The 62,310-nt window shown below is 45.0% G+C and overlaps 1 protein-coding gene across 1 annotated transcript; it reads left to right on the top strand.

Moving 5' to 3' along the window:
- Window positions 1–39,596: 39,596 nt before the first annotated feature.
- Cpt2 (carnitine palmitoyltransferase 2) lies at window positions 39,597–59,366 on the top strand. Its single transcript, XM_059254663.1, has 5 exons — window positions 39,597–40,181; window positions 47,773–47,853; window positions 50,216–50,322; window positions 55,493–56,797; window positions 58,779–59,366. The coding sequence occupies exons 1-5, from the start codon at window positions 40,030–40,032 to the stop codon at window positions 59,108–59,110; spliced, it is 1,977 nt and encodes a 658-aa protein (XP_059110646.1). The 5' UTR covers window positions 39,597–40,029; the 3' UTR covers window positions 59,111–59,366.
- Window positions 59,367–62,310: the final 2,944 nt, after the last annotated feature.

The raw sequence follows: 62,310 nt of genomic DNA, 5'->3' as shown, positions 1-62,310 counted from the left end.
ATAGTGGTGACCTGTTTAGGAATCCAGAGACTGAGGCAAGTGGATCTCTACAAGTTCATGGCCAACCTCATTCACACAGCAAGCTCCAGGCCAGCCTGGACTACAGAGTGAGACCCTGTCTCCAAAAAGCAAGACACCACTGGAGAGACAGCCCAGTCGTTAAAGGCGGGGCTCACAACCAAAACAAAACAAAACCAAGAATGTAAGTCTTAGCCATCTCGTGTAATTATCTCAAATATTTATTTCTTCCCTCCCCAAGCAGCCAGTATTCCAGATTTTGAACATTGCTGTAAACATTTAAATACTAACTTACATGTGCTGGTCCCTCTAGGTTACATAGTGATGATGAGTTGCCAGGTCACAGGTGATACAGATGTTTGACATTACCTGACCGTGGAAACTTTCCAGATCAGTTTTGCCAAGTTACCAATTTAACATATTTGTTCATTGTGTATGGAAGATCCTATGAAGCTGCATACTCACCAACATTTGGCATCGATTAATCATTAACTTTTTCTAGTTAGCACAGTGTGGAACCATATTCCATGCTGTACATTTGCATTTCCCTTATTATTAAATTTGAATACATTTTAATATATTAACTGGGCCATCTGTGCCTCATGGCTGGTGAAAATCCTATTGATTTCTTTGAACTCTTTTTTGTTGTTGTTGTTTTCTCAAGACAGGGTTTCTCTGTGTAGTCCTGGCTGTTCTCGAACTCGCTCTGTAGACCAGGCTAGCCTCGAATTCACAGACATCTGCCTGCCTCTACCTCCTGAGGGCTGGGACTTAGGTGCGCACCACCACCCAGCTCTTTTGAACATTTTCAATGGTGTCACCTCTTCATATTGATACGTGATCTGCATATTAAATTTCACTTATACGTGATATCTTTATCACATATCTTTAGCTTAGAATGCCTTTAGTTAATGGAAGTTACAACTTTTAATGTAATCAATTCTCTCCTTTATGATTTATCTCCTCAGGTCTTTTTAAAAATCTGTAGTTCAGTGGAAGAGCTTTGCCTGGTACACATGAGACCTGGGGTTGGATCTTTAACACTGGAAACCCGAGAAATAAAACCCAGTCTTCCCCGAAACAATTGGGGTTATTCTGCTGGGCACACGTCTAAGAATTTTCATACCTTTATATTTTATGTGTCTTTCACCAACCTTGTTAGACCGGTGTAAACTCTAACACTGTTCTTCCTTAAGGTTACTTAATCGTCCCAGTAACACTTGCTGAAAATCTATCTTTTCACCTTAAACTAAAATGGCCACCTTGAAATAAAATCAAGTGTGTATCATTTGGGTCTATCTCACTGGGTGGTTGTCTATACCACTGTTAATATTCTGTCTTGATTACTACAAGTTTATAGTCATTTTAAATACCTTACTTTTTTAAGATATATTTTTATTTTTTTTAATTATGTGTGTCTTGGTGGAGGGGAATATGCCCATGAGTGCAGGTACCCAGGGAGGCCAGAAGGGAATACAGGATTCTCTGGAGCTGGAGTTACAGCCACCCTTGTGTGGGTGCTGGGAACTGAACTTGGGTCCTCTGCAAAAGCAGCATGTACTTTTAACTGCGGTGGCATTAAAATTCTAACTTACATGTGCTGGTCCCTCTAGGTTACATAGTGATGAGTTGCCAGGTCACAGGTGATACAGATGTTTGACATTACCTGACCATGGAAACTTTCCAGATTAGTTTTGCCAAGTTATCAATTTGACATATTTGTTCACTGTGTATGGAAGATCCCATAAAGCCTCATACTCACCATCTCTAGACTTTTAATAATTTAATATGTTTATTTTCAGGGGATGGAGAGATGGTTGGAACTGGAGAGAAGGCTCGGTGATTAGAAGCACTGGATATTCATCCAAAGGACCTGTACTCGATTCCCAGCACCCATATGGTGGCTCACAGCTGTAATTACAGTTCCAGATCTGACATCCTTTTGGGGCTTCCACGAGTACCAGGCATACTTGGGTGCTGGAGAGATGGTTCAGTGATTATGAGTACTTTTCCAGAGGACTCGGGTTCAATTTCTGGCCTCCACTTGGTGGTTCACAACTGTCTGTAGCTCCAGGTCCAGAGGATCTAGTGTTCTCTTTGGTCTCCACAGGGACCAAGCATGCATGTAGTACACAGATATACATGCAGGCAAAATACCTATATACATAAAAATAAATAAATAGATTTTAAAATTTTAAACACTTATATACTTTAATACTAATAATAATTTCATTTTTTTTTTGAGACAGAGTTTCTCTGTGCAGCCCTGGCTGTCCTGGAACTCAGTCTGTAAACCAGGCTGGCCTTGAACTCAGAGATCTGCCTACCTCTGCCTCCCAAGTGCTGGGATTAAAGGCTTGCGCCACCATGCCCAGCTTAATAATTTTTGTAAAAGATTTATTCTGCCAGGCCATGGTGGCAAACGCCTTTAATCCCAGCACTCAGAAGGCTGAGACAGGCAGATCTCTATGAGTTTGAGGCCAGCCTGGTTTACAGAGTGAGTTCCAGGACAGCCAAGACTACCCAGAGAAACCCTGATGCAAACAACAACAACAACAAAAGATTTATTTTACTTTTAATTATGTATATGTGTGTATATAAGTGTGGTGGTTTGAATGAGAATGTGTTGTGGATATTTTGATCACACTTTGACATTCCTGAGACTGACAATAAAGTTTACCTTGAATCAAAGGGCGGAGCTAAGCTACTAGCTGACCAAAACTAGCCATAGAGGTTTTGGAGGCCCCAGAACACATAGAGAGACACAGGAAGTAGTAGGGAGAGGCTTAGGAGATTCTTGGCCTTTTTGGATGGAGGAGGGAGAGAGAGAAAAGATCACTGGTCGCTTCTCTGCCACTTCTCTAATCAATCAGGTTTTTACCCCAATATCTGACTCCTGAGTTTTTATTGATAAAAGAATAATTAGATAAACACTTGATCTGGTACCCAACACGGGACACAAGATCACAAGGCAGCCGTTTGACACCAGCTTTGCAGCCGCTGGAGTCACCATCAAACACCACAGGCAGCTGGGTCCCAAACGCCACCAGAGGTAGCCACACACCACTGGCTGGCTCTGTCATTCAGGCAGCCCCTGTGCCCTCTCTTCCTGCCACACAAGCTTCTTCCGGACCCTCCCTGTGTCTGCCTTTCAGGTGGTTTGTGCCCTCTCCCCAGGGGTTGCAGGCTTCCCCTGGACCCCCTCCTCGGGCTGCTGCCATGCCAGGTGCTGCCACGGCCACACACTCTCAGTGCCCAACTACATGCAAGCAGCTGAAGCTGCCCCTCAGCCAGGCCGTGCACCCTCTGTGTTCTCTGCCCAGCTGTGTGGGGCAGCGACAGCCAACCTCACGCTTCGAGTTGTCATCAGTAGATCTGGTGAGACACCTGGGAATTCTTAAGGGAGAATTGATTTTATTTAAAAAAAAAAAAAGGTTTTACAAATGTTAAGAATGGGAAACAATATTATGACTCAGAGAATTAGGCCTCTGTATGGTTCCATAATGGATGGTTTGAAAATGGAAAAATTAAATGAAGGGATAATCAACTTAGCTGGGATTGACTTTATGGCAATTATAATCATTATCAGTTTGGTAATTCATGTTTTATCTTTTAAAAAAGTGGTTTGATATCTGTGCCAAATATGAAAAATTGACTGATAAGATACAATCCTTCAAAATACCTACTAATGAAACTAAGAAAAATATTCACACAAAGATAGAGGAGTTTAGAGCAGAACCTATCACACCATTGCATTATGAAACTGAAGAGGAGTGGCCCAAGGTTATTAGAAAACCAACCATAATTTATCCAGTTACCATACAAGAATGACCACCAGATGATAGGCAGTACCAAGGCTACACAGAAGTTAACTGGGATCCTGAGAAATGTTAGATTTGAAGAGATTTAAGGAAGGAGTCATTTCACATGGTATGTAGTCACCTTTTGTGAAGTTCATGGGCAACTTGGAACAGAATTATCCCCCCAAGACTGGAAAGATTTACTATAGCAGTATTGGAAGCTGGTCCTCAGTTACAATGGAGAACATAGTGGAGAAAGGAAGCTAGGGTCATAGAGGTAGGGCTAGAGTATTGATATTTCCCAAGATCAGCTCCTCGGTGAAGGCCAGTATGCTGATTTGCAGAGACAGGTTACATTTGATGTAACACCTTGGCCCTATGCCATATAGCGGCTTTGAATGCTTGGGACATAGTTGAAGAATCAAGAAAGAGGACTGAGTCATTTACTAAAAATATACAAGGCCCAAAAGAAGAATGATATCAGATCTAGAAGTTAGATAAATATTAATTGAATCTTTGACTTTTGAAAATGCTAACTCAGAATGCAAAAGGGTGATTAGGGCTTTAAAGGCAAGATCAGCACCAATAGAAGAATGGGTTAGAAATACAGCTGATGTTGAATCTCACACTTATGATGATACTTGGATAGGAGAAGTGATTTCTAAAAATTTTAACAAAAATCAAAAGGTTAGATGTTTTAATTGTGGTAAGCAAAGTCATCTGAAAAGGGACCATAGGCAAGGCATTCCTAGAAACAATGTTTTTCTAGAGATAATCCAAACAGAAGGCCCTAACCTTCTGGAGTATGCAGAAGATGTGACAAAGGCCAGCCTTGGACTAACAAATGAAGATCAACATGGGATAGACAAGGTAACCTTTGCCATCAGGAAACACTTTAGAGGGCCTCTTACAGGCCCCTGTGTCAAATTTGGTGCAGTCTTTCCCTGTCAGCTTTGAGGAAACCTCTCCACAGAGTAGTTTAAATATTTAATGCCTGTTATTAAAACCCATACTAGTCTGGATGACAAAACAGCTTCAGTAGATGAATCAAAATTTTCAGGAGAGACCATAAAACAAGTATTTTGGCAAACTTGTATAAATGATCAGAGACCAAAGCTAAAAATGCATATAAATGGCATTGAAATTGAGGGTTTAGTAGACAGAGGTGCACATGTAACAATGTCACTAAAATCCTGGAATCCAGATTGGCCCCTTCAGGAGGTAAATGATCAGCTTCTTGGGATTGGAACTTTATCTCAGGTAAAACAAAGTACAAGATGGAACAAATGCATAGGACCAAAAGGACAGACAGGAAAATTAAAACCATATGTGGCCAACATAGCAATGAATTTATGTGATTTGTTGAAGCAATAGAAAACACAGATTAACATTCGTCCAATCTCAGAAGCAAATTGAAAAATAAAGAATGCTTCTGAGAGAAATATTAAAAGGTATTATCAAGAATGGTAATAGACTGTTCAGGTTGTACATATGCAGAAGACAACAGCCGCTGATCTTTCAAATGCACCAACAGCTCTACCTTTAAATGGTTTACTGACAAACCTGTTTGGGTGGAACAGTGGACTTTGATATCAGAAAAATTACAGACATTATAACAGCTGGTACAGGAATGGTTAAATGCTCAACATATTGAAGAATCAACCAGTCCTTGGAATTCTCCTATATTTTTTCATTAAAAAGAAATCTGGAAAATTAAGAATGTTAGCAGATTTAAGAGCTAATAATAAGGTGATTCAGCCAAGGGGCTCTTTACAGCCTGAAATTCCTTGTCTTCTTTATTACCTAAAGGGAGGTCTACTATAGTGATTGATTTAAAAGACTGCTTCTTTACTACACCTTTACAAGAACAGAATAGAGAAAAATTTGCCTTCACAGTGCCTACTAATAATTATTCCCAGCCTGTTAGAAAGTATCAGTGGAAAGTTCTCCACACTGGATGTTAAACAGCCTCACCTTGTGTCAATATTTTGTACAATAGCCATTGGAAATAGTTTGTAAACAATTTCCTCAACCTATAGTTTACCATTATATGGATGATATCTTACCAGCTGATTCAGACACAAATAGCTTAGAAAAAAATGTCTGAAGAGGTAAAGAAAATTTTGTCTTGTTAGGGTTTACAAATTACTACTGAAAGAATACAAAGAAGGGATTCTATTAAGTACCTAGGATATAAGATAGGTTTACAAAAAATTCAACCACAGAATATACAAATCAGGAAAGATCAATTATAAACTCTTAATGAATTTCAAAAATTGCTGGGAGATGTTAATTGGCAATGACCCACAATTGGACTGACAACTCAAGAACTAAGTAATTTATTTTAAACATTACAAGGTGATAAGGACTTAAATAGTCCAAGAAAATTATCAGCTGAGGCTGAAAATTGGCTTTGGTAGAAAAGAAATTACAGGATGCACATGTGGATTGCTTGGATCCAGAGCTTGATGGTGTTCTATGCATTCTCCCTCAGGAATTCTTATGCAGAGAGAAGATGATATTTTAGAATGGATATTTTTGCCACACAGAGTAAAAAAATCAAAGAACTATGTAGAAAAGTTTTCTGAATTGATTCTGAAAGGAAAATTAAGACTTCATCAATTAGCAGGAATATACCCAGCAGAAATTGTGGTGCCTTTTACTAATGCTGAAATGACCTCATTGTGGGCAGAAATTGAACATTGGCAAAGAGCTTGCAGTAATTCTTTGGGAGAGACTGGAAACAAATATCCCAAAAGCAAGAGAATTCAGTTTATAAAGAGAACTAATTGGATCCTTCCTCATATTGTATGGGGAACACCAATTTCTTGAGCCCCTACATTCTATACCAATACAAACAAATCAGGAAAGGCAGGTTATAAATCAGGAAATTTAAGTAAAGTGGCTCAAAGCCCTTATGAGTCTGTTCAAAATTTGAATTATATGCTATTCTCATGGTATTATTAGATTTTCTCAAAACTCTTAACATAGTTACCGACTCTCAATATGAAGAAAGAGTTGTTTTGCATATTGAAACTGCTGAACTTATTTCAGATGATACAGAATTAACTTTGGTATTTATTTAATTACAAGAAATAATCAGAAATAGAAATCATCCTTTGTATATAACACATATCAGATCCCATGTGGGTCTACCAGGCCCTCTAGTACAAGGTAATAATAGTACAAGGTAATAAGCTATTGGTAGGAAGTGTGCTAGAAGCCTCAGAATTTCATAAGAAACACCATGTTAAAAGCAAAGGTTTGAAGAATGAAGAAAGATTTTTCTATCACCTGGCACCAAGCCAAGGAAGTTATAAGGAAATGTCCTACTTGTTCTTTGTATAACCAAACTTCACTACCTGCAGGAAGTAACACAAAGGGTACTCAAAGAAATGAAATTTGGCAAATTGATGTGTTTCATTTTGCAGAGTTTGGAAAATTAAAGTATGTGTACCATACCATAGATACATATTCAGGATTTCAATGAGTAACTGCTTTAAGTTCTGAAAAGGCTGATTCTGTAATTACACATTTATTAGAAGTTATGGCCATCATAGGGATACCTTTACAAATTAAAACTGACAAAACTCCAGCTTATATCTCTAGTAAAATGAAACAGTTTTTTGCATATCACAACATAAAGCACATTACAGATATAACACACAATCCTACAGGACAAGCAGTTATAAAACTAAATGCACTTTGGAAGATATGCTAAATAAACAGAAAGGGATAACAAAGACCCCCAGAGATAGATTACACAATGCTTTATTAACTTTAAATTCTTTAAATGCTAATGAGAAAGGAATTACAGCTGCGGAGAGACATTGGATAGTAGAAAAAAACTGCTGAATTAAATCAGCCTGTATACTTTAAAGATGTATTGACCTCAGAATGGAAACCAGGATATGTGTTACATTGAGGAAGAGGTTTTGCTTTTGTTTTGTTTTGTTTTGTTTTGTTTTGATTGATAAAGATTAGATTTGAACAGGAGAAGACCTCTTGATTAGGAGAGGCAATAGTTCATCAAACAGCATGACCATTCAATCTAAACTAACTTACAAGACTAACAAACACCTTTAATTTGATCAGATATAACCTGCCAAAAAGGGAAACTTTCCAAAGTTGGGGTTGGTGCAGGGTTTTGTTCTTATCTTTCCAGGAGAATAAAGGCACCAAACTAAGGAATTTGAAGACCATTGGAAAAAATGAGACATCTGAAAAAAAAAAAAAAAAAAAGGATGAATCATCCAGAGAAAATGTCCCAAGAAAAAGAATAAATTTGTCTATTGGTATAGCACATTTCCAACATGATAAAATTTCATAAATCTTCCAAAATGTTTGTTTCTGCTGTTCTCTACAGACACATAATACAAATGGTCTTTTTGTAATCCCAATTAAATTAAAAATTAAAGCTTGTGGGGCTGGAGAGATGGCCCAGGGGTTAATTCCCAGCACCCACATGGCAGCTCACACCTGTCTGTAACTCCAGTTTCAGGGCTTCTGACACCCTCAGGCATACATGCAGGGAAAACACCAATGAATATAAAATAAAAATAAATTTAAAAAATTAAAGCTGGCTTTGAAGTTGGAGCATGGCTCTCTCTTTCTCTAAACTCAAGCATGCTTGTTAAAGGAAAATCCAAAATCTCTGTCTCATGTCAGAAAAGCCACCTAATATGGGACAGAAGAAAACCAAAATTAAGGGATTATTCTATTGTTACTAATCTCATAATCCTTTGGCTTTATTTGACTCTTTTAAACTTTTCTTAAGGTATAATTTTATTATCTCAAAATTTATAATATGTAAACTTTCTATAATGATATTAATGGTCATATAGAGTATTAATTCTAGAAATAGGCTTTATCTACCTTCCTGTACATGATTTTGGGCTTGAGTCTGAATCAGGTAACTAGGAATTAAACTTGTGTACCCCAGATGTATTTAACAGACTGTGGTCCCTTAACTTTTCCAAGATCTGCTGAATATGACATTTAAAATGTTTAAGTTTTCTACAGTGACCTGTGGCCATTCCTGGCAGTGACTTTGGAGGTCTCTAAGATGATGGGGCCCCACAACAACAAATCCACCTGGATTGTGGTAATGCTGCTAAGCTGATAAACACCACCCAGAGTTTGGACTACAAACTGCTCAGGACAATTTCAAGGTAGTAATATGATATGGTCCAGCTCACAGACTACTCAAGCAAGGACTTTGGATAAGCCCTACACTTTCCCATCACATAGAGACTAAACAAAAATAATACAGCTAGCTCTTCCAGGACCTGATCTAATATTATCTCAATTTTCTCAGGGTCCCCTAAAGATGCTATTGCCCCCAGACAACAGGAAGCAGTCTAGAGAACACAATGTCCACATTCCCAAGAGATAGATGGATGGTTGTTGGTCATTTGGTGGGTTATGGATGTTTGTTATCATTTGGGGGGTTGGTTACAAGTTGTTATTGGTCATGGTCAGGAAAAAAGCTAAACAAAGGAGATTATATTCAGGGATCTCTTTCTGAATGGAAAAAGAAGGGCTGTAGTATAGAAATGATGGTATAAAAGAGTAGATTATTGAATCTACTTTAAACTAAAAAGAAATAATTAATGTCAAATATTTTACATTGGTATGGATTTTTGTATATTGATACAAATTTAAGGTTATTTTTGTTAGAACATACTGTCTCTATATATGTTCCTACTCTTGTTTAAGGTATTTTTGTATATTGATACAAATTTAAGAATATTTTTGTGTTATATATATATATATATTTCTATTCTTGTTTAAAGTATTGTACCTATGTAGCTCATTTAAAAAATGTAATGTAGCTGGGCAGTGGTGGCGCACACCTTTAATCCCAGCACTTGGGAGGCAGAGCCAGGTGGATCTCTGTGAGTTCAAGGCCAGCCTGGTCTACAGAGAGAGAGATCCAGGACAGGCACCAAAACTATACAGAGAAACCCTGTCTCGAAAAACCTAAATAAATAAATAAATAAAGTAATGTATAATTAAGAAATACAGATTAGTAGTTAATCATCTATAATAATCAAACTTGTAGTTATGTTAGGTATGTTTTTAAGGTTAAACAGATAGATCTTAGATAGATAAATGGTCTTCAAACACTTCAGAGACCTTCAGAATATGGTATTTAAGATGCCAATAACCTAACGTTTTTCATGACAGTAAAATACGTCTGCTCCTGGCAGCACCAATTTACTTCAAAGGATGTTGGGCAAAGTTAGCCACTGGGCAAGAAACTGCCCTTGCCTCAACTTCTGACAGTGTGCTGTCCAAACTGGACAAGCAGGAAACAAAAGAAAGTGACTGCTGGACTTTTCCAATACACAGTGGAAAAGTCCTTCAAAATTCCTGCTTCACAGAAAAATCTGTCAGATATTCTAGGCCCATAGGCCAAAGATAGATGACCAACATTGCAGAGGAGCCTTGGGTGACTGTCCAGGCAGTCAGCTGCTTTTGTCATTTCTATAGTTTTGGAAGTTATTTGCTACATACTTCCCATTTACTCAGGTAATATTATATCCTTCTTGGGTCTCTGATGGAATTGAAGAAGAGATAGTTTATAGAGTTTTCCTTGTTACCAAATTCAATAAAGAAACTCACAAAAGAGACATAAAGTGTATAAGGTTGTGATACATAAAAGCTTAAATTGTTTATCTAAGAAAATGTTTTGAGGTCTAAAAAGATAGTTTTGGGTTGGTATACAAGATAGATTAGATAACAGAGTAGTTTATCTGAATTTGTCAAATACAATTGGACTGGACATTGTAAATGTAATCCTTACTTGATAATTGTTCTTACTGAAAATAGTTTTACTATGTTAGAGTTAAAACTTTTTTCCTTTTTATTTAGACAAAAAGGAAGAAATGTTGAAGGATATTTGATCACACTGTGAACCCCGAGTTTGCATTTGCATTAATTAAATAAAATTAACCTTGGGTCAGGAGGCTGAGTTAGGAACTAGTTAACTGAAAGTAATCACAGAACATCTGAGGGCATCCAGGAGAGATAGAGAGATGCTCTGGAAGGAGTTGGGAGGGATTTGAAGTGGCAAGACTTTTGTTGTTGTTTGGGGGAGAGGACACCATGAAGACATGAGAAGATAGACATACAGAATAAAAGAAATGTAAAAAGCCACATGGTAAAATATAGATTAATAAAAGCAGGTTAATTTAAGTTATAAGAGCTAGTGAGACAAGCCTAAGCTAAGGCCAAGCTTTCATAATTAATAATAAGTCTTCATGTCATATTTTTTGTGAGCTGGTGACCTAAAGAAAAATCTGTCTATAGGGGGGAATTTCAGGGATGAGTTGGAAACTTGGTGCAATGGAAACTCCATGGAATCTTCAAAGGTGACCCTAGCAAAGACGCCTAGTAATGGGGGACACAGAGCCTGAACCGGCCATCATCTGTAACCAGGCAAGGGCTCAAGTGGAGGGATTGGGACACCAACCAAGGTACAGAACATTCAACCTACAGTTTGTCCCGCCCGCAAGAGTGTTCTGGGATCACAGCCTAGCAGAATTATCATCATAGAGACCAGAGAGACTTCATCCAGCAACTGATGGGGGCGGATGCGGAGTCCCACAGCCAAACATTAGGTGAAGCTCACGGAGGCATCGAGTCCCCTGGAGCTGGAGTTACAGGGGGTGTTTAGCCGCCTGATGTGGGTGCTGGGCACACAGATGATCTGCCAGATCCAATCCGTCTGAGAGACTTTTTAAGGCTAGTTCCTCTGTTGTGTCTGTTGCCATCTCCTCTTCCTCTTTCTTTGTACTGATCTTCAGTAAAAGTTCCAAAACATTTTAGAAAAAAAAAATGCGTCAAGACCATGACTTTAATTGTAACTGCATGTAATTTGTTTACCAATTTGCACAACTGGACAACTTTTTCAATGAAGATTTGTCTCTTTGTTATCAATTTAAAAAATAACTTTTTTCATTTGGGATGGCCCTTCAACATATGTGAAGATGCTTAGCTTCTTTCAAACTAAGACAAACAGGTTGGAATTAGAGTTGGCTACAGTCCAGCACATTCTACCTGTGACATTGTGATGAAATAAAGCCTTCTGTGTTGTTGGAGAGATGGTAAGCCCTCTCTGAGCTATAATTTAACAATTTCTGTAAAATTTGCAAGCTATTCAGTCCTTTGGTAGAACATACTACTTCAAGGATGATCCTAACTTTTTTTTTTTTTTGAGACAGGGTCTCACTGCCTGGATCTCATCACTGTGTAGACCAGGCTGGCCTCAAACTCACAGAGATCTGCTGGCCTCTGCCCTCTGTGCCTGGCTCTTGATCCCAACTTGTACAGGCAGGAAATGACCCAAGCAGAAGGCTAGTTCCTGATGAAAGAGTAAATAATAACGGCAGAAGAAAACAGCCACGTTCACAAGGAGGGATTGGTTAAATAGTCAAGCAAGGAAATGATAGGAAATCCTGGAACAGTGAACTTCATGTGTCCATAGATAAAAAAAGGAAGAGTTGCCAGCACACATTAAGAAAGGAGAACACAGGGCTGGAGAGATGGCTCTGCCGTTAAAGGCTGGGCTCACAACCAAATATATAAGAAAGGAGAACATGGCCATAAATGTTTGTGTTACCGATGTTTACAAAAGAGGCATTGAAAGTTCCAGAAGAAAGCAATTGAACTATGTTTATTAGACTAGAGAAGCATGGGTCAGCGCCACGGGGAATGCTTGTGGAAATACAAATCGCCAGCTGTGCCTTCACTGCCTCTGACCCCAGCAGGTGGGAGTGGAGTTTTGCATGCACGTTTTAGTGTGTTCCCCGGGGGTGCTCTGTCGTGCAGGGCAGGCCAAGACTCTAAAGGCTGAGTCCACTGCATGTTGCTCTGTAGTGAAGTTGGGACCCCCAGGGGCTGGCTGTAGTTTGGCCTTCCTATCAGAGGGGAATAAAAGAGACACAGCATCCCACGCACTGGCTGCACCCTACTTCTGTGATCTTTCACATCAGCTCTCAGCTTCCTTGCCTGTGCAGTAGGGATGGACGCCTGTCTCCTCAGGCTGCTGGGAGGTCCCAGCTCTGCGGTGACATGATACGCAGCACTCAGCATATGTTAGTTATTGCTTGGATTTCCAGTGTAGTTATTGCATCAGTTGTTTTCATGCTGCCCCTTTGGTGTATTAAGCAATAGATACAAACGTTTATAAGTCACGGATTGGTGGCCGACACCCTTGTTTTGATTGGCATTCCGAGTCATTTGAAAAAAAAAAAAAAACCTAACTTAGTTGCCAACATTTAAAACTGGGGATTTTACATAAAAACCTGGCATTGTGGCTTCATTGGAAACATCTGCATGATTGCGGGCAGCTGCACGTTCCCAGAACTGACCTCGCTGCCACCTGTGGCCTTCTTGCCCAGTCTCTGGGACCCCTGGCTCAGACCTCCAGTTTGTAAGTTGCCTTTACCTGCTTTATCTCATTTCACCCTTATCCCTGAGGTAGTTGTTAACATGCTTTGGGAACACCGTGTGACCTAGGCAGGGTGAGGATAATAGTCACAGCGGTCACATGCACCAGGCTTATTCCAGGGACTTTGCAGGGTTTAATTAATTTAATCTCAAAAATAATTTTACTAGAAAATTTCATTATTCCTATTTCATAGATGAGGAGGTTGAGGCGCAGAGGAAGACAGTTTGAATAGCTAGAAAGTTCATAATAAGGAGCTGGTGGAGTGCAGCTTAGTGGGAGAATGTGTGTTTAGCATGCACAAGGCCATGGATTCAATCCTTAGCAGAAAGGGAGGGGGAGGGCACTCACAATAGGTCCAAGTCCTGTGAGCCTTAGTCCACACTGGTTCTGTGGTCTTCAGAAGAGTCTTCCCTCCCTTATTTCTCCTCTTTCTTTTGAAATGTCATGTTGGTTTTTGTTTTGTTTGTTTGTTTGAGACAGGGTTTCTCGGTGTAGCCTTAGCTGTCTTGGAACTCGCTCTGTAGACCAGGCTGGCCTCAAACTCCTGCCTCTGCCTCCTGAGTGCTGAGATTAAAGGTATGCACCACCACTGCCTGGGGAAATGTCATGTTCTTAACTGAACAAGTTAAAGCAATTGAAAATGGACAGCTCAGGCCACTGTAGCTTCTTAGCAAGAACTGTAGAAAGAGCATAGAAAGCAGTTCTCAACCTGTGGGTCTCGACGCCCTTGGGAGTCGTATATCAGATATCTTGAATATCAGATACTTACATTATGACTAGTATCGAAATTACAGTTATGAAGTAGCAAGAAATAATTTTACAGTTTGGGGATCACCACAACATGAAGAATGGTATTAAAGGGTCACAGCATTAGAAAGGTTGAGAACCACTGGTATGGAGGATATAAGGAGGCAGAATTCATCTCTGGAGATGGTTGGGAAGCCAGGACAAGCCTATACTGGACACTCCTAACAAAACATGCCTGGAATGCTGAAACTGTCACCTGTATGGTGTAGCAGTCACTCAGACTGGTCAGGACAGAGCTCGATGGTGCCCTGTGGCTGGCACAGCGAGCTTGCTAGACTCTGGGCGTTTGTCTCTCTTCTTGGGTCACAAAGCATCCTCCTGTGACACTGGAGGCAGTGGGCCTTGCTGGAGGGCAGGCCAGTTTCTGGAGCCAAGGTCTGTTTGTCCTTCTTGTAAGACGAACTTGCAGCAGGAGTTCAGGGTCAGACAGCACAGAGCTAGGAGCATTTCTGTGGCTAACGGAGAGTCCACGCCTTAACTGAGTGACCACTGACCAAAGATGAGGGCCAAGGTAGCAAAGAGGTTCTTGTAGAATTCAGTTCTTAGCTTGTCTAAGAACCAAAGATCTGCTCAGCATACGGCCAGACAGTCCTGATTTCCAAATAAAGTATGTGGTGTGGTTTAAATCTTCAATCAAAGAACTAGCCAGTCCTCACCATTGCCTAGATCAAGTTCAAAAGCCCACTAGGGCCTTGGTTCTGGCTCAGGTTTTTCTCTAAACACAGCTGTATGGTTTTTAGTCAGAATCCCAGCATCCTTCAGGCTCACATAGCACCACTTCTATTTGATATTTAGCTAGATAAAATCACTCCATAACACACATCTTTCAAAACATTACATCATCTGTAATAGATATACCAATTGTATCAGGCAATTAGAAATATACATTTTATCCTGGCTGGTCATAATCAACGTACTCTACTTTAAATAAGTCAACTATTACTTCTATAATCCAGATTCAAGGCCTTTGTCCTAACTTAAGGACAGAGCTATTGCAGAGGTTCGCTGTTCCCTTATCTGCGGGTTGGACCGTGTTCCTGCAGTCAGACTGTGTGGGATACCACCCCTCCTCTACTCCTTGATGGCTATGTGACCTCAGGAGAGCTGCACAACCCGTTAGTTGGGACACTTGTGACAGTGACCACTCTGATGCCTGTTAAGCTCCCATACATCAGGGACGAGTGCAAGCTTCTCTAAGATGGGAAGGTGAGGACTGCTGTGTTTCATGACGTTCTGGCTTGTGAGACACGGTAAATTCAAGAAAGGAACAGGGACCCATTTGAAAATCTCTTAATGTTTACAGGGAACCTAGCCTGTCTCAGGTCCCTCGTGGACTTCCAAGGTCGCAAATGTGGGGATCACTGTCACCAGAGAGGTAGATTTCAAAGAAACTAAGGACTGTAGAGCAAGGATGAGGCTGAGGGCTTGGGGACACTATTAGGAGGTGTGGCTTTGTTGGAGTGGGCATGGCCTTCTTGGAGGAAGTGGAAGTTGGAGGCAGGCTTGGAGGGTCTCCTATGCTCAAGTGTAGCTAGAGTTTTCCTGCCTGGCCCACAGTCAGGACAAATCTCTGTCTACCGCCAGTCCCACAGCTGCTCAGACCCAACCAAGTAAACACAGAGACTTAGATCGCTTACAAACTGTATGGCCGTGGCAGGCTTCTTGCTAACTGTTCTTATAGCTTAAATTAACCCATTTCTATAAATCTATACCTTGCCACCACGTGGCTCGTGGTTTACTGGGCATCTTCACATGCTGCTTGTCATGGCGGCGGCTGGCAGTGTCTCCCTCTACCTTCCTGTTCTCTCCTTTCTCCTCTCTGTTAGTCCCGCCTATACTTCCTGCCTGGCCACTGATCAATCAGTGTTTTATTTATTGACCAATCAGAGCAATTTGACATACAGACCATCCTACAGCACTCAAGATTTGCCCAGTGTCTCAGTTCACCCTCTGTTGCCTGCAGGTCAAGATGTATGACTCTCAGCTCCTTCTCTAGTACCATGTCTGCCTGCAGGCCGCCATGTTGCACCATGATGATAATGGACTAGACCCCTGAAAATGTAATCCAATTAAATGTCTTTCCTTTATAAGAGTTGCTGCCATGGTGTCTCTCCACAGCAATAGAAACCCTCACTAAGACAGCAGGTAAGGAACACTGGAGGGGAAATTGGAGGCTGGAGAGAGTACCAAGGTTGGGTTCCCAACACCCACATGTGCTGTGTGATGTATGGCAAATGTGCTGCTGATTAATCAATAAAACACTGATTGGCCGTTGGCTAGGCAGGAAGTATAGGCGGGGCAAGGAGGAGAATAAAGCTGGGAAGTGGAAGGCTGAGTCAGAGAGACACTGCCAGCCACCACCAGGACAAGCAGCATGTGAAGATGCCTGTAAGCCACAAGCCATGTGGCAAGGTATAGATTAATGGAAATGGAATAATTTAAGATATAAACACAGTTAGCAAGAAGCCTGCCACAGCCATACAGTTTATAACCAATATAAGTCTCTGTGTTTACTTGGTCGGGTTTGAGCGGCTGTGGGACTGGCAGGTGAAAGAGATTTGTCCTGACTGTGGGCCAGGCAGAAAAACTTAAGCTACAAATGGCGTCCAACGTGGTGGCAAGAGTTTCCATCTAAAACCTGAGAAAAGATTCTAAAATGGAGCTAAAAACAGTTCCTAACTGTCTCTCTCAAATGAGCTGCAGCTGCCGGTTTGAGCTACTTGTGGGTTCCTGGCCTGCGTGCTTGACCTGCCGTATGGCGGGAATGAGGCCTCTGCAAGTGGCACATTAAGCTGCATGGTGGATTTAGACTTTGCTAGCACAAAACAAAAAAAAAGAGGTTTCTGGACTACACGCTGCTTGGATAAAAGCATAGACCCACGATAGCTCCCAGAGCTGGTGGTAAACGTAGCCATGTTGGGAAGCTGAGGTGGGCGGAGCCAGCAGCCACAGCTGCTGCAGTTTACAGCAATAGATTCACAATAAGACAGATTCAGATGTAATAGTTTACAATGTGTAAAATATACGTAGGCTTGAAAGAGACAAAAAAGGTGATATATAGAGTTATAGAAACAAATACATAGTTTTAAAAAATAAAGTCTTTAAAGAGACAGTAAAGTTAATATAAAAAATAAGCCACGTAAAAATGGATATTACACAGAGAATCTGGATTGTGTTGTCTTTGGGATTTTTAACTGCAGAAAAACATTTGATGGTAAAAGCTGTTGAGTTATGCCAAAATGTATATTTTAAAGATACCTTGACTTCAAAATTTGAATGTAAGGATATGTTACTTTGGAAAAGAGACTCTGCTTTTGTTTCCACAGAAAGCCAAAGGCTATGGAATTGTTCCAGATTAAGATACATCAGGTTTGACCAGCCAAGACCCCCTGAAAGATCTCCGATGACACCATGGCCCAGATGATCCAACATCCAGAATGGTTTGAAGGCATCTGGCTCAGACGATACAGCCTCATGGACTATTCCATAATTCTAAAATTTTCTTTGTTTCCCCATAAGATACAGCGCCCCCCTCCAGCAGGAAGTAGTAAGAGAAGCTACGCCCAAATTCCCAAATGATATGTAATTTTACTTTGTTAAGGTTAAAACATTCCTTTTTGAAAAAAAAAGGGGGAAGTGCTGTGTGATGTATGGCAAATGTGCTGCTGATTAATCAATAAAACACTGATTGGCCGTTGGCTAGGCAGGAAGTATAGGCGGGGCAAGGAGGAGAATAAAGCTGGGAAGTGGAAGGCTGAGTCAGAGAGACACTGCCAGCCACCACCAGGACAAGCAGCATGTGAAGATGCCTGTAAGCCATGAGCCATGTGGCAAGGTATAGATTAATGGAAATGGAATAATTTAAGATATAAACACAGTTAGCAAGAAGCCTGCCACAGCCATACAGTTTGTAACCAATATAAGTCTCTGTGTTTACTTGGTCGGGTTTGAGCGGCTGTGGGACTGGCAGGTGAAAGAGATTTGTCCTGACTGTGGGCCAGGCTCACAACTGCCTGTAACTGCAGTTCCAAAGGCTCCAACGCCCTCTTCTGGCCTCTGTGGGCACTGCATGCACATGGTGCACAGCTACACCAATAGATGAAAATGCTCCTGCACATATAAATAAATAAATCTTTTTTTTTTTAAATCCGAGGGCTAGGGATTGGCAGTGTGCTCCATTGGCAGTGTGCTCACGTGTTGGTGCATAACGTCCTGGGTCTGACCCCTGGCACCACATACATGGGGTGCACACCTGCACTCTCAGCACTTGAGAGGTAAAGGCAGCAAGTCAGGGTTCAAGGGCAGCCTTGGCTGCAGAGTGAGTTTGAGGCCATCCTGGGCAACTTGACACCATGTCTCAAACAAAACAAAACAAAATTTCAAAAAACCTTTAAATACAAGATTTGTGAGTCTGACTCACTTACAAGGAAGTTACTTTTCTTCTTAGACACAACCAGTGATCTTTTGTCTTTACAACATTCATAAAGTATAACAACAAAAAGCCAATCAAGCCATCTCAGAACACTTATTGTCTCATTACTCAGTTCGTGTTTCAGTTTTGACACTGAGCCATGGTATACGTTGGAGACTCTGGACGAATTTATAGTAAGAACCCAAGACAAATTGCAATTTGCAAGGATCCCCTTCAGAAATAGTCCCACTTTTCTAGGTCATGCTCACAGGGATCTAGCAAGATTCTGAGATTTAATGTGCCTGAGCAAAATTATTTCTCCCAGCTGGCGCAGCTCAGTGTCCTGTGTCTGTGATCCCAGCACTAGGGAGACTGAGAGAGAGGCTCACTGTGACCAAGGTGTTTGAGACCAGCCTGAGAAGCAAAGATGGATCTCAAAAAACAAAAGGAAATGAAATTTAAACAAAAAATTTCTCTCAGCCGAGCGGTGTTGGTGCACACCTTTAATCCCAGCACTTGGGAGGCAGAGCCAGGTGGATCTCTGTGAGTTCGAGACCAGCCTGGTCTATAGAGTGAGATTCAGGATAGGCACCAAAACTACACAGAGAAACCCTTGTCTTGAAAAACCAAAAAAAAAAAAAAAAAAAAAGAAAGAAAGAAAAAGAAAAATCTCCTGGAGATTAGACAAGAATTGCTATCTATACTCCAGAGACAGCTGGGAGTAACTAGCCTACAAAATGTTTTTTTAAATCACTATTAATTTTTATTTTATGTGTATGAATACTTGCCTACATGTATGGCTGTGCACCTGTGTGTGCCTGGTGCCTGTGGAGGCCAGATCCCCTGGAACTGGAGTTACAGATGGTTGTGAGCCATCATGTGGATGCTGGGAATTGAACCCAGCTCCTCTGTAAGAACAGTCAGTGCTCTTAACCACTGAGAAATCTCTGTAGCCCCAGCTTACAAAATTTATATAATAATAAAAAAATCATAAAAAGTTAAATATCTGGCTCATCAGAAGACAGAAATGTTACAAACATTTTTATATTTTTCTCAAAAATAGTTCATTAATTTTTTTTAGGTTTGGGGATTTGGGTTTGGTTTGGTTTGGTGCTAGGAATTGAACCTAGGGCCTTTCTTGTGCTAAGCAACTGCTTTACCCCTGAGCTGCTCCCCAGCTCCAGCCCACTGTTTTTAATTAGCAAATAAAAATCATGTGTATTTATCCAAGGATGTTTAGTCTTGTTGTTATTTACCACTCACTGTTGTTAAGTATTCCCATTGCTGTTTTACATAATAAGAGATGTAATATTGCATTTCAAGTAAGAACCTTGTGCTAGTTAGTTCTACGTCAACTTGACACAAGCTATCATCATCTGAGAGGAGGGAACCTCAGCTGAGGAAATGCCTGCAGAAGATCCAGCTGTCTGCAGGCAAACCTGTACGGCACCTTTAAAATTAGTGGTTGATGTGGGAAGGCCTAGCCCATTGTGATAGTGCCACCTCCGGGCTGGTGGCCTGTCTGCTATAAGAAAGCAGGCTGAGCACGCCATGAGGAGCAAGCCAGTAAGCAGCACCCCTCTATGGCCTCTGGATCAGCTCCTGCCTCCAGGTTCCTGCCCTGCTTAAGTTCCTGCCTTGGCTTCCTTCAGGATATGTAAAGTCAAGTAAACCCTTTCCTCCCCAAGTTGCTTTTGGTCATGGTGTTTCATCACAGCAAGGGAAACCCTATGACCCACCGTTTTCATATTTTTTTTTTCTTTTTTTTTTTTTTTTTTGTTTTTTCGAGACAGGGTTTCTCTATGTAGCTTTGCGCCTTTCCTGGAACTCACTCTCTAGCCCAGGCCGGCCTCGAACTCACAGAGATCCGCCTGCCTCTGCCTCCCGAGTGCTGGCATTTAAGGCGTGCACCACCACCGCCGGCCGTTTTCATATTTCTGAGTTAGAGTGGTTATACACACACATACACAGAGAGTATATGGTGCAATAACAGCACACCACATAAGCTGAAATTGCTATCACCTCGTGAAAGTACGAACAGCCATTGTGTCACAGTGCAACACGTGACTCTTGTGTTTGTGAACTCCCCTGCTGGTCGTAGAAATCTGCACACAGCTCTGTACAGGGAGCGATACTCAAGCATGACAACAGGTGGCGCTGTTGCCGGTTTACTTTTGCCCGGAGCACTCTACTTGCTGTTACTATTTCAGAGTGAGCGCCCTCTGCTTTAAGACAATTGGTTGGCTGTACTGCAGCGTGCCATGTGAGAGCGCCAGCAGCTTCAGGAGCTCTCCTCAAGCCTTGGGTGGCTGCCGCATAGACACCCATCCTCCCAGGCCAGAGAGCTCAGGGACACCCAGTTGCTTCTGCAGCATGAAACTGCAAGCCACCACTGGGCCCTAAAGTCTTATCACTTGAAATTCTGTCTGCACAACTCAGAAAGCACTCTGTGATCTCACATTCCTTAGCAACTCTTTGAAGATAATAACTTCAGAACTCACCAGACTCCTATGTATGATGGATGTGGGGAATATGAATTATGACTCTCCCTGGAGAAGCCACACCCATGTCAGGGTATGTCTTCTTGCCCTGGGCCGCTCTCTTTCTACCAGTCCCTGGCTTAAATAATAAACTTCAACTCTGCTCCCTCCTGGCTCATCCTGAAATTCTTTTCTGTGGCAAAGCCAAGGATTTGACATTACTTGAGCAGAGGTCTCTGAAAAGGACTCTTCAGCTGTTTAGGAGTAAGGATAATGTGGAGCTGTGTCTCCGGCTGGTGCCCTGCCTTTGTTGACATAGGACAGTAGAACTCTGATCTCCAGTCCTTGCCACCCACAGCCTGGGAGCCACAGCTCTGCTGTAGTAGTCTGCCAAGAACAGCCAGGACTTGGGCACTGGCTGTCAGCATTCCACACACACACCCCCACCTCCAGCTAAAGGCCAGCTGGAGACAGCTAAATATGTTTCCAAGCAATCGAGGAAAGACAGTGTTTCTAGTCACACGCATATGCACACACACATGCACACACACACACACACACATACACACACACACACACACACACACACACACACAGAGCTTCCTGGTGAACGCCTAGACTCCATCATGGAGTCTTTCTTCATACTGTAAAGTTTTCCTGCTTCTGACTCACCTTTGAGTTTATGCCAAATATTAGTGATGGTGGGTGACTTTTCGCTCTAGCAAGTTCTGGATCTGTGTGTCCTCCCTCGGGTGGTCTTCACCTCCTCTGTGAGCCTCTCCACACTGCTCTGAGGCTCCAGCCTCTCATCTGTACCCATTGTCTCTGAAGTTGAAGGGTGGTAACCAGGGCAGCGCCCTTGACGTTGTAAATGCTACACAAATCCTCTTATACTTTAAGGAGAAGTATTCTGCTACAGGTCCAAGCTCACAGACATGAATAAGCCAAGGATTACCTTTTTGCTCTTTTTTTAAAAGATTTGTTTATTTATTATGCAGTACTCTGCCGGTGTGTGTGCCTAAATGCCAGAAGAGGGCGCCAGATCTCATTACAGATGGTTGTGAGCCACTATGTGGGTGCTGGGAATTGAACTCAGGACCTCTGGAAGAGCAGCCAGTGCTCTTATCCTCTGAGTCATCTCTCCAGCCCTTCACTCTTTTCTAGAATCCAGTTAACGCCTAGTTATTCTGAATTCTTTAGAAAATGGAGTCTTCTGAGGCTGAGGAGATGGCTCAGTTGGGAAAATGCTCACCATGTAAGCTTGAGCACATGAGTTCCATATCCAGCACCTGTATTTAAAAAAAAAAAAAGCCAGCTCGTTTGCACCTATAGTCACATGGAGACGGGAGGATCCCCGGGGGCTTGTTGACTACTAGTCTAGCCAGTCTGCGTGCTCCAGTTTCACCAAGAGACCCTGTTTCCAAAACTAAGGTAGAGGAGCTAGACTGATGACTCCACTGTTAAGAGCACTGGCTCTTGTATAATACTAGAGGGACCAGCCTTAATATTATACATCCCAGGGGCTCAGGAGAGAGAACTACTAATGGCGAGGACTGTTTTCAGGAAATAGAACCTCAGCACACCAAGCTCTATAGTCCACTTGCTTTAATTCCTCTGGCATAACATCCACATATACGCAGCTTCAGTTCTGTTCTCGTGCCTAGCTCCTTTCTTGCCTGATTTCTCTCTGTTTATCTACTGTTCCCTCTTAAGTTCTATCTTAATTCTCTCGTCTTAGTTCTGCCTCATTTAGGTCCTTTTCACCTTGTTCTTACCCAGCTAGGGCTTTTCCATCTGACTCTTCCTCATCTCCCATCTCGTTCCTCTAGTACTCTCTTCTAGCCCTTCAATCTAGTTCTTCCCCGTCTCAGTTTGTTCCTCTCAAGTTCTTACCCATTCTAGTTCTTCCATTCTCTTTTCTCTTCTCTGTCCTCCACTTACCCTGGAAGTCCTGGTATATATACACTTACAAGCAGTATTCCCTTAGCAGTGAAAAGCCAGGCTTCCAGGGTCAAACAGAGGGGTGATAAGAATCACATAGGGAGGCAATAACCGTTAATTATCATTTGCAACCCCAAAGGGAAGTGACCAATGGGGAAATGAATTAATTAAAGGCTAAATTCAGGTAATACCTAAGAAGAGGGATCTTATGTGCTCAACTATTAAACTCTTAAACATGATTAGTAGAAAATGTTAAGAATAAGTTGCTAGGTCAATGGGAGAAAATAAAACTGTCTTCTTTTTTCCTGTGGCTCCTATCTGTCCGAGCTATCTGTCGTTTTTCTGCAGGGTGGGGGAAAGTGTGCTCTGCTCAGTCGCTGGGCAACCTGTGTATAGTTAGATGCCTCTGGTTATAGTTAAAGGGAGATCTGGAACTAGAGGTAAGGTTTGGGAAAGGAGGGAGTAAAGCTTAATTGGCACATCTGCCAGGCCTTCTCAAACAGGTAGTCTGGATGGTTAAGTCTGTTCTTAGAGAGTACAGAGGTATCTCTGATAAAGTACTTTGCTCCATCTGGGGATGGACCTGGCCGGATGCTGCCAATGATGATAATTACAGGGAGGCTTGAACTGGGGTTCTGGCTGAGCATAGCTGTCAGTGCAGAAGGTTATTCAAACATTCCTAGAAGTGGTTAGATAAGGAGTTAGAGGTCTATAAAGTTAGTATGGCTGTAAGAAAGGAGGGTCCAAGCTAAATTGTGTAAAGCTATTACTGAGCATCCACCTGACCTAGGCGGTGTCTCCTTGTGGAATTTGTCTTAAATCAGGAGACTTGCATGTGGACTGTTATTACTGCTAGTCCTTGAAAGTGGCCAAGGGAGATATCTGATTCCAGAGAAAGCCTTTCCTGAGGCTATTCTCCAAATACCCAGAATGTGTATGTCCAGAGAGTGATCAGTCCACACTGTTAGCCCTTCTTAGGGAAAAGTCAATTGGGAAAACTATGAAGGCACACATGATTTTCATAACAGAATACAGCTGATATATAACAAGCCAAGTAACACCAAAAACTCCTTGGGATTTGGCTTCCTCTGGAGGAATTCCCTGATTCCTCCAGGTAGTGACTTTGCCATAACCAGCTGAGTTCTTATGATATATTCCTGCGGCCTGCAGCAACTGGCTGTTCTTCCCAGAGAACCCAGATGTGATTCCTAGCACCCACATCTGGAACTCCAGCCCCAAGGAATCAGCACTCTTCTCTGGCCTCCTTGGCTATTGCATACACCTAATGCACAGATATACATACAAACAAAACACACATACACATAAAAAATTTTAATGAAAAAAATGGTGGAAAGAGATTGAGAAAGACCCCCAACATCAACATCTAGACTCTTCTCTCATGTTACATATGCACACACACACACATACACTGGAGTTTTCTAGTGAGGTAGACTTTCTGACAGACACAATGTGTTCTAATTTCACAAAATTTGTAGTGAAAAATCAGAAGCAATAGCCAGATGTAATGTAATGGTCCATGCTATAATCATAGCACATAGAAAATCAGGAGTTTGAGGCCAGCTTGGGCTACAGAGTGAAAGAGACCCTGTCTCAAACCTAGTTGTGAGTTCTTGGGAACAATGAGAGCCATGCAAGCTATGCTGAAGTTGGCTGGCTGTAGACAGGGAAGGGTGGCTACCCCTGCCTCTGGCTACCATAGAGCTAAGAGCATCACAGAAGCTTGTTTTCTCACTATTTATTGCTCATAAAATTGATTGCCAACCACCCTCATGCTCCCTGCATGTCCTTGGATCTCCTGGTTGTTTAGATTATGGGTAAACAGGCTGTGGGTGGATAGAGAGAGAGACAGAAGGCAGCAGAGACAGAGGAAGAGGGCCCCTAGGGGGTCCTTGAGAGGCTGTTCTGGCCCACCATGCGGGGACCCCCATCTTCCCTCTCCTCAAGTCTGTGAGGCAACCATGTGCCTTCCAAGGCAGGGAGAAGCCTGTTTCCTGAGCATTGTAGAAAGTTCTCTGCATCTGGCTTTAAAAAAAAATTTCAAACATCCTTCTCAAGCTCTGTTTAGGTCTTTTTATAGCTGTGTTTGGACAAGCTGAACAAATGAAATGTAACATCCAACTTGGGGCCTTTGGTTGATCACAGCGTGTTCTGTCTGAGTAAAATCTGAAAGTGCACATCGGTGAGCATTCCAGAAGCCTCAAGACTGCCCTGGCTCCATCCCGCTTTCTTGCCCCTCCACCTCTTCTTGCTCTATCTACAGTAGAATTCTCATTTCCCCAGCCCACTGTACCATTTCTGGAGCCTTCCTCATGCCCATTGTTTTGTGTGGCCTCTCCTATCAATCCAGCTGGTGACCCCAGTGGTCCCCTAAGAACTGGCATGCTTGTAATTCCAGTATCCAGGATGGAACGTCTTAGGTAGGGTTTTCTATTGCTGTGATAAAACACCATGACAGGCTTGCTCCTCATGGTTTCCTTAGCCTGCTTTCTTTTTTTTTTTTTTTTTTTTTTTTCTTCTTTTTTTTCCGGAGCTGAGGACCGAACCCAGAGCCTTGCGTTTGCTAGGCAAATGCTCTACCACTGAGCTAAATCCTCAACCCCTTAGCCTTCTTTCTTATACAACCCAGGACCACCTTCCCATGGTGAGTGGGCTGGGTCCTCACATATCAATCTTTATCCATATCAACCAGGAATCAAGAAAATATATAGACTTGCCTATAGGTTAATATGGTGGGGAGATTTTCTCAACTGAGGTTCTCTCTTCCCAAACGACTCTAGCCTGTATCAGACTGACATAAAAATTAGCCAGCATTTAGAGGCAGGAGGATCAGCTGTTCAAGGTCACCCTTGATAGCATAGCAAGTTCAAGGCCAGTCAGAATGCATGAAATCCTGTTTTAACTGGAACCCCCCTGAAGAAAGACACTTTCACAGGGTCTTCATGGACACCTCAGAGAATGAAATGTTTGTCTCCTCTGTGCACCCACACTGCCGTTCACTCCCCAACACAGATGGACCACACTGGACATCTGCTCACTGTGTCTCCACAACAGGACTGCAGCTCCCTCAGAGCAGCAACTATGTCTCACATTCACTTGGCTATAGGCCACTGTCTCCTGGGCTGTTTACATATTCAGAAGTAGAGACTTCATTTCCTCCTCTATAAAATAGGAGGAGGTTTGGTGAGATGGCCCAGTGGCTAAAGGACTTGTTGAACAAGATGGAAGACCTAAGTTCAGATCTCTAGAACCCATGTAAAATCCCAATACAGTAGCACACATCTGTAACTCAGCATGCCCTACAGAGAGGTTGGAGGACAGTTGGGAGGTGGACACAGGAGAATCTCAAAACCTGGAAGGTCAACTCTCCTGGCATACACCACTCTTTCTCAAAGTGGAAGACAAGGATCAACTGTTGGTTAAGCAGCGGCATGCCGACGGAGGAGAGTGCTGGATGTATTGGTGACCTTTCTAGAGCTTTTTTGGGAGAGAGAGAGAGAGAGAGACAGAGATCAGAGAGACAGAGAGACAGAGATAGAGACAGAGACAGAGAGAGACAGAGAGACAGAGACAGAGAGACAGAGATAAAGACAGAGACAGAGAGAGACAGAGAGAGACAGAGAGACAGAGATAAAGACAGAGACAGAGAGAGACAGAGAGACAGAGACAGAGAGACAGAGATAGAGAGACAGAGACAGAGACAGAGAGACAGCATGGAGGGAAGAGAATACGGAAGGAGAGAGTGCGGAAAAGAGAGGGCACAGAGGGCACACCCGCTTTTTAGCTGGGACGCCGTCGCAGGCTAGTGGCGTACTTAAGGACATAATCCTTACATCAACACCCAAGGTTGTCCTCTGACCTTCATAAGTGCACCCCCATACACGAAAACTCTCTCACACGCATATATCATACATACAAACATACAAAAGTGAATTAATAAGTAGGAAATACTGCAGTGGAGATATGGAGGGATTTAGGGAACTGTGCAGTGCTGTGCAAACTTCCAGTTGGAGTGAACTAGTATGGAAGCTTTTAATTACATTAGAAATATATCAAGATGGTACAGTTCTGTATTCCTAGTGAATGAAAGAGGTGCAGGAAGGAAACCCAAATAGCCACTCTGTGGGTAAAAAGGGAAAAGTTTATCCTAAACCACCAAGGCTGTCTCCCGGGAAAGCTGAGAAAAGCAACTCGGGGTGGGGGGTGGGGGGCAGGGTTTCCAGGATCTTAAGGGGACTGGTACCTGGGAAGAGGGAAACTGTGACCTGGGATGGAGGACTTTGAAATGTTTAACAGGTACTTGTTGAAGGCGTAGAAACTAGTGTAGACCTTGCTGTGCTAATAGACACCACAGGCATATGCTAACGTCCCTTTTGCCAGAGGTGAGGAGAATGCTTCCTTTTCGCAGCTAGAAGCTATTTTCCTAAGTCCCTGTGGGGGTGCTGGCTTTTGACTAAATGCCAGACTTTGGGAAGAGGGTTATCTTGGGACTAGACACCTAGCACTCAGGAGACTGAGGCAGGAGGATTACAAATTCAAGGACAGCCTGAGTTATGTGGTCAGACCTTGTGCAAAACTCAGAAGGAAGAGGAAGAGGAGGGTCAGGAGGGAGAAGAGGAAGAGAAGAAAGTGGGAGGAAGGGGAAGAAGAAGGGAGGACAAGAAAACGAAGGAGGAGGGAGAGGGAACTCTCCACTTCTGTGTGGAAGTAGCAGGTACTCCCTACTCCAGAGAGTGACGAACAGAGCAAGTGTCCACCCTCCTCCCCACGCCCAGCTCTGGGGGAGAGAAGAGAAGGGCAGGTTTGGAGGAGGAGAGCTCTATGCCACTGTCCCGCATGGCTCCTGGGTACCATTTCACATGCCCCCCTGCCCTTCTCCAGGAAGCCGATCTATGGAGACACTCAGGAGCTGCTTCATCTTCCGCTTCCGGTGGGATGCAGACCACGAGGGCAGGATTAGGACGGAGAAGACAGAGGAAAGTGGGGTCGCCATATCCATTCCACCGTTTTCTTCTTGTGGGGCCACCGAAGGCTGGGCTGTATTCTGATCAAGGTCCCACATGTCTTATCCATGCAAGTAACCACTCCAGAGGTGGCAGGCCTTGGTGATGATGAAGCCTATGTTACTAGCCAACTCAGGGACTCCTCATTGGATGAGTCCTTTCACATCTTTGTGAGCATTTCCTTTGTTCGAGTGTTCTCAAACACACAATTGGAATACACCACCTGTTCCCTGCCCACTCCACCCTCAGCCAAGAAGACACACATTAATGTCCTCCTTGAACTTGGTGGGGGGCTGGGAGAAGAGAGTCCAGAGAAATGATCCTGCCTATTCTCGGGAGCTTTTCGTGAGTAGCTAGCTGCCTTACAAGTGAGACTCTTACAATCTGCTGTGAGAACAACAGATTGGGTGGAAGACTGTACAGGTGGGTCAGGGCTGATGCCTCCTGAAGTTCCCCAAAGTGACTCTGTGTGTGTGTGTGTGTGTGTGTGTGTGTGTGTGTGTGTGTGTGGAGAGACAAACACAGCATGACTCCAGCAGATGGACTATTCACAGCAGGACACAGCTGGATGAATCTTGACCTGCTCTGATAGTTAATTTTATGTGTCAATTTGGCTGGGCCACAGTGCTCAGATACTTGATTAAATATCATTCTGGATTCTTCTGCATAGGTGTTTGGGGGATAAGATTGACATTTAAGTAGGTGACCTTTGGGAACAGCAATTTGCCTTCCATAAACCAGCTTGCCTGCCTCCCCTACAGATTTGGGGCTTTACCTCCACACACGTGCAAGCCACTTCCTTGTGAACATCGACCTCTCTCACATACAATTACACACTGTGTCGGTTCTGTTTCTTGGGGGCATCCTGACTAATCCAATACCTTCCCTGTCAGTGAGTCAACATGGGATCAACCAATGGCAGACTGCCTGGGGCTTCATTTGCTTGGACATTTGTCTCCTCTTGAGAGGCAAACACGTCATTAAAAAGCAGGAAGCCTGTTCAACACCTAGCAGAATGTCGGCCTGACTGCCCCACCAGCCCCCCCATCTGTCTGTGACTGACTCTCTCCTCTCCCTGCTCCCCCCTTCTTTGCCCTCACCTTTGTCTGAAGCATATAAACCCTGCAGTGGTCGACTTACGCTAACCCTCAGCCTCCACCTTCCCGTTCCCAGCTTCTGCCCTGTTTCCAGGTGTACAGAACACTTCCTGTCACTCCCACAGTACACACTGCATGCTCACTGGGCAGAGTGCCCGGTGTTAGGACCAACCACATGCTCCCGGGCTTCAGGATGCCCAGAGTCTAGGAAACCTCAGGTTGGAAACAGATGACTGTGTCCATGGTTGGCAGTGCCCCGAGGGCACATTAGCTTGGGAGAGGAGAGAGAGCTTGCAGAGGAAGGACCATCACAATGTCCCCTCCCCTTCACCTCCAGGAAGGCCCAAATGTTCCTCCTGGATTTCAATCAGGATTGGCAAAAGACCAAGATCACTGATTCATTGGATCAAGCTGTCATCCCGCTAGCCACGTGTTGGCACAAGAAGACATGGGTGAACGATGTGACCGGCATGTTCCACCTGCTGGGGGTTGGCACGGCTCTGAAAAACAGTGACACTGAAGGAGAGAGAGATGGCTGACAGTTAACAAGCATGTCCTCTGCCCCAGGCACAGTGTAAGCAAGCCTCTGTAGGTAGGACCAGTGAGCACTTGTCCAACACCCTGGGAACCGTGTGCTGGTACATCCCCATTTTACAGTAAAGGCAATGGGATGATGCAGAGAATTGGTGACTGGGCAAGGCCACTGCTTAGAAGTGGCTGGAGTCAGGATTAAACCCACACAGTGTCACTCCATGGCCTTTGAGCCTCCTTGCTGAACAAGAGTCTCTATATAAGTGATCTCTGAGGACACAGTCAAGAGCAATCCCTTAGGCACAGGACAGGAGTAACAGCGTTCCTTCCCCCTGGGGGCGTTTCCTGTGGAAGTGCATTCGGGAGACCATCCTTCTGCAAGCTCTGAGCATGTTCTCTGCTTTCTGCAGGAGGAAGCTTGAGGCGGCCAACCTCCCTTCAGCTGTGACTGATGGCACAGCTGCATTGGGAGCACGATCAGTAGTCCCGCTGCTTCTGAACTGCCTGGAGAATATCAATATAAGATACTTAAAGAGAACTTAAATGCACAAGGACTAAATAAACTCCCACAATCACTCACCGAGATTCGGGTGTGTATAAACACCAGCTTGATGAGATACTGCTGGCAGCCCGTTGCCAGGGATTTCTGTTTACCTGCTAACGTGGTGCCACCTAGTGGCCAGACTGCAAACACTATTTGCCATGGACTTGGATAGCCCCTTTGAAACTGCATCTTAATTAACTTTTATTTAAATTAGGAAGGGCGACATATTTTAAAGTTAAAGACACAACGTCAGAATTTATTAGTATTTTATACCACATGATTTTCTATTTCAACAATTTGAATTTGAGTCAATTGCCAATGCATGTGAGGGCCGTGATTTGGGTGGGTACCATGCATTTGAGCTTCATGGGACTTGAGGAAGGAGGATCTAGGAGGTTAGAAGTGCCATGCAGTCTGGGTTTGGAAACAGTTTTCTAAAAGCACACACAGAAATGGACAGCAGAAGCTGATGTGGTGACAGACACTTGTAATCTCATGCTCAGGAGCTGGAGGCAGAAGTTTGAGATCATCTTCCTTTACATAACACATGTGAGGCCGGCAGGAGCTACATGAAACTCTGTCTTGAAAAAAGTGGACAGTCCAGGCGTTGACACACACACACGAACCAGAAAGGACTTCTGGGAACATGCCAGGCTCTGAGAGGGAGTTGGGGAGAGCTGCAGCTGGAGAGGAGGGTCAGGCAGGGCCAGGTCAAGGAGGGCCATGTGTGCCATAGAAAGGACCATGTCTCTCATGGAGAGGAGGGTGCTGAGTGATGGAGGGCCTGTGTTTAAGATGACCGGGAAGTGTGGCTCCTGAGCCAGGGAAAGAAGAAAACCTAAGAAATAGGGACCCTCGCCAGCAGACTGTTGCAGAAGCAGCTCATTCATTTTTCTAATATTGACTGAGCCCTGCTCCATTCCCGGCACCGCTCTGGGCACTACAGCCACAGACAATAAAGACCGTGACTGTCAGAGAGTTCATGCTTCAGATGATGCTGAGGGCAGCAGCAGCAGCAATAAAGCAAGAGCAGAGAACAGAGAACTTCCCAAATGGTGATGGGGAAGGCCCCAGTGAGAGGGAGGCCTAAGGGAGCAAGTCCAGGATTCCCAAGTCCTGGCAGGGGGCGTGCTGGGTAGAGAGAGCAGCAAGGGCAGAGCCCACCTGGTGCCATCCGGGAAAAGCAGGGAGGCAAGGAGGCCAGTGTGACTGAAGCAGGATGAAGTCAGTTGAGTGTGTGTGTGTGTGTGTGAGAGAGAGAGAGAGAGACAGAGAGAGAGAGAGAGACAGAGAGAGAGAGACAGAGACAGAGAGAGAGAGACAGAGACAGAGAGAGAGAGACAGAGACAGAGAGAGAGAGAGAGACAGACAGAGAGAGAGAGAGAGAGAGAGAGAGACAGAGAGAGAGAGAGACAGAGAGAGAGAGAACACATCTTTAATATCCAGGCTTTGTGGACTTTGTGGTCTCTTGCAACTGACAATGCAATTTGGCCACTGTAGCATGAAAGCAACCACAGATTATATGTAAAAGAATGGGGGGAGGGGCTGCAGAGATGGCTCAGGGGTTAAGAGGGCTTGCTGCTCTTCTGGAGGACCATTCTCACAACCACCAGTAACTCCAGCTCCAGAGGATCACATGCCTTATTCTGGACTCCATGAACATGCACACACATTCACAAATACATATCCACACACCCATATACACACTCATCATGAAAATAATTCTCTTTTTGTTTTGTTTTTATTTTTTCAAGACAGGGATTCTCTGTGTGGCCCTAGCTGTCCTGGAACTCTCTGTAGACCAGGCTGGCCTCCAACTCAGAGATCCGCCTGCCTCTGCCTCCTGAGTGTTGGGATTAAAGGCGTGTGCTGCCACTGCCCATCTCTTTTCTTTTTTTAAATGAGCAGGACTGCATTCCAATACAACTTTACATACAAACATGGCAATGGACAGAGTGGTCTGCCAGTCATAGTTAATCCCCAGTGTCCACATTGAGGCCATTGTAAGGCTTTAGTGTTGCTGATAGTGAGCTGGGGACCCACTGACAGGTTTTGGGTAAAGACTGTACCTACTCTGACATTTCATTCACTTTTCTTTTCTTTTTTTTTTTTTTTTTTTTTTTTTCGAGACAGGGTTTCTCTGTGTAGCTTTGCTCCTTTCCTGGAACTCATTTGGTAGCCCAGGCTGGCCTCGAACTCACAGAGATCCACCTGCCTCTGCCTCCCGAGTGCTGGGATTAAAGGCGTGCGCCACCACCACCCGGCTTTCATTCACTTTTCATTCATCACTTTGGGTGCCGGGAATGAACAGATGGTTGCAAGACCAGGAAGGGAAGTTGGGAGTCCAGATCCACTACTTCCTATATGAATGGAAGTGGGAAAGTCATTTGGCATCTCCCATTGTAAACTGGGAAAATAATAATACCCACATCACAGAGTTAAGGTGAAGAGGAAGAGGATTAATACATGGAAAGCACATGGAAAGTGCCTGGCGCACAGTGCTAATAATGTCCACTGCTTTTATCGGTGCGCTAACTTAGACGAGCCATCGAGGTGGCTTGATCTGGTCGAAGGAGTAAAAGGTGATTTGAGAGGCTGGAGAGATGGGTCCTCACTGGCTGTTTTTTCACAGAACCTGGGCTTGATTCCCAGCACCCACAAAGCAGCTCACAACTGCCTGTAACGCAGTCCCAGGGGATCCTATGTCCTCTTCTGGACTCCATAGGCACTGTATGCACACGGTGCATAGACATACATGTAGGCAAAACCTGAACATGTGTAAAAATAAATAAAGTTGGTGAGAACTCTTTTTTTAAAAAGAGACTTGTCTCTAGACATATTCCCATGAAATAGCAAACAGAACTTCCTAAAGTATTGTTTTTGAGGTGAAAACAGGAATTCAAGACGCTAACATTTTTACTTTTTTGCCTGAGTCATTGGGAAAATGGAGGCACTTTGCTTTGTTTTTAAAGCCGTGGGAAAATCTAGACAGTAGGGTCTGTCAGTCTGGTTCAAAGGGACGCACATGGGAGCTGGGACGGGACCATTGAGAGGACTGCAGTGGCGCGGCCAGAGAGGAAGGCTGGAAACCAGGAAGTCTGTCCTCTGAACAATCACTGTAAGGAGGCAGGGAGGGAGATGAGGTCAGTGGTACTGGATTGTGATAGGTTAAGTAAGTATTCATCACTGGGAGCTGGGCCCCACAAGCTTGTAGCCCCAGCTACTTGGGAAGCTGAGGGAGAAGGATTCACAAGTTCAAGGCCTACCTGTGCTACAGACTGAGTTCTAGGCTAGCCTAGGAAACTTAGTAAGAACCTGTCTGAAAATTAAAAAGTAGGAGAGAACTCACCTAGCATGAATAAGGCTGTAGGTTTAACCCCCAGTACTAAAAGCCTTGGCTTTAGCAACAAAGGGCGGGGGTAGGGGATGGGGGGCAGAGAGTGTTCGGGTATGAAAACTTAGTGGGATCAGGCTGTATAGAGGGTGGAAGGGCTGGGGATATAGAGTGTTTGCCTAGCAAGTGTGAGACCTGGGTTCGATCCTTAGCACCAGGCGGGGGGAGGCGGAGCAGAGGATGTGGTGGTGGAAGCAGAGATTGGCACACACGGAGCGGAGACTTCGGGGATGAGTTGCTGAAAGAAAAAGGTTAAAAATGAAGCCAGAGTTGGGACAAAGCGTGAGACTCAGACAGGGCTTCAAATGATAATGAAGCAAATGACTGCCAAGGGTCTGGCTGAGGCCTCGGAACCTGAGAGGAGATCAGGAGAGTTCGAAGGTGTTGCTGATGCAAAAGACTCCGAGATTGTTCAGCTCTGTGGAGGGCCAGCTGCCTCCTGAGTTCCTGGTCTACATCACGGAGGGATGCTGGGGAGCGGCACACCTTCTCAGAGACACCCGAGGCACGCTGCTGTTTCTGCATGCATCCTACTGCTGTGGTTTTAAGTCCATCTGGTATCTGCAGACCGTGCCACCTTCCACATTTACTTCTATGCAACTGGCACAGAGTGAGGGCTTAGGAACACTTGAGGAACTGGATGAAGGTGAGTTACGGAAGGCAGCAGTTCCAATCAGCTTGACAGGACAGCGATCTTTTTCTGTGGCACATTACAGAACACGCTCCTCCTGCCCTCCCTCCCCTTCCCCAGCTCCTTTCTTCCTAGACACATGGATGGAGTCCTAAAAATACTTCAGAACTCCACCATGTGTAACACAGAAGCACAGACGGTAGTCCATCAGGATCCACATCTAATATAACAATTCACGAAGGCCACTAATGGTTTCAAAGTCTCAATGCCTGAGGTCTTTTAGAGGAGGGTGTCCAGAACAGGTCAGATGTCCATCGCTTCACATGGTTGACCCTGGAACTTTTAGGAAGTCTATTCAGTAGGCGCCCAAAGTTCAGCCCACTGCCTCCACAGTCCGTCTACTCCAAGTCTACTCCATTTCCTGCCTTTTAATACAAGGTCAGTTGCTAAAGAGCCAGAAAAACAAAGTTCACATGGACGAAAGGCCTTAATACTCCATGGCACCAAAGAAAGAATAGTTTTACATTTGGAAAGTTTTATGGGCAAATGGGACTGTTGGGAGTCTCAGAAATCCAGGTCTATATGAAGTGCACCCTCAACAATCACTCCCCTTGAGGGTCCCCCTGTGTCTGATTAGGGAAGCATCCTGGGAAGGCTGCCACAAGGGACAAATGAAATAAATGTAGGTACAGAGCTTAGCAGACAGAGGTGGGCAGGTGATAGTTTGTAGTTACTTGGTCTTACTACTTGAAATGTGTTTTTAAATCACAAAATGACCAATATTAGTTGTTAGTATGAGATGGCCTAACTGAATTGATAAATATTTCAAAGTGATTCTCAAACGGTAGTACCCATGAGTCATGTCCGGGGATCTTGTTAATTTGTGGAGTTCACATCAGTAGATCTGGAGTGAGCGATGCCGGGGTTTTCTATTTGTTTAAGACTGGGTCTTACTCAGTAGCCTCGGCTAGCCTACAACTCCTTTTGGTTGTTGTTGTTGTTTGAGACAGGGTTTCTCTGTATAGCCCTGGCTGTCCTGGAACTCACTCTGTAGACCAGGCTGGCCTCATACTCAGAGATCTGCCTGCCTCTTGCCTCCCAAGTGCTGGGATTAAAGACATGTGTCACACCACCTGGCCTGGAACTCACTATTTTAACCAGACTGGCCTTGGCCTTGCTCTGACAGCATTTCAGTTTTTGCCTCCCAAGTGCTAGGGTTGCGGGTGTCCCAACCCTTTTCTGGATAAAGGTCTGCAGTTGGAGCAAGTTCCCAGGTGACTCCAACCCACCCATTGCACGGACTCGCAAAGATATGAGTCAGCCACCAGGCTATAAAATTATCCAATGAGTGCTATAAAATGTGGACTTTACCCCTAGGGTGCAGGACTATCCCCCAGGCCACAGTGCTGCCATCTTCCGGAGTCTAGCTGGGTCTGTTCACAAAATACCGTCTTAGCTGGCCTAATCAACTGTTGACACTCCTTCATGGAAGGAGGAGCAGGGAGGGTCAGAAGACCCTCATCTGAGTATGCAGACACTCTTCCCAACCAGTTGTGAACAAGTCTGTCCTAATTGCAAATGGCTGCAGGGTCTCAGAAAGGGCTGGAAACATAGGTGGGGAAGGACCATGGAAGGGGCTCCATCTACACAGCCAGTGGGAAGCCACTATCCACGCTGGGTGCAAACCTTCCAGTGTGGCTGCTCTAATGTCACTCAGGCCCCTTCCTGTAAACCCTCACCCACCGCTCTGTCAGCAAACCTAATCAACTAACTTACTGGTTCCCAAAGAGAACATCGGTGGCATCATACTTTGTTTTGTCTTTGGGACCATAGGAAGAGAGGGTAGACATTGTTTGTCTCCCTCTAGGAAGGGGGTTGAGCAACAACACCCTGGTTCTAGATCTACTGAATCGGAATTTCCATGGTGCAGTGCAGGCGTCTATGATGTTAGTAGGCAGCCCAGATAATTCTAGTCCTCTGAAGCTGAGAACCGCTGGCCTGGGGCCTGGAATGCTTTCTAATTCCGATCTCTGGATCATTCCAGTTCATTCATTCGCTGCTCTCTGTTGAGCTTTTACTCCCTGCCAGCCACTGACCGTGGTGAGGACAAACCAGAGGCACAGTAGAGGGTGGGGGTGGGGCAGAAATCCAGGCGTGTGACATAGGAGCCCAGGATGATTGGTCAAGATCAGGAAGGACCGCCGAGCAGGGTGGTGCACCAGTGACCCCAGAGCTGGGGAGGCAGAGACAGCTGGATCCCTGGGTTCTCCCAGGCTAGTCTGCATGGCAATCCCCGGGCCAGTGAGAGATCCTGCCTCAAAAACCCCAAGGTGAATAGCTTCTGAGAAAGGCTTTCTGAGGTGGACCTCTGGCCTCCACATGCATGCACATACATGTGCACATACAAACAGAAAAGAAAGAGCAGGAAGGTGTCTCTGTAGGAAGTGAAGGTGGGATGGAGCTAAAGGATCTACTAGCTTAGGACACAAAACAAAAGGGACCCAGTGCTCCACACACTGGGATAGTCTTGAGTTCACTCGGGGAGGAGAGGGTGGGTGACAGGAGGAAATGATGATGAGATCATGAAGGGCACTAAGCTCACAGACTGAGCCTCGTTCTCAATGCTAGGATTCTAAGAAAATTAAATGCTGAGGGTCTAGTGATGCAAGTCTTTAATCCCAGTACTCAGAAGACAGCCTGGTCTACATAGCAAGTTCTAGGACATCCAGGACTACAAAGAGAGATCCTGTCTCAAAAAAATCAAAAGAAAGTTAAATGTAGCCCTGGCTGTCCTGGAACTCACACTCTATAGCCTAGGCTGGCCTTGAACTCAGAAGTCCTCTGAGAAGTCCTCTGCCTCTGCCTCTCAAGTGCTGGAATTAAAGGTGTTCGCCGCCACCACTCAGCTCAATACAGATACTTTATTCTTCAGTTTATTTTTTTTTTCTCTAAATAGTGAACTTTCTTGATCCTTACACAGAAAAAATGTGGTCTCCCTAGACTCCCAGCTCATGATATCTTTAATGTGGTACAGGATCATTCTAAGTAAAAGATACACAGTACATGCCCACAGAAAGGCCAAGGGTAGGCCGGGCAATGGTGGCGCATACCTTTAATCCCAGCACTTGGGAAGCAGAGGCAGGCAGATCTCTGTGAGTTCGAGGCCAGCCTGGGCTACAGAGTGAGTTCCAGGAAAGGTGCAAAACTATACAGAGAAACCCTGTCTCGAAAGACAAAACAAAACAAAGCAACAACAAAAAAAAACAAAAACAAAAACAAAAAAAAAACAAAGAAAGAAAGAAAGAAGGAAAGAAAGAAAGAAAGAAAGGCCAAGGGTAGACTCAGATACATAAATGCAAACAAGCCCCTGCCTTGGAGAAACTCAAAATTTACTGTAAGAGGTGGATAATTAAATAACTCACAATATAGCTATGCTCTGCATACACCACAGCAGAACTGTGGGGGAAGCATCCTAGAACCACAGAGGGGAGGATTCACTCTTGCAAGATGAAGGATAGGGACGGAAGGGAACTTCAGAGAGACTGCTGGTTCTGAAACCGGGGATGAAGGCTAAGAGTGCATCAGGCAGTGATGCGTGGAAAGGAGGTTCTAGGCTACCAGAAAGGAGGTTCTAGGCTACCAGACAGCTATGTAAAAGAAGGTACGGAGTAAGAACAAGGGGTGGGTGGGAATGATGGGGTGATCAGTACTTCCTCAGCAGAGTATTCTCACTGACAGGAGGGCCAGAGAAGCAGGCAGGGCCAGAACACCAAGGGCTTGGATGCCAACCTTGGTTAGATTTGTTCTTCCAGCCATACACCTATAGATTTTCAAACCTCGAGTTTGGTCATTTGACAAAGGGGTCCCATTCATTGACTCTAGACTGCAGCCACTTCCTTCTACTAGGTCCTTTATTTCTTCCTGGTCCCCTGATCCCTGTATCTCCACACAGGTCTGGATGTCGGTTCTCCACAGGTTTCAAGGCTCTGACAACTACTAGGATTTAGAGACAATTGATGTTTTTCAGAAAGGATTTTATATTCTCCCCCATGACATTATATACTGCATATAAGAGATTCTGATGCTTTGTCCTTAGGTGGGATGGATCTGTTCCCTCCTCAAGGGAGGAGAATTAGATATTCGGTGGTTTTGAATTTTGATGTTTTTTAAAAATAATTACATTGCATTATTTTGTGTGTGGAGGTCAGAGGACATCCTTCACAAGTCAGTTCTCTTTCCCACCATGTGTGTCTCAGGGGTAAAACTCAGGTTATCAGATCAGTGGCAAGAGCCTTTACTCACTGAGCTATCTCACTGACATTGAACCAATTCTCCTGCCTCCACTCCAGGGCTGAAATTACAGGCATGTAATTCCATCTGGTTGGCTTATGTGATGCTGGGTATCGAACCTATGCCTTCATGCATGCTAGGCAAGCACTCTACCCACTGCGCTACATCCCCAGTTCCCATTATTTTTTAATTTCATGCTTAGTTCTTCAGTAGACAAGTGTGGAACTAGTTAGTGAACTTCCTGTTCAACTCGAGGTCTCCAAATAAGGACAGAGCTGAGACACAAAGTCAGGTCCCCTGAACTCCAAATCCAGTGCTCTTTTGGGTGTGTTCCAACTTCTAGCTCTGCCTACCTACTTATGAAACAGACAAAATGTACTTGACTGCCTCAAATCTACAGGGTCCTGACAGAGAACTAGAGCTAAATGAAGGTTGTATTCCCAGAATGGAATTCTGTTGTGCTTCAAGTTGGAATAATTCTGTGTCTTCTGCTACCTTGCCCTCTCTTTTTTCCTGTAAAATAAATGGTAGCAGAACCTATTAATTCTTCAGTTACAGATGAGACAGAGACCAGGGAGTGGGATGTATGTTGCTTGTCTGAGGTGGTTTAGTGATGGATGAGGGATGCTCAAATTGAGGAATTTTCCAGGCAGAGTTGAAAATTTCAGGACCCTCTCCTATGGCAGACTGAGCCTAGAAGACACTCAGAGCCAGAGGACAAGGGTTTCCTCTTGGTAGGGAGCCTGGTTTTTTTTTTTTTTCTTTGAAAAATTCGAGCTAAAAAAGGATGCTTATTTCTGGTTCCTGTACATTCTTTTTCCTCCCTTCCGTTTGTTTTGAGACAGGGTCTCATGTAGCCCAGGATGGCTTCAAACTCGCAATGTAGCTGAACGTAGCCTTGAACTCTTAATTTTCTGCCACTGCCGTTCCTGCAGACTACAGGCAGGTACTCCCAATGCCCGGCTATATAGTTTCTAAAACACTGTCCAGCGGAGCGGGCAGGACAGTTGAGCAGAATTCCGAAGCCACTCGCTTTGAAGACTTCAAGCTTGGGGAACGAACGCCACGTGGACCTAGTATGAGCGAAGCATTTTGCCTACCAAATTATATTGGTGAAATAAGTATGCCTATTGTTCGGTAAATCTAGAACCGTGGGGAGAACGTTGATCGTGTTCTTTCCTTAGAAGACATAGAAGTTTGAAATGTTCTCGGTCTCTGGAGACCAAGCCTCGACAGATGCCAGGTTTCAGCGTTTCTTTTCTCTGGCTCTGATTTCTATCTAGTTCTGTGAAAGGAAAGGAGGACTGCTTCAGAATGTATTCCCAGTTGCCCCGGGACAGAAAGCCCGACTTACTGTCTACAGACCGCTTCTGGCTACGGTGGGCGTGGCTCGCTCGTGGGCGTGGCCACAGTGTGGGCGGGTTCTGGGAGAGGGCCGAGTGTGGGCGGGGCCGCCTCCTGTCTGTGCCCGGAAGTGCCCTTGTGGGCCGAGATGAACTGGACGTTAAGTCCCTGACACGGTGTCCCCGGCCTTGAGGGCAGCGGCCTTCTTGCTTGGGAACTCCCTCAGCCGCCGCGTTCCCGAGCCGCCGTTGCCGCCCGGGACGATGATGCCGCGCCTGCTGCTGCGCGCCTGGCCCCGGGGCCCCGCGCATGTTTTGGGAGCCTCTAGTCGGCCCATAAGTGCCAGCTCCGGGCCCAACGAGTACCTACAGCACAGCATCGTGCCCACCATGCACTACCAGGATAGCCTGCCCAGGTGAGCCCAGCCTCCTGGCACTTAGGACTTGCACTGATCTCCCTGTGGTCCCCCCATCCCGCGACCTCCCGCCCTATAGGCAGCCACGTTCCCGGGTTTGGAAGGTCGGAGGCTTTGAGAATTCCCTGTCTCCGAAGACTCAGAAACCTTAAGGTCCTCTCCGCAATCCTCCCGTCTACAAGTTTCATCTACAAACTCCCTGTCCATTGATCTTTCGGACAGCTATCCTGAGCCTCTCACACTTAACCACATTCCAACTCGGGTAGCCAATTGCTAACACTGGTCATCCTCAGGTCAGTTTCCACTATTCACTTTCTTTGCCACTTGCTGAGACCTCCCAGCCCACTCCTCTTCCAGTATCCTGCTCTGTTAGTGCCTCATCAGTTGCTGCAAGCACACCTTTATCAATTTCCACTCCCCATCTTAACTTCTAAGATCAGTCCTAACCTGGAAACTTTTTATCCCCACCAAACCTTCCTCAGCACCCCTTCGGGTGGCCCCCAGCACCTCACCCAGACTATCTGACCTATCAAAACAGCCCTAATAAATGTCCCTCTCCCCTAGAGCCAGTACTTCCCTAAATCTGGTGTCTAGTTTCCTCTTTGATCTCTCAGCTTTGATCTGGGTTGCCAGATCTACTCCAGTAATAGAAATTACCTTCACTCTAAGCCAAGCCTAGGGCTCACTGTTTATTTCCCAAACCAAACTCTAAACCTGTCTCAGAATCCCTTCTCACTATCCTTCTGGTCCAGCCTCCAGGGATCCTCCGGTCCAGGAGCTGGAGGTCAGGGCTTCCTGCTCCATCCAGGAAAAGACAGACATTGTACCAAGGTACTATTCCCAGCCGTGGGGTTTGTGTTTTCCTCCACGTCCAGCAGTTATTTAACCCCGTGTCATCTGTCCACCCTGCCTTCTCAGCAAGAACGTGAGTGTGCAGACATGTGAGGTAAACTGCAGTGAGGTTATCCGAATTCAGCAGGAGGATGGGGGAAAGAAAAAGGGTCTTTGTAATTATGGGGGAGAGGGTGTAACCTAGCCGCTCCTGACAGCCCGTGTGAGCTGCGCCAGTATGTAGGGGAAAGGTGAGGACTTGGGAAGGCCTGTTTATATTTGCTGAGTCAGATGGTTCTGACTTGGAGGCAGGCCTCAGCCTCACCCAGGTTTAAGATCAGATGGACTGTTGGCAGTTTAGAATTGGGAACCTGTAAGAATATTCAAGATAATTTAGTCCCCTCCACAGCACAAACAGCTGTAAGATCTGGAAGTAGAAACAGTGTTACTAGTCAGGTGTAGTGGCCAGTGCCTTCAATCCTAGCACTCAGAAGGTGGAGGCAGGCTGAGTTCAAGGCCAGCCTGTTCTATATAATGAGTTCCAGGACAGCCAGGGGTACATAGTGAGACCCTGTCTTGAAAGCAAAAAAACCACTCCCCCCTCCCCCCAAAAAAACAACAAATGCATTACTACTGTACTCCCCCCATGGAGCAGCCAAATTTCCCGGTGCATCATCTAGAATGGGAGTTAGATGAGATACTTTCTGTGTCAGCAGTTCTGGGCTAGTAAAATATATTCTCTTGGACACTCATGTTGATGTCACACTGGGCAAGGAGCCCTGACCTTGGTGTTCAGTAGAACTGTTTCAGTATCTGCCACTAGAGCTATAGTTTTGCACATTTAAAGAGCTACAGTCATCTGTGAGGTGAATGGCAACACACAGTTCTGTGGACTATTAGAGGTACTTGAGATAAGATGCCTGGGATGAGGAAAAATCATCGCCACTCCCTAATCTGTTCCTCTTATCACTGCTTCCTTTAGCCACATTGGCCTGGGACGCTTACTAGTAGGAATCATTTGCTTGTTTTGTTTTTTAAGTTGTGGGTTTTGTTGTTCCTGTATATGCTAAGATGTCTATAACTGGGGTCTAGAGAAACGTCTCAGTGGTTAAGAGTGATTGCTACTCTTCCAGAGGGCCCAAGTTCACCGCCTAGCACCCACATCCAGCAGCTCCCAACTGCCTGTAACTCCAGATCCAGAGGGAGTAATTAGCATTAAACACACCCGAACAAAGCCCTTGTGCAGGGTTTGGCAGAGTTGGCACTCGGTAGGCACCCACAAGCACTGTAACTGGTAATCAGACATCTGTTGCATGTCTAAAGTGTACTAGGAGAGGACTTTTGCCTTGTGTGAGCAACAGTGTCTACATAAGTGAGGGAAGCCTTACAGAAGAGGTGACCCTGAGCTGGAATCTGACATTCACCAGGTGAGAGGAGGGGCAGAGCTGCACACCAGGAGAAGGCGTTCAAACTGTGTTGTACACAGAGGGTGAGAGCTTTGCAGCAGGTGTTAGCACAAAGCTTCACCACTCAGACTTTGTTGGGATTGGGCCGGAATGTTTAGCAGGGAGGGACCTCATGGGGAGTCGTAGTTGATCTACAGTGGATCCATAATAAATGCCAGTTTTCTGTTGCTTTTCTTTTAACCACCTCCAGTGATAGCACGTGTTCAAAACAGAATGAGCAGAGAGGCAGCGTTTACCAGGCCACTAGGATAATAGGTAGAAACTAATTTGTGAGCCCCAAAGGCATGTCTTTCAGGCCAGTCTGTAAACAGACATTTCCTGTCCCGACTGCTTGGTCCCAAATAACCGACTCAGAGGCTGAATATCAATTACAAATGCTTGGCCAATAGCTCAGGCTTGTTACTAGCTAACTCTTACACTTAAATTAACCCATAATTCTTATCTATGTTTAGCCACGTGGCTTGGTACCTTTTCTCAGTACAGCATTCTCATCTTGCTTCTCTGCATTTTCTGGCAACTCTCTGACTCTGCCCTTCTCCTTCCCATCATCCTTAGTTTGGTCACCCTGCCTATACTTCTGTCTGGTTACTGGCCAATCAGCATTTTATTAAACCAACTCAAGTGATTCAAATCTTTACAGTGTACAAGAGGATTATTCCACAGCATCAGTCTTCTTGACTTCCAGAATAACTTTATTCCCAAATGACTCTTGTGAACACTATACCACTATCCCAATTCTAACTAGGTCCTGGAGACAGGGAAGGCATTTTAGCTGTCTTCTTGCAGGAAGAATGCCAAAGTCCCTGCTGTTGGGAGGCAGACTGGATATGAGAGCAGGTGACTCAGTACCTTACACAGGAGGTAAATCTGCTTAGCATTTTTCCTTCTCCTTTATTAGGGCAACTAGTAACGACTATTAGACGGGGCTAGGGTGGAACAGAAAAACACGCGGTTAAGATGAAATTGCTGTGAGTGTCTCTCCAGACGCTGGCTCTACCTCTTTTGAGGCCTGGTGAGTCACACAAAGGAGCCAAAGGAACTGCTGTATCCTGGCAGCCACTTCTGGGGTTTCTGAGCAATGTGGAGGAAACCAGGGTGATACATAGAGACCAGGTGCTCTCTGTCTTGACCTTGTTACTGAAAGAAAGGTTGGTGAACACTCTATAAAAAGAAGATTGTTATAGTAAGGGTTTTTGTACATGTTGCAGAAAGTCAGTTAAACTGGCTCAAGTAACTTGAGATCTATGAGCTCACACAGGCTGCCAGAATCCACATGGATGCTGTTTTGCCTTCCTGCTGACCTCTTCATTTGTGTGACTTCATTCTCAAGCAGGTTTTCTCCTCATGGTTGTAGAAAGGGAGCCAGCACATGAGACAGAGCTCACATCCACATCTCTTGGTGACCACAGCTAGTGAAGATTGCCCATTGCTAGGAATTCCAAGACTCCTGTCTCACTGGTTTTCACTGGGTCACCTAAGGTCTGACCAGGAGGCCATAAGCCCACATTCAGGGTGGGTCTTCCCACCTCTTAACCCAACTAAGAAAATTCCTCACAGGTGTATCTGCAGGCCAGCCCAACTCAGACAATCCCCACTGAAATTACTCTCTTGTGATTGTAGAATGTGTCAATTGACAGACAATTAAAAACAATCACTATATGAGATAATAGTCTAGGCTGGCTGGTCTGCTACCCCAAGCATCCGGTCTCCAGCTACATCTAGTGCTGGAATTACACCTAGGCTGCCACACCTGGCTTCTTCTTCTTCTTTTTTTTTTTTAAGTGGGTTCTGGGGGCTCAAACTCTGGTCCTCAAGCTTGTTAAGCAAGCACTTTACTTATTGAGCCATCTTGCCATCCCAGAATTCACTGTTTTCACGTGTATAATTTTTAGCATGTTCATAGCATTGTCCACCCATCACCACTGTCAAATTCATTTCCCCATCCTTTCCCATCAAACCCTGTCATTAATTTGACACCTCCCATCCTGCCTGACACCACTTTAACCCTTGACCTTCCTTCTGGAGGGAGACTTAATGTTTGAACTCCGGGTTGTCAGATGTCAACATCCGTACACTTTCCAGCCTGCCATACTGTCTCTAACGAGAATAAACACAGTTGTCAGGATCATGCTGCTCCAGTTCCACCCCTGTTTCCTGCTTGGAGGAATCTGGAAAGGTTGAAATGGTCCAATTAGAGTAATCAACTGTTAGAACATAGACAGTCCTGAGGAGACTCGGATGTTTAGGGTGAGGGGAGAGGAGGGAAGAAACAGATGACGGTGTAAGAACCCGTGGGCTAAGGAGAGGGATTCTAACCGTTCTTTTATGTGATGACAATTTCAGGCACCCATTAATGGTCTCACAGTCTGGTGAGGAGAAAAATCAGTAAGAAAGTAAGAACTGCCACTAAACTGAAAAAATAGAAATACTTGTGTGTGTGTGTGTGTGTGTGTGTGTGTGTGTGTGTGTGTATCCAAGTGCACGCATGTGTTGTATGGGCATTCCTGTGCTGTGGTGGATGTGTGGAGGTCAGAGGACAAATTGCAGGTTCTCTTTCACCATGTGGGTCCATGGGGATCCAACTCACGTCATTGGGCTTGGTGATGAATGCCTTTACTCCCTGAGCTCTCTTGCTGGCTCCTGCCACTGAATTTAATAGAGGAAAAACCGGGAGAGTGGGCTCTTCTTCCTGGGAGCAGGCTAATATTGAGAGAGTAATTGTTACAATAGCATTTGAACTGGCATAGTGACTCACCTCTGTAACCTCAGCACTTGGGAGGCTGAGGCAGGAGGATTGTCATGAGTTCTAGGCTAACCTGGGTTTTATAGCATGACCTTGTCCCCCAAACAACAACGAAGCAAGTTCGGCCTTCCGTGGCCCATGTGCTACTACCTCTGTCATGTTGTGGTAGCAAGATGGCCTTCAAGAGTCTAGCTTTCTGCCAGGTGAGGTGGCCCACACCTTTAATCTCAGCACTTGGGAGGCAGAGGTAGGTGGATCTCTGTGGGTTCTAGGCCACCTAGAGCTACATGGTGAGACCCTGACTCTAAATAATAAGAAAAGTTTAGCCTTCTCAGACTCCCCAGCCTCCAGAGCATGAGAAGTTTCTATTTGTAAATGATGTCATCTTGTATTGTTGTAACAGCCTAGAACAGACTAAGGCTGGGTAGGAGAGAAAGTAGTAAGCTAATTCATCCAACGTAAGTTTATCGAAAGCCTTCCCTGTGTTGGCCCATGTACTAGTAGTGATCAGAGAAGAAATTCTACAGGAAGAATTACGAGTAGAAAAGGCCTCCTCTCTAAGATCTTCGTGGATTCATACTCATTGACATCCTGCTGCCGGCTGGATGCCGGCTGGAAACTGGCCGGAAACTGGCCGGAGTGTTTATACAGCGCAGAACCCAGCAGGTGCTACAACTGGGGTCTGTCCCAGGAGCTCTCCTGGGGTGAGTCCAAACAAGCCTCTCCTCCCCTACAGAAAACCCCTGAATTATGCAATTAGTAACTCAAAACAAAGTCATTACTCTGAAAATGTCCTTATTTCACTGAAGAAAGTTTAGTCAGGCCAGAATTGATCATTGAGAAGTTTTTATTTTATTTTTTTTTTTGGTTTTTTCAAGACAAGTTTTCTCTGTATTGTTTTGGTGTCTGTCCTGGATCTTGCTCTGTAGACCAGGCTGGCCTCAAACTCACAGAGATCTGCCTGGCTCTGCCTCCTGAGTACTGGGATTAAAGGCATGCGCCACCACTGCTAGGTGAGAAGTTTTTATTGAGTTGTTTTTAACAAATGGTTGCCATTTCTGATTTAGGGTTTTCCTTAAAAAGAAGGAAAAACTTTCCTTAATCCCCTTGGTGTTAAAGCCTAAGAAATATAAGTAATAAAATTTATAATTATGAGGTTTCTGAGGTAGTATTTGGAACTTCCTGTATAAGTCAATGGGCCTTAAGTGTCCTGAATGGTTGGTTACTTGGAGTATATAAGTTCATAATGGCTATAAATAATTTGTACTTATTTTTATCATCAAGTTGCAGATAAACATGCATTCAAAAATAAATGGATACAATATAGTATATCATAAACCGAGCTATGCTTTGTGGGATAATGGGTCAGTTTTCCTGAATGACCGATACAGTTCAGTATTTTGCATATAACTGTTAATTTCATCATGGTAGAAGAAAAGTAAGCTGTTATTGTGTCAATACCAGGGTGTGTACTTTTCAGTAAAACTATTGAAATGGCAGAGAAGAGCCATGCTGTCTGCTGTTCATTTCCCTATTGGACCAGTGTGCTCACCATCATGGCCACCAGTGAGAAATCCACTGCTGGAGTCAGTCCGCAGTGGGGCCCCTGCTGGTGTCTGAGCACATGGGGCTGCCCGGTGACTCCTGATCGGATGCTCGTGCTGCCCATCGCCTGGTGGTCAGTTTCTATCTTTCATTTGTAGCCTCCATATTGAGCTGAGACAGGGATTCTCTCTGTCACCTTGGCTGTCCTGGAATGCTCTATATAGACCAGACTGGCCTTGAACTCAAAGGCCTGCCTCTGCCTCCCAGGTACTGGGATTAAAAGCATGCCCCACCACGCTCAGCTTTGTTTCACTCTTATGTGATTCTCTTTTGTAAAATGCACAAGAATGTCTTACAAATAAAGCTTTTTTTCTTTGCGTCCTGGGTGGTAGGAATGTATGTTCAGTCAAAGGGTAGGACTTAGTGCTGTACAGTGTTAACAGTTACTGTAGCTGTAGCCAGGAAACAAGAATGCTTGGGGTAACCTGTTTTCCCGTTTTGAATCTATTATTATCATTAAAATATTCAGGCGGATCTCTGTGAGTTCGAGGCCAGCCTGGGCTACCAAGTGAGTCCCAGGAAAGGTGCAAAGCTACACAGAGAAACCCTGTCTCGAAAAACCAAAAAAAAAAAAAAAAAAAAAAAATTTTATAATAATTTTACTTAGAATAGACTTAACAGTTGATGCAACAGTAATTCATCAGTTCTGATTGTTATTACTCTTTTTTTTTTTTTTTTTTTTTTTTTTTTTTTTTTTTTTTTTTTTTTTTTTTTTTTACTGTAGAGCAAGGAATCAACCTAGGACCTCATGCATGCTAGGAAGTGCTCTACCACTGACCTATGTCCAAGCCCGTCCATCAGTTCTGACTTGTTACTGGCTTTTCCTTTTGTTTGTTTGTTTTTAGGGGGATGAATTACCCAGTAGTTGGTTTACCAGTTTGACTTGTAAAGCTTCTTGGTGTCTTCCCATACTGTGAGCCTCACACTGACCTTGCTCTCCCCGCAGGCTGCCCATCCCCAAACTTGAAGACACCATGAGGCGATACCTCAGTGCACAGAAGCCTCTCCTGGATGACAGCCAGTTCAGGTAAACACTGAGAATCCTGGAAAGCATTGCTAGCAGGCAGGGGTCAAGGGAGGCTAGCAAGTAGTGGTCACAGACCAGACTTCAAGGGCAGTCTGTGGCCTGACAAGGCCTGCAGAACCTAGAACTGGTGTATCTATGTGCAAGTTCAGGAACTGGGTCTTCATTCACAAAGGACTAATCAAGCTGGGGTGAGAGCCCTCTAACTAGACTCACCAGCATGGTTTATAAGACTAGTGGCATGTTTGCGCTTTATCTTGGAAGGCATATCTGTGAGGCTGGCTGGTACTGGTCATATTCAAAAGGCCTGTGTGCTGGGGAGGAAGGTCCATAAAAGATTATATGGCAGACCAGAGCCTGCTTCTGAAGATGTTAACCAGACTAGACACTGTGCCCCAAACATGCCCTTTTAGAACCTCAGAATGTAACCTTACGTGGAAATGAGGTTGTTGAAGATGTAATTAGTTTAGATGAGGTTCTTCTGGGATTGGACAAGTCCCTAATCCAACACAACTGATGTCTTATAAGAAGAGAGCCAGTGACAGCCATGAAGGGCTCAGGTAGAGATCGGAGTGTTGTGTCCACAGGCTAGGAACACTGAGGGTTGTTCCCAACACCAGAAGCCAAGAGAAGGGCATGGAACACATTCTGTTCCATGGTCTGCAGAGAGAACACCATCTTGCTGACACCTTGGTTTTGTGCTTTTAGCCTCCAGGACTCCCAGAGAATAACCTTGGGGTTTTGTGTTTGTTTTTTTGTTGTTGCTTGAGTAAAGATCTTGATACATAGCACTGGCTGTCCTGAACTCACTGTGTAGACCAGGCTGGCCTTGAACTCACTGAGGTCTGCCTGCCTCTGCCTCCAGAGTGCTGGTATCAAAGGTGTACTCCACCACGAATGTAAAATCCTATTGTTTTAAGCTGTATTGTGTTCGTGGTACTTGTTAGAGTATTCTTAGGAAACCAGTGTAGCACAGACTCTGAAGAGAACATTGGGTATTGTCAGAATGTGGATCGCATCAAAGCCTGTAGCCTGGTACAGTTGGTGCTGTTTCCCATACTGGGAAGTTTCTATACAGATTCTGGTATTGTCATTAGAGTCACGGAGTCCTTCACTGCGCAGGGAAAGAAACAGATGAACGGTTCCTAGTCTAGCCTCTGCTTTGAAATAGTCACCTACAGTTCCTCTTAATGTGGCAACAAAGCCCTGGCTTCCAGTTACTGCCTGGTGCTTTCCTCTGTCCTAAGTCCTTAACGTTATGTTTTTAAATCCTTGAGATGGCGTTATCATCTCTCTTTTATAGATGTAGAAACTGAGACCTGGAGAGATTAGGTAACTTGTCCAAAGTCACGTAGTTTGAATGTGGCAGAGCTAGGATTCAAACTTGGTCCCTTCTGACTTCAAAGCTTTTCTCCATGCCAGACTGCCTCCTTGTGGACAGGTGGCTTTATGGGATACATTTTGAAAGGAAGAGTATCAGCTCAGGACCCCTGAGGCCAAGTTCTTAGCACCAAGGAGATTTATTTGCCCTAGAGGGACAAAGAGCAGGGAATAAGAGACCAAGACAGGAGATAGAGGATGAGGGAGGGGACAAGGGAGAGGGGGCAGAGGTATTTGCCCTGGAGGAACAAAGGACTGCCTCTGGATAGAGAGGAGACTGGCCTGGCACATAGGAAAATGGCAATTTATAAAGATGAAAGGGGAAATCCTGTGTTAGGATGTGGTGTTTAATTTTAATTGGGCATGTTAATTAGGTGAGCCAAAGGAGGCTTTTGATTGCTGAACTTATAATACTTTGATAACCGGTGGTCAGCCTCAGAAGAAGAGGTTAAATTAGGGAATAGAAATGTAATCTAGGGCTGGAGAGACGGCTCACAGGTTAGGAGCTCTGGCTGTTCTGTCAGAGGTCCTGAGTTCAATTCCCAACAGCCATAAGGTGGCTCACAACCATCTGTAATGAGATCTGGTGCCCTCTGCTGGCCTTCAGGGACACATGCAGGCAAAACATAGTATACATAATAAATTTAAAAAAAAAGAAAGAAATGTAATCTAATGCTTCTTAGCAAGGCAGGGGGAATGGGGGAGAAGGGCAAGGCCTGATAGCCATGTGCTCGAGTGAGCTAGTGTCCTTCACTTTTGACCTTCCCAGTTCCCGAGGTGTATTCCTTAGGCTGATTTGTGTTCTTCAGATATTTCCTGATCTTATTCCCAGGTTCTGAGATATGTGTGTGTGTGTGTGTGTGTGTGTGTGTGTGTGTGTGTGTGTGTGTGTTGGGAACCCAGAGTGTGAATTCCCGCCGGTCAGGTACCTGAAAACCATGTATTCCCCACCCTGGTTTTATCTCTCTGTTCTTGAACATTCCAGGAAAACAGAGGAATTTTGTAAGAGTTTTGAAAATGGCATCGGGAAGGAACTGCATGAGCACCTGCTTGCTCAGGATAAGCAGAATAAGCACACCAGCTACATCTCAGGTAGGATAGCGGGGCTCCATTGTTCCCCAGCGGCTCTTCTCAGCTCTCCCCTTCCTGAAGTACATGGAGGGAGGCCCTGTGAATCCCTGCGCTTAAGAAGGTGTGGGCTGGCATCCAAGACCAGTGGCTTGCCTTCGCTGCACACAGGGTTGAAGCAGAACTTGACTGGTTCTTCTGTCTGGAAAAGATGAGAGAGTCAGTCCTGTTGTCTTCAGTGTCATTCTGTCCCTTCACTGGCCCACCTGTCCCCAGATGGGACAGTGCCACTCTGAGGCAAACCATGCTTCAGCCGACCTGCCTGCGTCTTGCTTCCTGAACTCGGTCAGGCGGTCAGTCGGTTGTCTGTGTTGTTCTCATTTACATTTTGTTACTGGTAGATACTTCCTTTGTGATTCAGGTAGAGCAGCTGGTCTATGAAACTCAGTTCTCTTCGTCTTCTGTCTAGAGTTAGTGGCATCCACCCCCGCTCTTACAGTTTTTTAAAATTTAGGGGTTTTTGTAAAGTGTTTTATTGGCTGGGTGGTGGTAGTGCATACCTTTAATTCCAGCACTTGGGGAAGCAGAGGCAAGTGGATCTCTATGAATTCAAGGCCAGCCTGATCTACAGAGCTAGATCCAGGACAGCCAGGGCTACACAGAGAAACCCTGTCCCAAGAAAAAAACAAACAAACAAAAAAAGAGTTTTATTGGTTTTGAGATGGGGGTCTCCCTTTTGTAATCCAGATTGGTCTCTGCTTCGAGTAGCCGGGATTATAACTCTACCTACCGTAATATAGTTTCTTCAAAATTATACATTTATTGATTTTTGGTGGGGGTTCTTGTGTCCCAGCATGCATGTGGAGGTGAGAGGCCAGATTACGGAAGTGAGTTCTCTCCTCCTACCATGTGGGCTCCTAGGGCCAAATCTAGATTGTAGCTTGACAGTAAGCACATTCACCCTCTGAGCCATTCTCCTGGCCCACAGTGTATAATTTATCTATCGTACATACAGTTTAAAGAACCAAATGGGAGGCTAGAGAGATGGCTCAGCAGTTAAGAGCACCTACTGCTCTTGGAGAGAAACCGGGTTTGGTTACCATTACCCACGTGAGGTAGCTCAAAACTGCTTGTAACTCCAGTTCCAGAGGATCCAACCCATTCTTCTGGCCTTTGGGGGTTCCTGCACACATGTGGTACACTTACACTAATGCAGACTCACATGTATATACAATTTTTTTTAATCAAATTGTCCTATAAGACTTGATGGATAAACAGCAGTTGCCTGACTCTCCCTAATTTTGTGCTTTTCACTTGACTATTGATTTATTTATTGACACAGGATGTAACCCAAGCTGGCCTTGGACTTATCCCCCTGCCTCTGCCTCCTAAGGACTGGATATCACCACATCCAGCTTTAATTCTTCAGGTCCTTATACCTCTAAATTATGTACTTATAATTGACATCTCATTAACAAAGGGTAGACTCTAGCAGTCTTTTTACACACACATGCTCCCATACCCTCTTTTGCACAATATAGTTACAGTTCTGGTCAACTGTATCTAGTGTTCATAGTGACACAATCCTATACATGCTGTTGTTGTCTGAGTCATGTGGTCCACTGGGGTTGTTTCTCCTTTACCACCTTCTCATTTTCTCTGCTTAACAATGATCTCATCCTTCAGTGTTTTTTTCTTCTTTCCTTTCTTTCTTTCTCTTTCATATGAGTCAGGGTTTCTCTGTGTAACAGCCCTGGCTGTCCTGGATCTCGCTCTGTAGACCAGGCTGGTCTCGAACTCACCGAGATCCTCCTGGCTCTGCCTCCCAAGTGCTGGGATTAAAGGTGTGCGCCACCACGCTGGCTCGTGTAATGTACTTTGGTGTATGTCTGTTCCTACTCATCTTTGCTGAGCCACTAACTCAAACCTCTTACAGAAACTCAAGTTCTTCTGTTTGGGGATAATGTGTTGTTTTATGTGTTTCATCTCTTCTATTTATAATTTTTTCCCTCTTTCTGTGCTGATTTGGATGTACATGTTCTGAGCCTAGTCCTCTCCTTTTCTTATTCCTCTCATATTTTTCATCTCTTATTCTTTTGTTTTGCCAATTTATTTTATCTTTCAACTGTTCTGTTGAATTTATAATTCCTGGTCTCTGCTCTCCACTTCTCCTCTCTGCTCCACCAATTCTTTTTGGTTAGTATTTAAATTTTTTTTAATATTTACTTTGTGTGTGTGTGCACATGCACATGCAGATACCAGAGGACAGCTTGTAGGAGTTGGTTCTCTACTACAGCATGGGTCCAACTCAGGTCATCAGGTTGGCAGCAGGTGGCCTTACCAGGCCCTTGGTGAAGGTTTCTTTTTTAAAGTTTATTTTCAGAATTTTTTAAAGTTTTCTACTTTTTTGTTTGTTTGTTTGTTTTTTGAGACAGGGTTTCTCTATGTAGTTTTGGGGCCTGTCCTGGATCTCGCGCTGTAGCCCAGGCTGGCCTCGAACTCACAGAGATCCGCCTGGCTCTGCCTCCCAAGTGCTGGGATTAAAGGCGTGCGCCGCCGCCGCCGCCGCCGCCGCCGCCGCCGCCGCCGCCGCCGCCGCTGCCGCTGCCACCACCACCACCACCACCGGGCTAGTTTTCTACTCTTCTCATACTCTCTCTCCTCCAAGTTCACTTCCCTTTGGTTTGCCTCTTTCTTTACATGCTGCATCATCTGTCCTCCCTTCCTGTCTTACAGATGCAGGAGGTGGTCTCTGGACGAGGGTGGGGCTGGTCAGTTCTAGACGGTACTCTTCTGTGGCTGGGTTCCGCTGTTGCCTTGGGTGCCTCTAGTGGTCATGTCCGACCAGATTCCCTAGGAAGGTGGTTCTAGTAACCCCTCACTGGGTGCAGTGTGGAGAAGTGAGGTGGGGAGGTCGGTGAGCTCAGTTGTCTGTCTCCCAGCTTATCTTGATGGAGAGAACAAAGCCTGTGTTCTGCAAGAGTGAGGAAGGATTACAGAGTGGTTGGCAAGGATGTAATGATAACATTTGCCTGGTTTTTGTTTTTCTGTTTTTTTGAAACAGGGTTTCTCTATGTAGCCCTGGCTGTCCTAGAACTAGCTCTGTAGACCAGGCTGGCCTCAAACGCGCAGAGCTCCACCTGCCTCTGCCTCCTAAGTGCTAGGATTAAAGGCATGTGCCAGCCACCACTGCCCAGCCAACAGTTGCTTTTGAAGGTGTGGGAATTGGAGCTTTCATGTAGTAAAGAAAGCTATTGGGGTCCAGCCCCTCAATAGCCTTCACCCAGAGTTCCAGAAGAGACGTTACTGGCAGCGGATTAATCTGAGGGGTTCACTAATAAATCTACATACGTGAAATTCTTTAGTCCATTCACTTTATTCTTCTGAGTCAGTTCTCTCTCTACAGCTTCTATTCTGCTCTCATGCCTAGCTCCTTTCTTGCTTGGTTCACTCTACATTTATCTGCTAAGTGCTATCTTAATTCCTTCATCTAGTTCTGCCCCATGTAGGTTCTCATCCATCTAGTTCTTTTCCATCTTAGCTCCTCTCCCATCTCCTCTCTCATCCTGTTCTTTCTCATCTTGTTCTTCCCCACCTGGCTCTTCCTCATCTTCCATCTCGTTCTTCTGGTTCTCTCTTCTAGCCCTCCAATCTAGTTCTTCCCCATCTAGTTCTTCCATTCTCTTTTTCCTTATCTCTTATCAGTAAAACTGCCTTTTATCTCTTTGGCCCTTACCTCTCCAAGCTATCTCTGCTCCTGCTGTTTCTGGCGGGGTGGGGGAAGTGTGCTTGGTCGCTAGGCAACTTGGCTAGGCAACTTCCGTCACAGCTAGATGTACCTTTAGTTCTGAGTTAATTGTTAAAGGTAGATCTAAAACTAGAGATAAGACTTTGGAAAGGAGAAAGTTAAGCTTAATTAGCACATCCGCCAGGCCTTCTCCAACAGATAGTCTGGATGCTTAAGTCTGTTCTTAGAGAATCTGTGAGGTATCTCAGATAAGATACTTTCGTCTGTCTGGGGAATGTCCTGGCCAGATGCTGCTAATGACGATAATTACGGAAAGGCCTGAAATTAGGGGTCTCCACTGTGTCTGTTGTTAGCACGGTTGAAGAGATTATACAAATACTTGAATTGTATAGGGGAAGTTGTGCCCAATGAAAGATGGAAAAGCCACAATAGCACACGAGAAGTCCATAGCAGGAAATGGCAAATAATGAAGCTAATATTACCGCGACTCCTTGAGCCTTGGCCTCATCCTCTGGGAGAGTTCTTAACTCCTCCAGGTATAGCTTTGTCACAATCAGCTGAATTCCTACTTCAGATATTTTTTTCAGCTTGCAGCAACATAGGGTTTGTGGGTATTCCTCAAAAGGCCTAGCAGAAGCCAGGCATGGTGGCATACACTTTTACTCTCAGCACTTAGGAAGCAGAGGCAGGCGGATCCCTGTAAATTCAAGGCCAGCCTGGTCTACATAGTGAATTACAGAACAGCTGGGGCTACATAAAGAGAACCTGTCTCAAATAAATAAGTAAATAAAATAAGAAATAAAAAAGACTTCACAGAGCATTAAGTATATTAATTATTAATTATATTAATTAAGTATATTAGCAGCTTCAGTATATCCTTAATGAGAACAGGAGGTTGGAGAGATGGCTCACTGGCTGCTCTTCAGAGGACCTGGGTTCAATTCCCAGCACCCACATGGCAGCCACAACTGTCTGTAACTCCAGTTCCAGGAGAGCTGAAACCCTCACATCAATGTACATAAAATAAATTTAAATAAATTATAAAAGAAGACATGAGAATATATGTCCACACAAAAACTTGTATATAAAAGTTCATGGGAATATCACAGCTAAGTGGTGAAAAGAGCCCAGATGTCCATTACCTGATGAATGGATAAACAAAATGTACTATATCCAGATGATGGAACATTACTCAGTAGTAAAAAGAGAAGAACTGATACAGTTACAGCCTGGGGGAACCTCAGACCATCATTGAAAGTAGCAGAATCCAGATGCCTAAGACCACGTGTCTGTGATCCTGCTAATATAGCATGAATTGTTGGGCAACCAATATGATCACCTTCTTGAATTGATGTCATCATTTCCTACACCTGAACTGGAATTCTTTTCTTTCTTAAATTTTATTTTTAGGGATTGCATTAGCCTTTTATGTTTTCTCTTTTTCAGGTCCCTGGTTTGATATGTATTTAACCGCTCGAGACTCTGTTGTTTTAAACTTTAATCCATTCATGGCATTCAATCCGGACCCGAAGGCTGAGTATAACGGCCAGCTCACCCGGGCGACCAACATGACTGTTTCTGCTGTCCGGTTTCTGAAGACACTTCGGGCTGGCCTTCTTGAGCCAGAAGTATTCCACTTGAACCCCGCCAAAAGTGACACGGACACCTTCAAGAGACTCATACGCTTTGTTCCTTCCTCCCTGTCCTGGTATGGAGCCTACCTGGTCAATGCGTACCCCCTGGATATGTCCCAGTATTTTCGGCTTTTCAACTCAACTCGTTTACCCAAACTCAATCGTGATGAACTCTTTACTGATACCAAGGCCAGACACCTCCTGGTGCTAAGAAAAGGAAATTTCTATGTCTTTGATGTCCTTGATCGAGATGGGAACATTGTGAGCCCTTCAGAAATTCAGGCACATCTAAAGTACATTCTCTCAGACAGCAGCCCTGTGCCCGAGTTCCCCCTGGCATATCTGACCAGTGAGAACCGAGATGTCTGGGCAGAGCTCAGACAGAAGCTGGTGCATGGTGGCAACGAGGAAACCCTGAGGAAAGTGGACTCTGCTGTCTTCTGCCTCTGCCTAGATGACTTCCCGATGAAGGACGTTGTCCACTTGTCCCACTCCATGCTGCATGGTGACGGCACAAACCGTTGGTTCGATAAGTCCTTCAACCTCATCGTAGCCAAGGATGGCACGGCTGCAATCCACTTTGAGCATGCGTGGGGGGATGGTGTCGCGGTGCTTAGGTTTTTCAACGAAGTGTTCAAAGACAGCACCCAGACCCCTGCCATCACTCCCCAGAGCCAGCCAGCCGCCACCGACTCCTCTGTGTCTGTGCAGAAACTCAGCTTTAAGCTGAGCGATGCTTTAAAGGCTGGGATCACCACTGCTAAGGAAAAGTTTGATGCCACCATGAAAACCCTCACCATTGACTCTATTCAGTTCCATAGAGGTGGCAAGGAATTCTTGAAGAAACAGAAGCTGAGTCCTGATGCAGTGGCCCAGCTGGCCTTCCAGATGGCGTTCCTGCGACAGTACGGCCAGACAGTGGCTACCTATGAATCCTGCAGCACCGCAGCCTTCAAGCACGGCCGTACCGAGACCATCCGCCCAGCCTCCATCTTTACGAAGAGGTGTTCTGAGGCATTTGTCAAGGAGCCATCCAAGCACAGTGTGGGCGAGCTTCAGCACATGATGGCTGAGTGCTCCAGATACCATGGCCAGCTGACCAAGGAGGCAGCGATGGGTGAGGCAGGGTGGGGAGGAGAACACCGTGGGTCTTGTCGCCTCTGAGAGCCTCAGTAATATTCCACCCACTTCTGATCCCTGCCCATCACTTGGTTTAATCCACTTCCCTGCACCCAAAACGTTTTTTCTCCTACCCTAGCCATGTCTCAGCAGCCAGAGCAGCCACTGGGGTCAGAATCTAAGCACTTTGGGGAACTTTCTCCCCATTTAAGGTCACTTTCAGCTGTGAGAATGGTTGGTTTTGTTGTTGTTTCATTTTTTTCCCTGCCCCTTATTGGTCATGGACACATTTTTGGCAGTTTAGGATTTCTAAGCCTGCCCCTCCTACTTCACCTCAGCTACAGTGTTGGCTCTCTGTAAATAGGTCATCTCAGAAGCTCATCACAACTTTTTTTAAAGATTTATTTATTTTGTGTATATGAATGCTCTATCTGCATGTACACTGCATGCCAGAAGGGGGCATCAGATCCTATGTAGATGGTTGTGAGCCACCCTGTGGGTGCTGGGAATTGAACACAGGACCTCAGGAAGAGCAGTCAGTGCTCTTACCTGCTGAGCCATCTCTCCAGGCCCATTCATCACAATTTGAAGGGTCATTTTTCTTCAACTCTTTGTGATAGAATTCAAGACCTGGAGAGGATCTCACAGCCCAGTCCTGTTACGTAGCACTAACAGCCCTGGGACTAAAAGGTACCGAGACACCTAGTTATTCCGGCTCCATTTTGAAGTTAGGGAGCTGAGCCACTGCCCAGTGTTACACAGCAAGGCTGCGATTAGAACCCTGGGTAGATGCTTTTTCCACTTCGTTCCACCCAGTCAGTCTTTTACACATGAACTTTGAGTTTTACCCCTGTGTACCTGCGTGCATGCATGTTGTTGAGGAATGAACCGTGTGTGTGTGTGTGTGTGTGTGTGTGTGTGTGTGTGTGTGTGTGTGTGTGTTGTTGTTGTTGTTGTTGTTAAGGAATGAGCCCGGGCCTTACCCACTGAGCCTTGTTCCAGTTGGGAAGTTCGATGTTCTCTTCATCTCTCCTCACACCATCTTGACTCTGATGGCTTAATTCAGTCTTTTGTTTGTTTAAGTTTTTTTAGATTTATTATTTTATGTGTGTGAGTGTTTTGCCTGCGTGTATGCATGTATACCATGTACATTCCTGATGTCTGTGGAGGTCAGAAGAAAGCATCATATCTCCTAGAACTGGAGTTACAGGCAGTTGTGAGCTGCCATGGGGGTTCTGAGAATTGAACCTGGGTCACCCGTAAGAGCAACAAATCCTCCACTGGGCCAACTCTCCAGCCCTTGTTTGTTTGGAGACAGGGTTTCTCTATGCAGTCCTGGCTGTCCTGGAACTGCTATGTAGACCAGGCTGGCCTTGAACTCAGAGAGATCCTCCTGCCCCTGCTTCTGAGTGTTGGGATATTAAAGGTGTATGCCACCATTCATGGCCTTTTGTTTTTTTAAAGTTTATTTATTTATTATGTATACAGTGTTCTGCCTGCATGTATGGCTGCAGGCCAAAAGAGGGCGCCAGATCTCATTACAGATGGTTGTGAGCCACTGTGTGGTTGCTGGGAATGGAACTCAGGACCTCTGGAAGGGCAGTCAGATGCTCTTAACTGCTGAGCCATCTCTCCAGCCCCTTTTGTTTGTTTTTAATACATGGTTTTACCATGTTGTCAATGCCATCCTTGAACTTGCAATCCTCCTGCCTCAGCTTCCCAAGTTCAGGGATTACAGGCATGTACCAAATCAGTGTTTTTAGCATCATACTTTCATCTTAGGCTCATGTTTAGCCCATCTGTTAACAGCTGAGAATAGAGTTTTAGGCATGGTGAGCTGGAGGCATGCATGCTGGGCTGGAAAAGACCCTTCTCCCACTTTTTGTGTGAAAATGGTTCCTACCATGGTTGGGGGTTTGCTTACGCCCTCTTCCCTGGTGAGATCCCGAGACTTTGTCTTTCCATTTTGTCTCTGACAGGCCAGGGCTTTGACCGACACATGTTTGCTCTACGGTATCTGGCACTAGCCAGAGGGGTCACCCTACCTGAGCTCTACCTGGATCCTGCATACAGGCAGATAAACCACAACATCCTGTCCACGAGCACTCTCAGCAGCCCAGCAGTGAGCCTTGGTGGCTTTGCCCCCGTGGTCCCCGACGGCTTTGGCATTGCATACATGGTCCATGACGACTGGATAGGCTGCAATGTCTCCTCCTACGCAGGACGCAATGCCCGGGAGTTCCTCCACTGTGTCCAGAAGTGCCTCGAAGACATGTTCGACACCTTAGAAGGCAAAGCCATCAAAACTTAGCTTCTCGGTGGGTGAAAAGCCTCCATTCTTCCTCATCATGAACATGGGTGTCCATGTAGCCGGTAGGTACTATTTTGTGCCTAACAAAACTGGTCCTGAGGTGTTGGAACAGCCGGTGCTACAGGCGTGAGCTGGAAGATTCCAGCTGAAGACAATGAGAGGTTCTGCTGAAAGCCCTTTGTTCGGGAGATGGGGTTTCAAAACTAACTCGTGTATTTATCGTTTAAACAGAAATAAAGCTCAGTTGTTGCTTGGAGATCCGATTCCTTTTTTATCCCCACCTTGTTTCCTAATCCCGCAAAGAACTTTCCTTCCAGCAGCATGGTCAGGTAGCATAGTGACCGTGGGGCCCCAGATCTCGGGGTGACACGGGTCCTGTTTGTAAGCTTGCCCCGTCTCTGGGATGCAGCCTGTTTGAAATCACTGCTTCCTAAGCATGGACTAAGCTGCTTGCTTCAGGCCAGCTGCAGTAGAAGCTCTTCGAATGGCGTGGAATTTTATTTTTTTATTTTATTTTATTCTTTTCTAGCCAGAAGAGAAGTTCTTGTTTTTAAAAAGAATTTATTTTATTTTTTTAATTGTGTGTTTGTGTGTCCACATGTGGATATGTGCATGTGAGTGCAGACACCTGCAGAGGCCACAGGCATCGGATCCCTTGGAACTGGAGTCACAGGTGGTTATGATGTCTGATGTGGATGCTAGGAACTGAACTTGGGTCCTCTGGAAGAACAGTACATGTTCTTAATCTCAGAGCCATCTCTTCAGCCCAGGAATTCCAGTTCTATAGGCTTGTGTTTCATTGGCTGAAGCCTGTGTGCTGATTATTACTTTAGGTAGCAGCACATGTATATATTTTGTAGTAGAAAACATATCCACCGAGGGAAATGGAAATGAGCACTGATTTTCTTCTATTCCCATTTGTTAGGATGCTGCTATAACATGAAAGAGGGGAAATTTGCCGTGTGTGTGTGTGTGTGTGTGTGTGTGTGTGTGTGTGTGTGTGTGTCTTTTTTCTGTATATAATCTTGCTATCTCCAGTGGCATCCTATTGAGTTCTCAGTACAGCTGAGATTTGGATTCTGATACGGGTCCCTCATGCATCACTTTTCGTTCATTCCCTCATCTAGTCCTCTTTCTAGTTTCTATAGTGAGAGACTCGTATAAGGATTGGCTGGAACTTGGGTAAAGTTGCTGGCACATGGGTGCTCTGTATTGTTTGCGGTGATGTCTCATCTGTTCTCTAGGGAGTGTCTGACTCCATCTGAACACCGAGTCTCCTGTAGCATGGCTGGCTAAGACTGGTGCTCCCACTGAATCGTGTGAGGCTGAAAGTCACACTCAATGCTTGGGTCCAGGTGCCTGCTCTGGAAATGCCTTGGGTGCATACAGATTATCACAGTTTTTTGTCACTCTCCCTAGCCTGTCTTCTTGTCTTAGACTCATGATAAAATGGGGGCTTGGATGGTGTATTTGTTGTTTTTCTTGTCGTTGTGATAAAAAGTGACTTAAGCAAAGATTTGTGTTGGCCCTCAGTTTGAGAGGGTATGGCCCATCATGGTGACTGGGGCGTCAGTGGCAGCAGTGCTGCTGGGCATGTGGTAGCAGGGAGATGGGCCAGAAGTTGAGACGGGGCTTATCTAGGCCAGGGAAGACTTGGGTAGGGTGGGGGTGGCGGCTCAGTCTGTGCAGATACGGGGAAGCTCTGATCGCTGGTGGGTAAAGCTCTCCAGGGGTGGCTGGTTAGGGGAGAAGTGCCCACCCCTGTAAGTACCCCTCACCTGTGTGCTGTAAGAAAGCCCAATAAACTCATTGGTTCCTCAGAGTGAATTTTGGTGGAGCTGTGCTTCTATCTGTCATTGGGACCTTAGAAAGGGTAGGTAGGGTGGCTTCCATTCCCCCTGGCAATACATTTTAGCAACACTTGGCATAGTCGGCAGGATATGACAAAACAGCGGATGAGATTGGGAAGAGTGATGGTGTCCCTGACATGAGGAATGAGACAAGCAAATGAAGTGGAGCGTGGGAATCGGGGTGGGGTGTATGGTCTGAATGAAATTGACCACCATAAGCTCATAGGGTGCAGCTCTATTGGGAAGTGTGACCTTGTTGAAGAAAGAGGGTCACTGTCGGGGCAGGATTTTAGGTCTCTTTTGCTTAAGCTTTGCTCAATGTCAATCCACTTCCTGTTTCTTTCTGTCCAAGATGTAGCCAACCCCATGTCTGCCTGCACACTGCCGTGCTCCCCACCATGATAATGAACTGAACCTCTGAACTGTAAGCCGTCACCTCAATTAAATGTTTCCTGGGTAAGAGTTGCTGTGGTCATGGTGTCTCTTCACAGCAATAGAAACCCTAACTAAAACAGGGTATTTGTGGGGGAAATTTTGACATGGTGGTATTTTCCTATAAGGCTTTGTGGGAATTGTGGCCCAGACATGGGCAGTGCAAAAAGTAGTGAGATGTGTAACTAGGTGTGGCCAGCAGGGAAGGAGCTGTCAGTGTGGGAAATCCCAGGATGGCAGGCTTCTTCCAGGCGGTATGAAGGAAGTACTGTGCCTGCTCGACAGTGCGGTCTTCACTGGATGTATGGAGATGTTTTGAGGACTGCCAAAGGTCTAGAGCAGACATTGCAAGCCTTGGGAATACACATTGGGGGGGAGGTATCAGCAAGCAGCTGCTATGAGTAATAAAAGATCTGTCTGAGGCAGGGTGAGAACAGCCCAGAGGGAGACTGTGGCCGTGTGTGTGTGTGTGTGTGTGTGTGTGTGTGTGTGTGTGTGTGTGTGTGTGTGTGTGTGGTGACAATGAGAAAGGGATATGAGTCTCATGGCCTTGGCATTAGCATTCCTGATTCAGCAAGAATACTAGATGAAACAGATGGGAAAATGGAGGTGTTGACTGGATGTTTTCTATGGCTAAGGGGCCAAAAGGGGAAGAGGACTATTAATACAGAGCCCCTCCTGGAACCCCCAAACCTGGACCCCTGGGAGGAATATGGTGACAATAAGGAGGGGAGTGACCCAGAAGCAACAAAAGATACTCCCCAAGTCTGACCTTTGATACAGAGAAGGGAAAAATCTAGGATCCAGCATGCAGACAGGGGTCTAAACCGTGGTCCAGGGTGAAAGATCATGATAATGAAAGATTATTCCACACTGGAATTGCTAGAATTGGGAAAAGCTTTAAACAAGCAATGAAAG

The sequence above is a fragment of the Peromyscus eremicus genome, chromosome 2, assembly GCF_949786415.1.
Source record: "Peromyscus eremicus chromosome 2, PerEre_H2_v1, whole genome shotgun sequence".
Lineage (NCBI taxonomy): Eukaryota > Metazoa > Chordata > Mammalia > Rodentia > Cricetidae > Peromyscus > Peromyscus eremicus.
This window is presented reverse-complemented; position numbering and strand designations above follow the sequence as displayed.

Excerpts from the sequence above, each read along its gene's own strand:
- Cpt2 (XM_059254663.1), top strand. The coding sequence starts at position 40,030 with ATGATGCCGCGCCTGCTGCTGCGCGCCTGGCCCCGGGGCCCCGCGCAT. Across the intron at positions 40,182-47,772 it reads TACCAGGATAGCCTGCCCAG|GCTGCCCATCCCCAAACTTG; the intron begins GTGAGCCCAGCC and ends CTCTCCCCGCAG. Across the intron at positions 50,323-55,492 it reads GCACACCAGCTACATCTCAG|GTCCCTGGTTTGATATGTAT; the intron begins GTAGGATAGCGG and ends TCTCTTTTTCAG.